This window comes from Varanus komodoensis, unplaced genomic scaffold, assembly GCF_004798865.1.
Source record: "Varanus komodoensis strain SLA01 unplaced genomic scaffold, ASM479886v1 scaffold15, whole genome shotgun sequence".
Classification (NCBI taxonomy): domain Eukaryota; kingdom Metazoa; phylum Chordata; class Lepidosauria; order Squamata; family Varanidae; genus Varanus; species Varanus komodoensis.
In genome coordinates this window covers 20,702,308-20,774,061 of record NW_025335440.1, presented here as the reverse complement: position 1 = coordinate 20,774,061, position 71,754 = coordinate 20,702,308, and the positions used below count along the sequence as shown (strand labels likewise).

Below are 71,754 nucleotides of genomic sequence, written 5' to 3'. Positions count from 1 at the left end.
TTTGAAAGAGGGCTACATTTTGTCCTATCTGCCTGAATGTCTCTTGACTCACCTGGCTTGCTCAACACGATCACATGTCTGACAACTGGACAGTGACACAGATAGAGAGAGAGAGAGAGAATGAGAGAGAGAATGAGAGAGAGAGAGAGAGAGAGAGAGAGAGAGAGAGAGAGAGAGAATGAGAGAGAGAGAGAGCAGTTACCTGCTCCCAAGGTCAGACAGGTGATACCTGATCTACTGGAGCTGTCAGACGGTGAGCAGCATGCCCAGCTATGGCAGCATGCCTAGCTCTGGTTTCTGGCCAAGATGCTTATCTGCATCACCTGGGCTAGAGAGCTCTGGCAGAACTTCCTCTTGGGATACTGGGAGAACAGGAGCAACAGAATCTAAGTCAAAGGTTTATATTATGGCTGAGTGTGGCAGCCCCACATCAGCAAAGAGATCAGGCCCAAATGTACCTCTGTAGGGAGCAGTTAGCAATGCTCAGGAATTGGGTCAAACATAAAGGGAAGAGGCAGGGATGAGAAACACACATGGAAATGAACGGAAGAAGGAAGGCCCCACTCATTGGCAGGCTGATTTCAACCATATGATGCCATTTCAAAGCAGAGTAAGGAGTCTAGCGCTGAAGCTCACCACCACCACCACCAGTTCTCAGATTGTTCAGACTAACGATGTCATAGGTTCCTAAGACAGAGGTGCCATGCTACCTATGTAATGGGAGGGTATTCTCTCAAGAAAAGAAAAAAATCAATTATGTGAACCCCTTCACAGTGTTTCTAACTATTTAAGTTCCATCATTTCCAACCCCTATTTTAGGATGGTTTTCCCAAGTCATCTATGCTTTTATGGTGTCCAGATGTTTTGCCTTGCTTACTTTTGCAGCTTTGGCTCTCTAGTCCTGCAACTCAAATGTCATATTGGTACACTTCACATCTAGCACTTGCTGTGTCCCTGAAATATACGATCCAAAGTGATGCAGTTATGTGTATATTAAAGCCTGCACACACAGAATCGGGACAATGGCCAGTCTGGCCGAAAGCTGCTGGCTATGGTTTTACTTAAGGCAGAGGTGGGCAATTTATGGCTTTCCAAATGTTTTGGCCTGCAATGCCCATCAGCCTTAGCCAGCATAGCCAATTGGAAGGATGATGGGAGTTATAGGCCAAAACAACTGGAGGGCCACAAGGTGCCCATCCCTGGCCTAAAGACATGTTTGTCCCAAGCCCCTAACCTCCTTTGCCTGGTTCTCTCCAGAGAAGAGAGACTCCCACCATCCTTAGCCAACATGGGCATTGTAGTCAAACACATCTGAAAGGCATCAAGTTGGATATATATGAAGGCTAGTATATATGCCCCACCCTCAGCCTGGCCAATGTAAGCAAGGCTAAAATAATGCTCCCAGTTGGAACGTTTAATGCAAGTTCCCCTTTAGCACTCCAGGAACTGAGATATACAAAGAGAATCCTGCTTGCCAGGTGAACAGAAAAAAATCCCTAAACTTCAGAAATAACTCCCTAGACTTACTTCGCAAGTAAGAGATCAAAACTTCCTTGTACGCAAAGAGATCTTACAATTTATAAAATTCAGAGATGTAGAATTAATCAAATATCACAGGCAGTAAAAGGACAGCACTGGTAGGGCTTCTTGGCATCTGTGAATCGAGAAGAAGCACACTGCAGCTGTTAAAGAGCTGTCAAATCACCAGTGCCATTTAGCTTTGAACATGGCACAATTCCCTTTGCTGTATAACATTTGCTGTGTACCTTGTAACAGACTTACTCAACCTGCGGCCCAGATGTTTTGGACTACAACTCCCACAATCCCCAGTCAACTCTTACAGCAGATGACTACTGTGCACAGGTTGATACCACCAGTGAAAGAACTCCTTTAGTGCTTCTTTAACGCTACAGGATCCTGGTGCCACTGTTGAGAATTCTACAGAATAGTTTGACCTTCTACTTCTCCAACAAGTGCTGATTCGGCAGTAAGTTCCCAGGAATTTCATGTGTAACAAGGTCACAGGAGGGATTCTAAATGCATCAAGGTCACATGCCTAGGAAACCTGAGCTCAGGGGCTTGCCAAGTGAACCTTGGCCTCCAACTTCCATTGTTCTCATCAGCATGCCTAAAATGGCAATGCAAAGGTTAATCTGGCAGTGGATAAGAAAGCAGCCCTTGGCACTGCTATCGACGTATTTTGCCTGGTTTGTCTGATCAGTGAACCCAACTGTGTCAATTTAGGGTGATGCCAGATCAACAATCCTTGGGCAGACCAGCAGGGAGCTCTCAGGGTGCAGGAAGATTCGTGCTGGACCTGACCAAACATCCATCTAGCCCAGCATCCTGTCCACGCATGACCCAAACAGATGCCTCCACAAGAAGCCACAAGCAGCACATGAATGATGATAAGAGCACCCTTCCACTTGCACTGTGCAGAAGTAGACCGTCTTCCTTCGGTTCATGGGCCTCAGAATCCAACTCATGGATGTCATCTGACCACAGAAAATGTCTATTCCTTTTATGGTTCTCTGCCCCAAAGCTCTGGGAAGGGCCAAGCCATTTCTGAGAAGGGGCATCCATGCTGCAGAATGGGTCGGCCTTCTACTAGTTTTACATTCACCTGAGTGGTACAGCCCTTCCCTCTGCAGCTAAATGGCAACCATTGTGCAAGGGGAGTGGGGGACCCCTTGACAGAACTGCACACCTCATTTTAAAGTGAAATGGGGGGTCGTCCCTATGGCAGATTCAGCAGCAGAGCAGTGATGGCGGCCATGTGGCACTTGTGGCCTGTGAGCTGAGTGCTGACAAGCCCAGTAGAGAGACTCCTGGAGTCGTTCTTGCTCAGTGTCCAGACTGCAGCAACACAAATAGCTCCTTCAGCGTTTCCACCCATTTACTGATTTGCATTCCACCCTTTCCCCTCCCAAAATCAGTTCTAAGCTGAAGCAACTGAACCACAGCACGGCCTTTCTGAGCTTCTGTCTCCCCTTTGCTGAACGTGGACAGGGTGGGGTGACTTCCTGAAAAAGGCCACGACACGTGAAGAGAGGTTATTTCAGGCCTCGTGGGGTGCATCCAACCTTTGCAACCATCTGCACACCACAAAGACTGCAAGCTCAGACACAAAGCGTTGTATAACTCCCAGCGTTCCCCAGACCACACAACCGGTTGTTGTAGGACCCTTTTCTGTCTAAGCAGGGATAGAATTGGGCCTCAGTCACTTAAAAGGATTTTAGTTGGGCCAGCCACTGGCTGTAGAGCAGCATTCCTCAAATGTTCTGGCTAGAGCAGGTGGAAGTTGTAAGCAAAAACATCTGGAGGGCAAAAAGCTTGCCACCCCTGATCTATCTAAACTGCAGACCACAAAGCCAACATCATCTGGTCAGATGTCTATGGACTTTTCCACTTCTTCCACCCACACTTTGCTGTTTTGTACCACCTAATCTGATAGAGTTCAGAACTCAAAAGCTTGAGCAATTTCATGGAATTTCAGTTCTATTGTGAGTGAAGGATCTATAAATTCCAGAGAATGCCTGCATTATAGATCTTCAGACCCTGCTTTCTAGAAGCAACAGAGCCATGAAGCAAGACAAGAGCAAGCATATATGGGACAGGTGCTGCACACCACCCTTGAGCAAAAGCATGACCTCATTGCTGAAGCAAGAACCTCCTCCTTCTTGGTTACTACGTTTCTGATTCATGCAACCAGCTCTGAGCAAGTGACTCAGGACCGGAGCATCCAGACAGCCACGGCATGGGAGGCTGAGGCTGTGAACATGCTTTGACCCACTCCACTCAAAAAGCAAGGCAAAACTTTGCAGATGATACTATCCCTGCTTCCCAGCTAGGCATCTGTACATAGGAGGCTGCCTTTTACTGAGGCAGCGCATTCTTCTTCCTAGATTAGCATCAGTCACTCTATATTATTGACTATTAAAGATGAGAAAAACCTGTTTGTGGTCTTGGGGAGCTGCTGATATCATCCTAACCGGGGACCTTTTGCATCCAAAGCGCTCTTGGACAAGCTCTCCTCAAATGGCAATGGTAGCACCGCAGCCTTTCCCAACCTGGTGGCTTCCAGACGTGATCGGCTGCAGCCACCAAGTCACAGCCACTGGCTGTGCTGCTTGGGAATGACAAACCTGCAGTCCAACACCTCTAGAGGGCATTGGGTTGGGGAAGGTTTGCCAAATGTATACCAGCTCCTTACTTTTCCTGGGAAATTCAGGAGTCTCAAACACTCAAAGAAATATCCATGGAGACATAGGTGCAGAGCCTTCTTAGAAAGCCAGAATTCCCCAGTGAAATGTCCCAAAGAAACAGAAAAAGGTGACTTTCACTTTCCAGTTAGCTCAGGGGAGCAGCTGATCAACTCTGCCTGTCACTCTTCTTGATACAAATTCACCTATGAGGAAAGCCAAGAAGAAACAGCAAGCTGAAAAGAAATGCCTGCAACTTCTGCATGCAATTTTTACTGATTCAACTTCTGCAATGCTGCCTCTTTCAAGTTCTCTCTCTCCCCTCCTTGTTTTGGCTTCTCAATCCCCATCCAAAGTTCTAATGTGCAAACAATATGGTCTCTCTCTCTCTCTATCCAAACACCTGAACGCTGCTGCCCCATCTCTCCTCCAAAACTTAATTTCCCTTTGGCTTCCCTTTCATGCAAGCACGTAAAGTCCCAGCTGGTATGACAAATGACCACAAATACTAGAGATGCAGTCCAAAACATCTGGAAGGGCCCAGGCTGGAGAATGCTGCCCCCCCCCCCCACCCCTGCACTGTCTTTTCCCTCCTCTGTTGTCTCTGGTGCTACTTGCATTATTCTGGAAATGCACCATCAGGATCATCACCAAGCTCAATTCCCACTGAAATCAATGGGACTTCAAGTCAAATCATTAGTAGGTTGTCCCACTGATTTCAACTTCAGCTACCTTGGCATGGATTCAATGCACTGTGTCCTCTGAGCAAAAGGTGCCAAATTGTCTTTGTTTTTAATCAAAGAATTTGTTGACATGACTGGTGACAAACTCTGCATCTCCCAAGTGAGTGTATTTCATCTACTGGAATGTGGTGATTGTGGAGCACGAAACTAAGAGACGCTGTGCTAAGAATGTGTTAATATTCTATGGAATGAAACCACTTGATTTTCAAGCACACTTACAGTAGGCAGCCTCTGCTGTTAAAAATCACGGGAAGAACAACCCCTTAGCATTTTGCTGCAGAGAGAAAAACTCCATACAAACCCTCTCAATAATTCTTACAACAATCCTATACCGGAGAACATTATTATTATTCTCATGTTACAACCGGGGTGGGCTCCGTTCGAGGCCAAAGGGCAAGGAATTTACCTAAAGTCATCTAGTGACTGGGAGTTAGCAGGGGGATTTCCTAGTTCACACTAATATCCATCGTCCTCTGCCAGGACGTTAGAATTGCCTTCGTGCTTCTAAGATGAAACTTGATGACTTCCAATGGGGAAGACAAGAAGGCATTTGTAATGCAAATAAGTCTTTAGCAGATACCGATTTAAGGGTCACACTGAAAAAAGAACTGCTTTAAGGTTACATTCAGAGGCAAGATTCATCGAGTTCCATAAAAACAACCGTATGTCTAAGCCAACCTCAGCCAGCAATCCTATTTTGCTCTCAGCCGCAGCTTTCCCTGCTGTAAAATGGGAATTACAAGTAGCCTGCCTCCGCCACAGGTTTGCTGCGAACGCCTAAACGCCTTTTCAAATTAAGGGGGCAATTCTATACGAGCTTAGACCACCAAAAAATAAAAAATCCAGATGGGGAATGCCTGCAGTTGTAGGATTTTCCCTCTGACTAAATGTGCTTAGGATTACGCCAATGAAGCTGAGCCGTCAACATAGCAACCGAGGCTTATATGCCAGCATACATCGTAGTCCAGGTAGCAATATGTGAAATCCCATAGACTAAAACAAAGCCGAAGAACAACAGAAAAGCACAAGGCGCCGAGCAGAAACAGGGGGAAAGCCCCTGGGGAGCAGCGCCGGCGTCGCGCTCGCAGCCTTCCTCCTTCGCCACCGGCCACGCACTTACTCACCGAGCGCCGTTCTGTCCCTGCCCCGCTCGAGGGCGGCCGTGTTCGTCCCTCCGCGGCGGGGCTGCGGGCGAGAGGCAGCGCGATCTCGCTCCACCTGCCAGCCCTGCCCGAGACGCTTGTGCCGGCGCAGGCTGAGCGCCGCCGAGTCACGCCTGCACGGGAAAGTTCCGGGCGGGCGAGGGGCGGAGCGGCCGGCCGGCCAGCGCTGAGGCGCCTGACTCGCCCGGCGCCAGCTCCTCTGGCCGCGCCGCCGCTTTCGATTTCGCTTTCTTCCCGTATCCCGAAAGAGGCCGGCGGCGCGGCAGGGACTTCCCTCGCCCGGCCCGCTCGCTCGGCCTTGGCGCCGCGCAGGGGAGGCGGCAGCGGCGGCGGCGCACTTCCAGCTCCGGCGAGTTCGCGGCCCTCTAGTTCGAAGTTAATTAACTGGGCCAGTGGCGGCCGGTGTCGCCTGGGTCTGGAGCGGCGGGGCGGGACCCATAATGGGGGGCGGTGCCAAGGCGGTCTCAGCGAACCGCAGCCGCCACCCGCTGCCCTGAATGGGAGAACGGAGGGAGAGCACAGGATTCGGCGCAGGGTCCGCACAGCCACGCGGGCGGCGCCTTTGCACTCACGTCCACCTGTGCGAGCTCGCCCGGCTGCGCCCGCAGAGAAACTAAGCGCGCAGCCCAAGGCGGAAGCCACAGCGCTCAAGCGCAGGCAGCCTCTCAAGCGCAGGAGACGCGCAAGGGCGAAGGTAATCCTTGCGCTCCTCCTGCGCTCTCAAAATCTTCGCCAGTTTCTGCCACCTGAAGGCTTTCGCGCCTGCTCACGAGGGTCGCCGGGATACATCGTGTTCCGGCAGATACCATGCCCCTGACCTTAATGAATTCAGGAGAAGTTAGTGGTGCTGGATCGGAGACGGCTTGTCAGCATGTCACAACAACAGCTTCACCGGGACTTATTTCCACTTCTGGCACTGGATAGAACTGAGTATTTGGCGGGATCCACTTTGTCCACCTGTCTCCTTCGGTTCCCCATTCCCGTTGGGATCTTACTACTTTTCAAGCTAATAGGTCGTAGTAAGGCACCCAGTGCCTTGAAAACCAAGTGGAGTCTGCATGACAGTAAACAACAGAAAAAATCATGGGCGTTTTAAAGACAAAGTAGCTGTCCCTGGCTCTGCAGATGCCACACCCTTTCATCATCCCAGCTAAATCATGCTGAGATAATGAGGATGCATGTGATGGGGACCTGGAATTTTAAATTCTATATACTCATCCACCTTCCTTCTCTCCGACTGACTTCCCAACACACGCACGCACGCACACTTCTTCCCTCATCTGTCTTTCTCCTCTCTCACTTTTGTCTTTCTCTTCTCTTACTCTCCATGTTTTCCATTCCCTTCTCAAAAAGACACTGTGGCTGTGATGCCACCAGTGTGAGCCATCCAAGTCACTTACGACTCTTCTGTAAGTCATGAGATACTAGCTGAAGGCTACTTGATTTACAGTGCCTTTTATTGGTCAACTTCTATCCGGAGGAGTGTGCAGATTTTTCTGAGAAGTTCTGGTCAACTCCTACATTCATTGAGTTGAAACATTTAGAGCCTGGTCTTCATCTGGAAAGATTCCTAGCACAGCCTACATATCAAGGACGGACTGACACACGTCCCTGCCTTCAGACTTACTCTTGAAAAAACATCACCCAAAAAGAAAAATGGAAGGGGAGGGAAGGGTGGGGGAAGGAAACTCTAGCGGCAGTTCTTAAAGTTACAGTTCTTGTAACAAGTACAGGTAGCCTGACAGAATCCTTGCCACCAAATGATAGTTGAGAAAGGGACAAGAGCTTCTAGTCTCACAGCAAAGTCAATGAAAATGCCTTTATTATCTTCTATCTCTCTTCAACAGCCTAATCACATCCTGGCTACATAAGATGCTGACTCCAACAAGATACATTACCTACTTGGGCATTCAGAGTTCAACTAGATGTCTTGCATACAGGGGCTCTCTCTCTCTCTCTCTCGCACACGCACACACAAACTTGCCCTTTTGCTCCAAATGGCAGACATGGTCTTTCTTCTCCTCCTCCTAGGCCTTCCTAGCAGCAGCTTTCCAAGCTGCAATCCTATGCACATGTCCCCAAAAGTAAGTCCCACTGAACCCAATGGGACTTTGGAAGTCTCCTAAATAAAATTACTCTGTCAGTGTGCATCATGGCTTAACACCACCCAATACAGGTCTACTTAGAAATAAGCACTATGGAATTCGGCAGGACTTACCAGGTAAGTGTGTGTTGGGGCTACAGTCTGAGTACAGTGTGTTTAGGACTACAGTCTGGATTTAGACCAACCCTGCCAGCAAGAGATCATTTTCCAGAAAGAAGATCCAATGTGGTAGTAACTTCAGATAAAGCTGAACTTGGGGGCAAGAGAAAACTTGAGGTGCTCAAGTCAGAGAAATGTATTAGACAATGAACGTCCACTGATGTTCTCCTTAAGGACACATAGATTTTACAACATTTTCTGTATCTTTTGACTTGGGCCTTTTAAATTTGTACAACTTTGTAGGCTATCTTTGTCACCAAAATGTTGGTTAAAATTTTTATTGCTGTCTTTTAATACAGCTTTTTTGTACTGCATTGGGTTTTTAAAACAAAAACCCATTTTATTGTAAACTGCCCTGAAGTCTCACGCAGTGGAGGGCAAGATAGAAAAGTTTTAAAGAAATTCATGTAAAAGAAGCACCCTCCTTCAGTTTTCCCATCACACATGTAAATAGCACTCATCTCTCTCCCAGATAACACATCCTCCTCTTCTTTCTCTCATCTCTTCCAGCTTCGTCTTACCTTCCTGAAGATGAAGCCCAAGTAATTCATGTCTCACTGGATCCTTCTCACAGCCAGCAAGTCCCTCTCCAGGTCTGTACGAAGGAAGAATGTGAACACTGAATCAGGAGATGGGAGTATATCAGGTGTGGGAGGAATCCAGGATGAGGAATATAGAGGAATGACAATTGAGGTGCACAGACTGTAGAGATGACCATGGATGAGTGGAAAGAGCAACTCCTCTGTAGCTGGTCGTGTGCAGCTGGACCTTGAGGTGGCATTATTTTTAAAAACCTGCCAGGGTTATTAGCATTCTTCAGCTCATAATTAATTTTAATGACACCTTTGTTCTTACAGGCCAGCCACACAGGAAGAAGAGGCGTCTCTTTCTCAAGTCGTTTTGGTGGATTTATGAGGGAGTGTCACCAGATCCCACTGAGAAAACATATAATTACTCCATCAGGGAGGGACCAATGGAAAAGTTTTATCACGCGGCACGTGCCCAAAGCAGTCAGTCAAGGAGATTCACCCAACGTCTAGGCTTGTGTCCCTTGGATCATCTCGAGGCCAAGACAGATGCTAAAGCGGGAATAACTGATAACTGACATCACTTATCAGCCATTTAGAAGGCCTATTTGCAAGGGAGCATAATTATCCTAATTCTACTGGAGGATGCTGGGAGTTGTATGACTTTTTTCATAGCATCAAAGAATAGCTGGATCAGGAGGGATCAAGGAAAGTTCTTCCTTGTGTCTAACCTGCACCTGATGTACTGTAGTTTAAGTTCATTGTTCCATGTGCTACACTGAGATGAGCAAGAGGAGGTCTTTTCCTTCTTCTTCGTGACAGCCTTTAAAGTACCTGTGGAATGCTATGATGGTACCTTGTAGTCTTCTTTTCTCAAGGCTGAACAGGCCTGGTTCTTTCAGCCTCTTGCCATAAGACTTGGTTTCCAGGCCCTATATTATCTTTGTTGCCCTCCTCTGAACTCTTTCCAGATTTTCAGCATACTTTTTAAACCTGGGTGCCCAAGGTTTAAAAAATACAAGAATACCCTGGGTGCTCTTGTATTCCAGGTGAGGTCTGACTAGTGCAGAGTAGAGGGGAATGAGTACTTCTCTTTTGCTGGATGTGATACCTCTCTTTATGTATCCCAAAATAGTGTTTGCCTTTTTTTTGCAGCTGCATCACATTGCTGGCTCATATTTAGCTTGTTTTCTACAACTCCAAGGTTTTTTTTCTTTTTCAGTACTGTTTTTCTGTCTTAACGTGCATAGAATGCCACCCTAAATGATGCTTTGCAAAAAAAAAAAAAAAGCTGAAAGAAGTAGTAGGGAAACATCAGAAGATTAACAGTAGAAAGAGACATCTGGAGCCCCTATTAAATTCTGTGAATGAGGCAGGGCAGTGGTGTAATAATAGCCTTGCCTGGAAGCATCCAGAAAAACTAACAAATAAGTTTCTATTAATCCCAGGCTTCCATTCATACACAGGAAAAGTTCTGCACAGACGATCGTCAGCATTAAAAAAAGAAAATCAAACATGCACCATCTGTGATGTTATTGGGCACACACATTGCGCGGGTGTGTCTTACCCCATAGGATACCCCCCTCTATACACACCTCTATTACCTATGTATAATGCAACCCAGTATGCCATTAACCCATGGAGGGTGCAATGGATGTGTCATTTTTAAAGATATACAAGAACTAAAACATACATCAAATTTAAATCTAGTTGTTACTAGAAGGTAGTACATTGAACAGCTTTTTCACCTTTGCTTTACAGAAAAAATAAAGGTTGGGTTCATTGGCTGCTTGGAGGTTTTCTTTACAGTTCTTCACAATAACAAATTATATTTGTATTTGTGCACCCTATCAAATACATATCTAGACAGAAAAAGTCCTACAACTCCCAACTTAGGGGCTGGATGGTTGTCCATCCAGAAAGCCTATGCCCTCCACCCTCACCACAACTCAGCCTCTGCCACGGCTGCACCTCAGTCCTCTAGTTAAGGCTGTGAAGCTCTCTGGGGCAGTATATAGATGATGGTGATGGACCAGAGAGCGTGAGAGGAGGAGGCTGGGAGACTGGTAGGTGTAAGCCCTCAGTCCAGCCTCCTTTCCTCCCTGAGCCCTGTCATGCCCCCATTTGCCTCTCCAAGGCCCCTTTGCAGTGTTCTGGATGCAGATCTTTCCACCCGGGCAGCAAGGGGCCAAGGTAAGGGCTTGCCCTTTGCAATCCCAGCACAGATCTGGGGCTCTGAAAAATCCTGTGCCTCCCATCCCAGGTGGTGTCTGGATTGTGTCCTAAATCTGTTTTCCATAATCCAAAGAAAAATTTTGAAAAATAGTGCTGCATAGGTCCCTGATTTTTTAATAAAGCAACACCACACTACATTTTATGAAAATCAGAGAATTGGACTTTGCCTCTAGCGAAGTCCATTTTTCTGGCATGGCTCTTGGCTACATCTGCATGTACCAAAACTTTGGTGTTAGATATTCTGTAGTTTTCCTGTGAGCTGCTGTTCGCAGGATCACAGTTCATTCCTTAGATGCCACTTCTGTAGCTGTTCTTCCCAAATTGTTACTAGAACCAAAGCTGATGTAAGAAACATAGTTTGAGGCATACTGTTTGTCATGTCTGAGAATTTTCTGTTCCCAAACTGTAACATGATAGGATCCGACCTTCACATATGAATACAGAAATTGTGCTGATTGTAATTGGTATGTGTTTGCTATTCTTCCAGATGTGCTGTGTAATATACCATCAGATTAACAGTTTTAACAAGTTTTGACTAAAGATTATGATACAATTTTCTTCAATCAAGTAATTCATAATTTATCTCATGCATATTTCTCTATTGTTGTCTCAACACTTCCCACATTATTTGCATTCCACATGGCATATTAGCATCTTATTTCAATGAGATATTAATGCATTTTAGAAAGTAATTCTTCTGCATTGATAACATTTTCAATAATATACCTTCAAGTATGTCACACATCTAGCCTGCCTTTTATACAAAGATAATTCATAACCAGATAATGCTATTATGAAGGAAAATCACATCTGAGAGCCAGTGGTGTTGGACTGGGACTCAGAAATCCATTTCTAACCTCCATTCGGTGATAAGAGCCACTAGCTTTGGGCCAGTCACAAGCTCTCTGCCTAGCTAGCCTATCTCACAGGGCTGTTGTAAGATAAAAGGAAAGATGGAGACCTGTGTAAGTTGCCCTGAGTTCCTCACAAGAAAACGGTGGGATTCAAATGCAATGTAATACTAATTTGCATGTGTCATATTTTCTCCTTAGCTTGGTCTCTCTCTCTCTCTCTCTCTCTCTCTCTCTCTCTCTCTCTCTCTCTCTCTCTGTTACCTTGAACTCATTTTGAGGGTCCCAATTTTGATGTGGAGCACTTCAAGTACAATGCATTTATTGAGCTGTTGCCCTGCTTTGGTTAAGGAATTTTAAAAAAGATCAAGATGACATGATCTTCCACTTGTCACCTTCTCGTGTTTTTCCACCAATTCTTCTGTCCTTTTTGTTACTGCGGAACATTCATTGAGGAACATAAAGCTGCATGGGGCCTTCTCAGCGGTAGTGCTATTTGCTTTACATCTGGATATCCCAGGGGTCGGCAATCCGCGGCTCCAGAGCCTCACGTGGCTCTTGAACCTCTCTGCTGCGGCTCCATCGCTCAAAACATGCATAGCCGCTGATCTGCTCGAGGCTCCACTCAGGAACACAGCCTAGCTAGTTAAGTAAATTCCTACATTCCTCTGCTAAACAAGCTTCCTGCAGGCTCTCATGTTACTCAAACCCTGCTGAAAAGATTCTCTTTGTCCCAATGTAATCTCCTTCATCTGAATGTTAAAAGCTGCACTTGGGACCTGTCACAATTCACAGCACTTGACTGTTTATCTGCTAATCAGTCACTAAACACACCTATATCTTCCCACTGATCTGCGTAGGCCAACCATGGATAAATGGTTAAGAAAAGTTAAATGATAAGAAAAGTTTCTGAAGAAAACCAAATGATAGTGGGTAGATTCATTTGCTTTTACTGCTGACGAACTTATGGGGTTTGCTGTTTAATGCATGCAGCCCTTTAGCACTGACTTTGACTCTGCAGGAAGCTGTTCTCCTATTCAAAATATATGAAAGGAGTCCTACTAGTTTATAATGTAAAATTAAAAATAACAGTTTTTAGTGACTGAACAAGAGCTGCAGCTAAATCATAATGAAGATATACATAGCATTAAGGTAAAAAAAATGATATATGCAGTGTTATCTTCATTTTAGATGTCAAAAGGGGTTTGCGGCTCCCAGTGTTTTCCTTTGTGTGGGAAATGGGTCCAAATGGCTCTTTGAGTGTTAAAGGTTGCCGACCCCTGGGTATCCCAACAACTACACTGTGTGTTCTGGAGACAAGCAGCATGTCACCCTCGAGATTTGTTGGACAGGAACTCTCAGCATCTCCAGCTGGTATGACTAATGGTTGGGGATTTGTGGAGTTGTAGAAGATGGAGTGCAACATCTTCATTGCACAGGGCTGCTTATCCCTGGTACTTGCCACTAGATCGTGGGAGACTGCCCAATTCCTAGTGCGACAACATGATGACACATGGATCACTTGATTGCTCACCTAAATACCAAAGTCTTGACTCTGCAGGCATCAAAGCACTGGGTGGAGATTGCATTATGCATTATCAAGACAAGTCCCAAGTTTCTAGTCCTGCAAACAGCAAGTCTCTGGGGTAGCCCTGCACACTGTTAAAAGTTGGGCCAACAAATGTTTGCCTTTATGTTTTAAAGTGAAGGCTGATAGCACAGAGGTGTGCTTTTTGGGATATGTCATGACACGTGCAAACACGACATGGGCATTGTTGGAATTTTTAGAGATCATTGTAGGTGCTCTCACAAAATGGCCACCATGGGGAGGAGCTTGCCCATTCATATAATGGCTACCAAAATAGGTACGGTTGGTCACAAAGCACTCATTTCCCAGAAAACAAAGTGATGAAAGAAAAATAAAAGTAGCCTGTCCAACAACGTAACCACTGTACAAGGCAGAGGTGGGCTCTGAAACAGAGGAAAAAACACTACTTGGAATGGAAAGATAACATTGGAGGACAGCAGTTCACTACACAACATACCGATCTCCAGGTAAAAGCCATTTTAGGGCAAAATCTGGTGCTTGCTTGGACAGCAAACAGCCCTGCAGCTCCTGGAATGAAGGAATCTGGAGAGTACCACTAGGACTGTTTTCCACCTTAAACAAACACAGGATTGTGCCCTTAAGGAATGAAGTACAAATCAGGAAAGGCAAGGAGCCTGGAGAGTAGCGCAAGAGGTTTCTTTGGGCACCGTATTGGAAACCCCGCTGTGGTTGACCATGTCTGCCTGTTCAGGAACTGTGTGCGATACTGTCAACTGTCTTGGACAGCCCCCGCTGAATCAATTTGTTCACCAGTGTGAATCAAAGAGTAAAGTGAGGTGAGCGCCAGTCCTTGGGATGATCACAGGTTCCTGATTCATCCTGGTTTCATCAATAGAAGACAATCAGGGCTCTTATCTCACACTGGGGGGCGGCGGGGGGGGGGGGAGGCTGGGATGCTATACAGGCTCTGTTGTGACAAGAGACTTGACCCAAGATAGCAAGTGGATGCAGCTGAACTGGCTTGCATAGATAAGGAGTTTGATTTAGCAAGGTCCTCTATCTTGATTACACAGAAGGCAAAACCAGTGACTTGCATGCAGTCCTGGACTGGGTGCTCCCCACCCACTTGTCTCCACAGTTTAGCTGATAAACAACCTAGACAGGGGCAGGAGGAGGAAGGAGCTTTCTTCAGTACTAAGCAGGGAAACCCAGTTCTTATCGCCTGTCACAGTGATCATAGATAAGAGCTATTTAAAGGCATTTGAGCTTTAAATACTTGGCTCCTTTTAAAATGCCTTTAGATTTTCAAGTTATTTAAAGGTCAAGGCACTAAATTGAGTTGCACGTGTTAAACATATGGAAATCAGTGTGCATTTTAAGAATCTGGAGTTTTCCCTATAACTTATCCTTTGGCTTACTTCTAAGCAGACATGCACAGAATTATTCCATAAACAGTTGTAAGAAAATGCCCACAGTGGTGTGGCACTTTCCAAGTGCATTAGAAGTAACTCAGGGGAGACAAGAACTCTGGAAGACTATCTTGGTGGCCAGCAATCAAGCCATCTCCAGCTAAGCCACCTAAGAAATCTCTCCCCTCCCCACACCCCAACCCAAGAGTCCCTCCTGATGGGATTTGCATGCTAAAGTCATAGGTCCTTAGGTGTGCAGTGTTCATTAACTGCTTGTGTGAATGCATTTTAATGCAGGCCATCAGAAAAAGCAGCCTGCCATGTACCTAACAGAGCCCTCGACATATCGGGCTACAATTCTCATCATTTTCAGCCTGCACACCATTCCAATATATCTGAAGGGTGCCAGGTTGGGGGATGTGTATATATAAAGCACTTGTTTTAAGACACCTATGCATAAATAAACATGCCCATGATCAGTTCAAAAACTAATTACCTGTAATCTTAGGTGGATGCACTTTTTTACCATTTTTCCCTTTTTTGTTGTTTTAATGTTTTACTGGAAATTGTGATCTGTTTTTATATTGTATTATATGGTTTTATAGTTGTGGTAACCTACTCAGGGAGCTGTATGGATAATGGGATGAGTTAGAAATCAGACAGATAGATAAATAAATATTAGGATTGCTGCACTTGACCCATTGGAACACAACACAATAGCAGTTTGGCCCCATCCTTAAAACAGGATATCAACTAACGTATGGGTGCAATACTAGACCTATTTACACAGAAAAAGTGTTCTACAGTTACTAGCATGTTGGGAGTTCTAGGACTTTTTGTCTAAACATGCATAGGATTGAACCTCATTTGATTTGTTTATTACATTTAAACCATAAAAAACATAAACCATAAAAGCGGAACAAGATTAAAACTATTACATCCAATACAGCAAACAGTCCAACTAATATAAAATACAGAACAGGAGAAGCAGCAGTGCCTTTTTTGCAAAAAAAAAAAAAAAAGGTGCCGAAACTCACTTCTTGGGGTCAGTCACTCTACACACACACAAACATAATGGTCGCCGCCGGCAGTAGGCACTGAGCACGCGACCGCGCGACCGATCCCAAGCCGAGCCGCGTCCCGAGCCGAGCAGCGCCCTCCCGAGCAGCGCCGACGCACACGCAGCCCGCAGGCACTATTTTAATGCTTTTTGCTGCCGACCTGCTATGCCCGACAGGGCGATTCACAATCACATGGAAAAATCCGTGAAAAAAAGGTGCCGAACGCCGTTCCAGTGCGTTCTATGACAAAAAAAAAAGCCCTGAGAAGAAGTGTACAGAACGATAACATAAGAGGGGATGCGACCACTAGCTTTTTAAGAGCCGCGGCGCCAGACCAGTGCTTAAGAGCGGCGCGCGGTTCAGGTCTTAGCTCAGGCATGAATTCGGTGGATGCCACGTGCCTACGCTCAAGCAAGCTTCCCTTCGTATTGCGCAGCAGGGCTGCCAGCAACGATCACGGGAGGATCTATGTGAAGTGCGCGTAACTACACCAGCCTGTTGTTAGACAGACAAATGCAGGAGTAGCAACAGCTATTAGCCATTGGTTGGGGATACAGGGAGTAGTTCAACATCTGGAAGGCATCCGACGGCAGAAGGCTGGGACAGTGGATATTCCCATCAAGCTGTGCTTCGAAGGAAAACGGATGAACTTTTCAATGGATCCAGCCAGGCGATTCCTTTATTCCACACAGGTCAATTATTACCCTTCGCATGAACCAGAAAACCGGATTTTTTCCCCGCCGCACCCCAGCAGAAATGCATCCAGTCTATCAGTTCTTCCTTCCTTCATTCATTCATTCATTGAGAAGCGTTCACGTTAGGACGAGGAATATTGGTCCACGCGTCGCACCGTCCCGTAACGGTTGAGTCATGCGGCGCAGGCGCACTGTTGTTCTTCCCGGGTTCCAGCAATGGCGGCCCCCATGGGGTGGGTTCCTGTGCTGCTGCTTCAATGTCGCGGGTGGCGCTTTCTCCGCCGAGCTGGAGCAAAGCTAAGGGACGCCGAGGTCCGCTTTAACTCCACAGAGGCCGCAGCAGCTGCATTGAGCGAGCCTCAAGTCCCCGATAAAGAGGTGGCGACGGGTAAGAGAAGAAATTTCCCCCTAAACGCTATTGATTATTAAATAGCTTGGGGGAGGGGAATCTCTTGATCACCATTCACCAACCTAGCGCACTCCAGATGGTTGAACTACAACTCCCAGCATCCGCAGTCATTGGTGGTCGCAGGATGCTGACAGTTGTCGTGCATCACAGCTGCGGGCACGTGGTTTAGAAAGTTTGGTGTGCCATTGTATTAGAGATGGATCAACTGAGTTTTTCAGAATTGCTAAGAAGGCGCTTCAGCTTCATTCTCCCTGTTGGTGTAGTTGGTTATGGGAATGAGCATTCGATGGAGGTGTTGGCATAGTGGGTCAGATTAGGAGAGAGTGAAGGAACTGTAGAGAAAGGGTTTTTGCTGCATGAGTATTTTTGTATAAGGTTCTTAAACCACAGAAACTGGAACTCTGCTTCCCCCTCACCCTTACTTATCAAGGTTTTCCTCCTACTAAGTATTAAGGCTTTGTTGTGTATAGAAAGGCAAGTCTAAACATTTTCAGCTAACTTATGTTTTCCCTTCATCACATTGGAAAGCAATTCTATAGTCCCTTGACTATAGGGCCTGGGGATCCATGGGACAATTTGGATTCCCAAATCTGAAGACAGAGCTTGGAGCTAGAAATCTCTACTCCATATCTCTCTTCCCCACTTACAGCCAGTGCAGAAAAATCCATGCTGGCTACTTCTTCAAGATCAGGAAATCAACCTCAGAGGGGAAATAAAGGAGCCATTACAGGGTGACTCCCAGACGTATTCTGATGATGGTGCACCTCTTACTCTTCTTAAAAAAGCCTCAGTTAGGTTGTTGTCTAACTAAAATTAAGTGGGCAAAGCAGGGAGGCAAAGATTACAGAACCTTTTGCTACTTTTGTTTTGGATGTTCAGAAGCCCTCACATTCAGGGGTGCACAAGTATCCAGGGTGCGGATGATAGGATTGCAAATTAAGTAGTTTAATTTGACTGCTTTAAGCAGGTCTTCATTTTGAGCATTGTGTACTTAAGCAGGTATATTTGAGTTAAGCAGGTCAGTTATGCCATTATTTCTGATCAGTATCAAATTAAGTGGGAGTGATGCAGAAGTTACATGAGATACATAATAGGTCTACTCAGCGACTCAACCATTATCTTCCTTCTCCCATCATTTACCAGAATGCAAAGAGGAACATGCCCAACAACTCTGCCCTTTCCTACACATCCCCACAGCTATTCCTGAATGCTGTTCTTAAATTGGGTCTTATAGCCAAGAGCATTTCCTATTCGTATAAGATCCTGTGAAGTTTGGAACTCCAGTAAGTCTGCTTGTGCAGAAAAAGAACCCCAAGCACTTGGTATAATGCTGCAGAATGTGTGACAGGGACATACATGATGGATTAGTCCCTAGTTGTGCCCTAGAGGCACAGTTTCTTGTTCATTCAGAGTGATTAAGAAGTACATGCTTTCCCATAGAACCTGACACTTCCTGTGAACGTTCTTGTGAATTATTGTTTATTTCTCTACTGTTGGTAGCCGAAGCATTCTGTGTGGTTTGCAACAAAGAATAAAAATGATAAAATACTATATATAAAATATTAAGAATTAAAATTAATTTAAAATAGCATAAAAGAACATTAAAAGACAACTTAAAAATATGGCAACTTGGTTGATCATATTAGGCTTCTGAATGGTCTTTAAAGACCCCCACTATCTTAACCTTGTTGAAAAGATGGCAAATTTAGTGCCAGGTGGGCTGCTGGAAGGAGGTTGTTCCAAAGATGGGGGCTTTTCCAGTGTCATTGTGTAATACTGTATGCAGAACTGTTAGGTTGTTGGGCACCTCCAAAGTCATAAAGTCAGACAGGTCTAGGATTCATGAAATATGGACAAATATGAGGGAGAGACATATGTTAATATATTTGGGGGACGTGTCAGCTGGTGTTTGCCTTTTCAAAATAAAGTTACAAATGTCAGCTTGCAAAGCTTGCTGACACAAGCCAAATTGTTTTGTTCAAATATTTCTTTTTCTTCTCCCTTCTAGATAGTACAATTAGCCACAGAAAGAAGACATTTAGTGAAGTACTAGCGGAAAGACAAGAAGAAGCACAGAGGACAGTGTTAATTAACTGCCCATCCAGTATCAATGAGAAAAAAATGCTCAAATTTTTATCATCTCACGGAAACATCAAGAATCACTTCTTTTATGAAACCTGTGTAAGTATTCGGAGTGTTAGCAATGGAGCTCTAAACTCTGTGGGGTATATAAAAAACTCTGAATGGATAGGTATAAGAGAAGCAGTCTGCATTTTGTATTTTGTGTGGATCTGGATGGTACAGAAATTACAAATGGGGTTTTTTTCTCTGAAGACTGCTTCAGTGAAACCAGGTAAGTATAAAGTTCTTTACTTTGTAAAGTCACAGGTCATTCTGATGGTCATATTTGTCAAGGATCTGTTCTACAGAATACTGTTGTAGCTAAGGTAACTGCTGTCTGTCATGGTGAGGATTTGCAAAGCTATTTTAATCCTGCTACTTACTGTCTTTTTTCCTGTCATAATCAAATTTTTAAGATGTCCTTGAAGTGTCAGAGTGCCTGAAAGGTATTCAGTGAGTTCAGCATGCTGCTTTGATGAAAATCTCTTCATTTTCTTAGTGTAAAAGTCAGTCTAGTTTAATCCACTTTCTATGTGGATAAGCTATAGTTGTCTAGAATTAGATGCATTATACCTCTCTTCCCATAGTGGCATAAGAACCTAATTGTTGTTATGTGTCATCAAGTTATCACAACCCCATGACTTATCACAACCCCATGAATGAAAGTCCCCCAGAGTGGCCTATCCATGGTAGCCCTGCTTAGCTGTTCTCAATTCAAGGCTGTGGCTTCCTTTATGGAGTCTCTCCATCTATTTTTTGGTCTTCCTTTTCTTTTTTTGCCTTCGACTTTCCCTAACATTATTGTCTACTTTGAAGAGTCCTGCCTTACCTTCTTATGATGTGAAGAACCTAATAATATTGTATAAACCATTTTGAGAGCATTATGCTAATCAAACCATATATAAATGCTTTAAATAAGTAAAAGGCTTTAGAAAATATATGAGTCTTCATATGGATGGATCGATGCTGGGAACAATTGATGGCAAAAGAAGAAGGGGACAGCAGAGGAGAGGTGGCTAGATGGAGTCACTGGGACGGTGGGTGTGAGCTTGGGTGGACTCCAAGGGATGGTGGAGGACAGGAGAGCCTGGAGGAATGTTGTCCATGGGGTCCCGATGGGTCGGGCACGACTTTGCGACTAACAACAACATAAATGGATCTGTCTGGATTTGTACTTTGCCTTCACAATAACCTATTTGCAGTACAAATATTAACAATCTTGCTTGGCCAAAGAAAGAGACAACACAAGCAAGCAATGTATTTTTTTAAATTAAGGAGCTATTGTATTGTTATTGTAGTGTAATGTCAGGCTAAAAGACTATGCTCAAGTTTCAGTGATGGTGGGTTTTTCCTTTATGCTTTTGAAGGTGATTTTGTTTTGTTAATGTTGCACAGAGAACTATGCCCCTGTGGGAAGCTTTTGCCAGAATTCAGGATCTTGCCAAAAGCCATCTTGGTTGAAATATATTAATTGAATATTATTTATTTGGTATATTTTTGCACAGCCTTCCAACCTTGCAAGAATTCCAAGGCATCCACCACATGTAAAATATACAGCTTGGATATATGGCTGAATGGGATGCATTCTCCATGGTGGTCCAGTCTCAGGGAAGACTGTAGATTAAGCAGATTCTTGGTCAGTTGTTGGAGTTCTGCTATAACACAAAGCCAGGAATGTGCAACTTGAAACCCTTCAGTTTGTTGAACTTCAACCTCACCATTAGTTGTGTTGGTTAAGTCTGCTGGGACTTTATTTATATATTATTGCATTTCTTTACCATCCAAAAGTCAAAGCTGTCTAGAAGATTTACAACAGTTCATAAAAACAAAACAGTATGATGCAATAAAATATTTTTAAAATACATTTTTTAAAATAAACAGATACAGTGAAGAGTAGGCCTGTAAAAGCATCTGAAATAAGTAATCCTTTCAAACTCTTGAATATGCAAATGTATCTCTAAAATCTCTAAAGCATAAAGAGGCATCTTAACCTAGTGCTGAAAAGATGACAAGATTGGCAAATGGTGAGCTTCAGTGGGGATGGCATTCCTTAAATGGGGAGTCACCACAAAGAAAGCCCTCCCTCTTATTGCTGCCCTGTCAGCCTCTGTCACAGTGGGCACTTGGAAGAAGTAGCATCTGAACATATTATGGCTGGAAGAGGCGGTCAAGTGTTGTGGTCCCAAGCCACGTAAGGATTTCTGAATTGAAAACAGCACCTTGAATTGAGCTCAGAAGCATTCAGGCAACCGGAACTGGCCTTTTAGATGTTCAGCCCTGTTGGACCCAGTTACTAATCTGGCTGCCACCTTTTGCACAAGCTGCAGCATATGAAAGGTCTTCATGTGCAGCTCTATGTAAACCATTGAAATAATCTAATTTTGAGGTTACCAGAGATAGATTACTGAAACCAGGCTATCCCTGCCAAGTTACAGGCATAGCTGAGCCACCAACCAAAGCTGGTAGAAGGCACTCCCTTGCCACTGAGCCACTTGAGCCTCAACTGACAAAGAACCCCCAAGCTACGCACCTTCTTCAACGTAGTGCAGCTCCAGTGAGAAGAGGTTGAGTACTTTCTATCCGGTCAGAGGAACCATCTACTAACAGCATCTCAGTCTTGTCCAGACTGTGCTCCAGTTTGTTAGCCCTCATCCAGTCCATTGCCACAGCCAGATAATGGTTTAGCATATTGATAGCCTCACCTGCAGAAGATGAAAAGGAGAAATAGAGCTATGTGGTATTAGCTTCCTAATGACAACACATTCCAAAATTTTGGATGACCCACTTAGCAGTTTCATGTAAATGTTAAACAGCCTGGTGCACACATCAGACCCCTGAGGAACTCCATGCTGGAGAATCCATGGGCTCAAACAATATTCCTCAAGCACTACCTTCTGAAGCCAGCCCACCAAGTAGGAGTGGAACCACAGCAAAGCAGTGCTCCACATTCCCAGCTCAGTTGGTCAGCCCAGAGGGAGATCATGGTCGAAAGCCATTGAGAAGCCCAGAAGCATAAACAGGGTTGCCTAGGTCCTACAGGGTGACCAAAGCTGTTTCTTTGCCTGAACATCAACTGCAAGCTGGGACCAAGCCTCAACTGAAATGGGTCCAGATAATTGGTCTGCTCCAAGAGCATCTCAGTGCATCACCGCTGCTATAGCTCCAAAAGATCATTTTAATATCTTACCTATATTTTCAGCTGTAATCTGTTGTGGCTCATATTTAATGCAAATGCTACTGTTCCTTTTTATTATGTTAATTCAGGGTACATACGCAGTCATAGAGTTTTCTGAGAAGGGAAGTATAGCTTCGCTACAGAATGCCACAGGGATTCCAGAGTTTGTGGAAGAGTGTCCTGTTCCATTCAAATCTCGGATTTTTACGTTGACGCCAAAAGATCTGCGTAGCCAAGCTTCTGCACTGAGGTCGATTTCCTGTCATAAACAAACTCCAATTCCAGATGGAGAGCTGGTAAAGAAACTTTGTAGTGCTGACAGTGTAAGTTCCTGTGTATAGTTCCTCTTACTATTTATTTACCATTTATTTTTGGGTTGGATATGTAACTGAAAAACTGATTGAAAAATCTTTTAGAGCTTCTTCCTGGTGAAATCTGTACTTATTTGTTCAGCATCTTAGTTGGTACAGATAACTAGGGATGGCAGACCTGGATCATGGAGGGTTTAAATAGGGATGGAAGTGTCAATGGACTGGGATGGCTTACCAATGCTATTCCTTTTACCCTCAAATGGGCACAATATTTTTGGCAAACACCAGAATGCATGAACAATGCAAGAATTCTGCCAGCAGGATTATCAATAGGATTTTAAAAAAATGGAATATATAGAAATGGCTGTCTATAAATTTGTTTCCACTTTTTCTGAACCTAATGTCCACTGAACCAAGTACAGAAAGCAAGGATGTTTTCATTAGACTCTGTCCTATCCCTGTTTTTCTAGATGATAAAGCTTTTAGCCACCTTCCTAACATACCTTGAAGATGGATTTTAAAAATGGTTCTGAAAAGATTAGCCTTCCCTTACTGTAAATTCTATGCTTATTTCCTGTAGACATGCAATTATTTAACAGGTCTTAGAAGTGATACATTCCAGTTTGGTTTCCCCCCAATCTGATGCCTTCAAATGTGTTAGACTACAACTCCAACGACCATGACCACTGGTCATGCTGCCTGGATCTGATGGGAGTTGTAGTCAAAATCATTTGGTGGGTACTCTGTTGGGGAATGTTGCTAGACGCTTAAAATTAACGTAATCTGAGGATGCTTCTCCCCCTTCCCCCATCTTTTTTGCTGTTCAGGTGAGTGGCCAGTTGCATATGCTCACAGAGAACTATCAGCTGACAGAAGAAAACACTAAACTCCGGTTTCTGGCTTGTTCTTTAATTCAAGACATTGCAGGTGTTTATTTTCCGGGCTGCACTGTGAAGCCCTTCGGCTCTTCTGTGAACACTTTTGGTAAACTGGGATGTGATTTGGACATGTTTTTGGATATGGATGAATGCAGGAAAAGCATTATCAAAAGGGTAAAGACTCTCTCTAATAACATCTGCCACAGAGCTGTCCTTTGACCCAGACTGTAAAACAGGAGTTTTAAAGCCTGAGGGCTGAATCCCCTTTCATAGAAGCTCTGGTTGGGTGGGACCAAAGGTGGAAGTGAGGGGTGGGGCCCCAAATCCTATAAGTACTGACGTAATGTAAAGCTTGGGCTGCCAGTCCATAGGCCTTAGGAGAGGCATTTCAGCTATTTTAGAAGGATAAAAGTAACTGCACAAAACCTGGGAAGCCAACAAACCATTGGTGATGGGTGGGAAGTGGTGTGGTAGGCAAAGGGGGCCCTCAGGTCAGACGTTCCACCCTACTATAGAATTCCAAAGATTATGAGTTCCTGAAACATGAAAATCACAACTATATCGTGTTACTCTGGTGCTGCATGCATCTCCGGACAGCTTTGACTTCTTCCTAGCATTGTGTCCTGGGTTCTCCCACCTCCACCTGGTGCCCAATAAGCTCAAATGTCATTCTTCCTAATAATGCAACAGGAAAGAGCTGTATCGCCCTATAAAAATGGTCAGGTTCCCTCGCTTTTTGGCTGGCTTCTGCTGGCGTGGCCTTCTCCGCTGCAGCCCCTTGCCCTTCAGTGCACACTGCTGCAGTCTTCAAGGCTGCTTTGGAGGGAAGGTTGGAGGGGCGGGACCCTGAGGCTGCCTGCAGCTCTCCTTACCAGCCATGACCTCCAACTCTAACAGGCATGTACTTCAGAGCCTCTTTTAAAGCACTGCTCCTAATGAAAGGCTCGGCCTTATCAGCATGTGCCCTGTCAGCACAGGAGGAAAGCTGCGTCAAGGCACAGGCGTTCAACTAAGCACGTTAACTGGAGAGAAAAGCCTGAGCTGGTGGTGAAAGCTCGGGGTTTCCCACTTATGAAAAGGAAATAGATTTCCAGCACAGGCCTCTGTCTTCAGAGGTGAAAGAACACTGTGTTGGCTAACACGCTCGGCTCCAATTGCACGAAGGGAGGAAGTGGCCTATCTGGGACGCCTTTCTGCCGCTGTGCTGAATGCTGCAGCTTTCATTGGATTGCCGTAAGAAAGTGCAAAGACAAACCACAAACCACCGGTTTGTGTACATTGCCTTTTGTGATAAGATTGTTGTAATTACAGAGAGGAAATGGGCAAGGCTTTGCAGCCTGGATTACACCTTCTTAGTGGGCTTAGCTCCAGAGGGACATCACTTAACTCTTGCTGTGCTTGCATACTCTTAAAGTGTGCATCTGCTTTAAAGATGTGACCACCACCTGCAATGCAACACAAAGTACAGGCAGCTGTCTCCTGTTTTCATGACAGGAAGAAGGAGGCCCAGGTGCCCTCCGTCTTGCAGTGGCAGTGATAAGACACTTGGTTGTGGTTGCCTCCCTTGGTTGACGTCCAGAAGTACAGTGCCCCTCATTGGTCAACTGCAGGTCAGTTACAGCTGGGCAAGATGGCCTGTGGATGTATTTGTGCTGCTGTCTCTGCTGTAGCTGCCAGTGTGTGACTCATTCATGCACATGGGTGTTGAGCATGGGGAGCCATCCCATGGTCCATAAGCAGAATTCAGAATCCTGCCATCTTATGGCCAGTTGTGGGGATGGGATCGCAGCATCTCTCTAAGGCTGGGAAGGCAACCTTGAAGAGAAGAAGGGGTGTTCTAATGGACAGGGAAGGGAGGAGACTGGAGAGGTCAGCAGATGAGCTATTCAGTCACCTCTCCAGGGTCCTTCCTGCCACTCCAAAACACTCCAGTTAGATGAGGAAAAAAAGCCCATCTAGCAAAATATCCGAGGTCTTCTGTTTCCAGACAGAAGGCTCCTAATGCGGTTAATGAAAAGATGTTGCGCAACATTCCTGTCTTTTCCTCCGTAACCACATATTTCTGGTAAGGAAAAAAGCCAAAAGTTAGGGGGAAATGCAGGACGATTACAAATTGAGACAGGACAATTACACTTTAAAAGCCTCATCTGCAAGCCCCTTTGGTGACTTGTGCCTGTCTCTTTTGTGTTAGAAAACAGGTCCCTTTAAAATAGAATACCAAACAAAGCGAGTGCCTTCTCAGCGGATAGCAACACAGAGGATCCTTTATGTGATTGGTGAATTTATCGATAACTTCGGCCCTGGGTGTGTTAATGTGCAAAAGATCCTGAATGCTCGCTGTCCATTGGTAAGATTCGCCCATCAGCCATCAGGACTGCAGTGTGACTTGACAGCTAACAATAGGTAAGCTTTCTTTTAGAAGTGTTGATTTGTTAAATCTGATATCCCACCATCCGTCCCAGGAGTTCGGGACAAGCACACAGTCCTCCAAGATAGGCTAGACTGAGAGATGGTCACCATCATGGCCCAGTAAGCTCAGTGGCTGGGTTAGTGGTACGAACCCCAGTTTCCCCAGTGCAGCACTGTATCTGCCAAGCTGCAACACACTGCAGTGCTTTAGGGCATGGCTGCATCAGCAGATGCAGGGTCACAGAAGTACGCGAGAAGTCTAGAGCAGGAATGGATGAAAGGCAAGCCAGGGCTTGCTGAACAATTGCATTAAGGTGGTCATTGGGAATAGCTGCAAGCAAAACCGCCCCCATCCCAATCCCTGCAGAATTAAGTGGCTAGGTTCTTTGCCCTGTTGCAATGCTTAGGAACTTGTGTATGTGTATATAATCCCAGTGTGTGGCTCATGGGATAGGGGGTCATTTGCTTGGCAGCTAAGCCGCTGTTCTGCATGGAGGTCTCCCCCACGCCCAGGCACGCAGCTTTGCTGGGGGTTCCAGTAATAAACAGGGTAGGTCATGCATGCCTGGTCTGTGTGTGCTCATTCCAGAGAGCACTAAAACTGCTTAGTGTGCTGGTGATTCATCCCGGTACCTTTCTGAGCATTCCACTCAAGTTCATGAGTTTAGTCTGCATATCAGTCCAGGCAGGTTTTGTTTTGAAATCAATACATCAAGGGAAACATTGAGCAAATGGCCTTTACTCACAGGCAGGGAGCTCAGATTTGTTACCCCAGTTATATTTTTTCTGCTCATTCTTCCAAATTGCACAAGCTGGATCTTCATGTTAAACTATCCCCAAAAAAGTTGAATTAACAAATTGCTGTTTTGTCAGGAGTATGTAACCTGGATACCTTCTAGATGTTTAGGACTGCAGCTCCTCAGCTAACATAGCCATTGGTCAAGGATTATGGTCATTGTAGTCCAAAATGTCTGGAGGGTACCAAATTGCATCCTTTTGCATAATAGGTTTATAATCATGTACTGGCTGAGATATTAGAGGAAAGCCTGTTTTCCACTAGAACGTCCAGTAGGGGGGGCACTTTTCTTAGGAATAGCAGCCCCAGTTTCCCCTTGAACATCATTTCATGTTTGAATGTTTCTTTCTCAGTTACTAGGAGTGAATACCAATAGTTTGACTATTGCATCACTGTCTTTATAATGAATCACAACAGATGCCTGCCTTGGGGTTTGATTGGGCAGGCTTAGACCAGAACTGCTGTGGGCCAGCAATTCACAGCCCTTGTCACAGTGAGCCCTGTCAGGCAAAAGCTCTCCACATCTCTCTTTATCAGTGGTGCCTGAGCCCTGCCTCAGTCCTCCCTAAAGCACGCGGTTGCTGCGCTTTCGCAGGGCCTCTGCCACTTCCCTCGTCAGTCCTCTGAGCCAGGGAGGCTTATGCCTGTGTGCAAGAGATGAAAGAGCATCTCTTACAGGACTCTCTGTTAGGCTTGGGGGATACAAAGCACAGGGCCCTCTGTTTGGGGTGCTGTTTCATCATCTCTCATACTTTCTCCCTCTACTTCTGATGTTCAGCACCATTGTTAATGTATCTCAAACTGTGCTACCTATTGATAAGAGGAAGGTATCGGAAAGCTTGAGGAAAAAAGTCCCTAGCTTTGCAGAAGTTCAAAAGAAAATACTGCAAAGGAGGAAAAATTCCTGATCAAAGGGGAAGCCCTCAAAACAGCCCCAGGAGGACTGAATGTACTCACTGGCTAAAGAATGCTGAATGATTTATTGGGAAGCAAAAATGGGAAGTGGGGAGAGGGAAATGGAACTGAGCATTATGACATGGGGTGCAGGTGGCTGGCTGGCTAGGTGGCTTGAACAATGAAGAGAAGCACTCTGCCCTGCAACATTTTGTTGTGAGTCCCATTTATTACCTGTATTTCTAGGGAGATTCTGTAGTGCTTACACCTAATGCCTGTGCTCAGAATAGGCAGGGTTACAATAACTGCTTTGGTGGACTTCATTTGGTTATTCACATAGAAAACATCATTGCAGGGGAATTTAGTACTCACTTTGGAGTCAATTAATAAGCAAGCTTTATGTCTTCAGCCATAAACCAGCAAAACTAGGTGTAGATTCCAGAGCGTTCCTTTTAAAATGTGGATCAGAGTACAGCTGAGACTTCCCACCCACAGAACGCATGCTGAGTTGGCTGCCCAGAATCAAGGCCTGTGTTGATTCACAAATTCAGCCTCACCTACAGTAACTGACCACAACTGCCTTGCTTATATTTCTCATAGCTTTGACCTGAAGGAGGCAGCTGTAGGCTGCACTTACACTCCATTTGGTTTCTAGCAAGACTCCCAACAAACACCCCTTGTTTTGCTAGTGTGTCCGCCTGACCCTAAAGCCTGTTCACCAAGCTTATTGTCAACAGTTCCTAGAGGAAATTAAGTCTGTGCCAGATGGAGGATGCAGCCCCCCCCCCGCGGTGTGTGTGGAGGGGGTGTTACAGCCTAGGTCTCTGAGCTGCATTTGTGCCTATTATTTTTTGCTGATCATCTGTATCCAGATAAGGTGATTACTTTTTAAGAGAATGTTGTAATTCAGTGGTTGCCTAGACTTTGTTTGCAATTATTTTAGAACGCCCCTTTAAGTTCTCAGTATTGCAAATGGCTTCTACCAGAGCCTATGGAAAGCTGTACTTTGTGTTCAGGTCTTGGTTCCAACTATTTCCACTCCCTGTACCAAGAGCTAAAATGGGCCTCAAAACATTTAACTGCTGCTGCAGTTGGTCTCAGCTGCTGGCATTCGCAAATGCTTTCTCCTTTGCCTTGCCTCTCCTTTGCTCCAACAGGATTGCCATGAGAAGTTCGGAACTCCTTTATATCTATGGCAACCTTGACCCACGTGTAAAAGCACTTGTCTTCGGTGTGCGGTGCTGGGCACGGGCCCACAACATCACAAGCAGCATTCCTGGAAGTTGGATTACCAATTTCTCTCTCACAATGATGGTTTTGTTTTTTCTACAAAAGAGAAACCCTCCCATCGTGCCAACCTTGGATCAGCTAAAGGCACTGGCTGGTAAGAGCAAATTGGATTAATTGATGGAGGTCAGCAGGGCAGACCTCTTCCTTGATGTTACCTTTAACTGCTGGAGCACAGAGTATGCAACACCCACAAGTATGGCAAGGCACACATTCTCAAGCATTGCTCTGTCTCCTTTTCAGAACAGAACATGAAAGAGGGAGTTGTCAGTGTGTGCATGTATTTTGTAGCTGTATGTATTTTGACTGCAGATCACAGGCCAAAGTATAAAATGCAAAGTGGGGACTGACTCTGCTCTCTCTTGGAAGTGGGGCGCCTGTTTACATTGCTTTAGGAAATCACACTTCTGTTGCCCTGACGCGGAAGCTCTTACTGTGTGAAAGTCAAGGGAGTGAGCCTGCTCCTTGGAGCACAGTTCTCCAGCCTCTGTGGCCTGTTTGTGGATGTAGATAATACTGATCTGCATTACTGAGCTGTTTGAGGCCTACTTGCAAGGGCATGTGAAGCCCTCTGAACACTTGAACTGTGCTCTACAAAGGCAAGATGTGTTAGCATCATGTGCACATTTGATATACTGTGTACATGTAGGGAGGGCTCCACTGTTGCTTCTCTGATGCAACCTTTGTCCTAAGATTCTTGCCTAGCAGGACTGGCTTTGGCTGTCTGACAAAAATTTCTCACAGAAAGGAAGTAGCTAGTATGAACAAGAGCTCTCGGGTTTCTACCTCCTCATGGAAACTGGACAATTCTTTGAGTGGGATGCTGTAAATTGGTGTCCTGCAACAGCAGTGGGTTGGAGGCGATGGCCTTCTCGGCCCTTTCCAACTATACTATTCTAAGATCCTATAATCATTATTGGATTATTGAAAACAGACATGCAGATTGATTGTGTTTTGCTCTCTGGCTTCTTGCCTGCCTCAGTGGAACTTCGAGACATTTTGAGGACTAGAGACATGAACTTAGAAGAGTTTAATCACCCTGAGGACTAGAACTAATCATGACTTATGAGTCGTGTTAAAAAGAAGAAGAATTCATTTGGGGGCTGCTTGTTTAGCTTATATTAACCCCCCTCTGTGTGTGGGGGTGGGGAGGGAGGGACAGAGAGAGAGAGTTACCTGGCTTTAAATGGCAGCTTGCAGGCATTGTTTATTGGAAGAAAAATCCCAGTAATAAGAGTGACTCTTGCAGTGTCAGGAGTCAGCTGCTCCACCTTTTCTTTTGCTTAACAAGAGTTCTTTTAAAAAGCCTGGTGCTTGCCTATCAGTAAACCAGCTGTACATTTCCCAGCAGCTTTTAAAGGACAATAGTTCTCTATTGAAAGACTTAGAACTTCCAAACTTCAGAAAACTGGCCATGTTATTGATGGCCCATTAATTAAAAACAATGCAAGCATCCTGACATCCACCTCCACCTCAACTTATAAGAATTGTTCAGATTCCGTGTGACTTTCTATCTCAAAGCTTCTGAGGGAGGGCTCATTGCCATCACGCCCACCCAGCCATCCCTTACCCAACATTTCGAATTACAAAAGCCCAGCCAGTAAGGCCATGGTCAGGGATGATGGGAGTTGTAGTCCACCCTGTCTGGCAGCAGGCACTATGTTGGCAAAGGCTGCCCTTACTCATTAAGGCATTTAATTGCCAGTTTACTGTGCTTAAAAGGTCTTCATACTCTATGGTGCATGTACTGTAACTAGGATCATCTACCACATGACTGCTGATATCTTTCCGTGGCTGCTGAATTATTTTTATGTGAAGTAGCTTTGTGTGGAGCTTGTAAAATTCTACCACATTTCTACATGCCACACTTCAAAACAACTTTTGTGTGTATTTTTCAGACACAGAAGATAAGCACGTAATTGAAGGTTTTGACTGTACCTTTGTTAGTGACTTGAACAAAATTAAGCCCACACGAAACACAGAGACACTGGGTAAGAATCTTAACTGGAAATAGTTTCACCCCTCAAAGGAAACCATTGGTGTCTTTCCTCATAGTTTGCCTCCTTTTTGTCTTTCAGATGATCTGCTAGCTGATTTATTTGAATTCTTTGGGAATTTCGCTTTTAATAAGTATTCGCTGAATATCCGCAAGGTAAAATCATTTTAGGGCGCCAACCTGCATCCTTAAACAGGGGAAATGCCTGCAACTCCCAGTGTGCATCAGCTAGCTTAGGATTGCACCTTAGGATTGCATCTTTCGTCCTTAGCCATCATTTTCTAAGCTATGTATGGAAATTGCTGGATTTTGGAACTGGGAAACACACAATTAAGAGCATAAGAAGTCCCATGCTAGATCAGATTAAGGGTCCATCCAGTCCAGCCTTCTGTTCCCAGAATGGCAAATCCACAGACTCCTTCAAGCAGGATATGAACCATCTCACACAACAGCCCCCTCCTGCCCAAATTCTCTAGCAACTGGGGTACACGGGCATAGAGCCTCTGATCCTAGAGGTCATCCACAGCCATCAAAACTAGTAGCCTCTGATAGGCTTTGCTATGGAAACAGGACTCTGCAGCTCTTTCCACTTTGCGGGGGAAGCTCTGTTGCTTATGAGCAAACCATGCCCTGGGGCAGCCCTGCAGCTGCAGTGCTGAGTCAGTCGACAGGTTTATGGCATTTCCAGATGTATCGTTTGGGTGAGAGGGGACATTTGCTGCATGTATGAGGTTGGATGGTGGCATTTGTGGTGGTGGCATATGGAGAACACTTCCATGCTTGGTTTGCTCCCAAGTCATTTGGATGTGAATGAGCCCAGCAGACTATTTTCTCAGATCATTGCATCTAAGGCAAATGCTTGCCATGTCCTGTGTTGCCAGATCAAGGGCTCCAGCTCTGAGTGTTCTTCACATATGGAGGACGTGGGAGGAAAAGGAGGAAATACCTCCCATAGGAGGGGTGCCGAATGTCATGCTCTCGGAACTAATCTGGCCCATCAGGGTTCTCCAGGCAGCCACGCCCCCTTTCCTTCCAACCACCAATCAGCTCATGGTTCTCCAGCCTCTGTGCATTTTTCCCATGTTTGGAAAGGTGGAAATGCCTTCTCTATGGCTTAGTTACTGGCAGTAAGAGCTTTAAGCTCAAGTATGTGGGTCCTTTTTGGTATTGGCCCCATCCGTTTTTCCTTTGTCCCTTCATGCTGTTAGAATGTGCCCCCGAAACAGAATGTAGCCCTTCGATGGAAAGAGGCTCAACACCCCTTCTCTAAAGAGCGCACCCCATCAATTCTTGCACTAGACAAGTCAATGTCTGCTTTATCCTGTGCGTGTGTTTGGCTGTTGCTGGTTTCCTTTTCTCGTGCGACCGGTGGGCTCTCTTGGTTACGTCTGGACCTGCTCTCCCACTCCTCTAAGTTATCCTGACAGCATAATTTCTGTGTCCTGCAGAACACCCCACTTAAGTGATGACTGGATCACACATTTGGGGCTCTCGGAGGGTCACAATAGTTTATGCTCTCCTTGAAACAGTTAATCATGAACAAGCAAAATGATTTTGGTTTCTCTCTCCACCCCACACCCTTGAAACCTGCAGGGGAAAGAGCAAAACAAGCCTGAAGCATCTTCTCTCCATATACAGAATCCCTTTGAACAAAACCTTAATATCAGCAAGAATGTAAATGTAAAGCAGCTTGAAAAATTTGTCGCTTTGGCCAGAGAGAGTGCCTGGCTTTTGCAGCAGGCGGGAAAGGACCCTTCGTCAAGCCATTCTCAGCCCTGGGGGCTGGCAGCCCTACTCAGTTCCTCAGTTACTAATGCCAGAAGGGGAACACAACAGAAGGGAAAAACCAGTGAGAGAATCAGAGGCTTGCTGGACTCTTTGAAGATTAGTGACATCATTCAGAAAAGGTCCTTCGGCACTCAGGTGCGGTAGTCGCTGCAGCATCCTCAAAACCCACAGCAGCTGTGCCTGGCTACTGCCTGAGTAGCAAAGTAGTGCAGCCGCCTCCTCTTTTACAACAAGGCAGGCCAGTACATTTAACGTACTGCTAATTTTGAATTTTCCCGCAGCTCTTGGGATCAGAAATATCCAGATGTCTCAATAAATGTATACTTGACATAAGTCAGAAAGGAATATAAAATGGCTCTAACAAAGAAAAGAAACTAGGAATATTAAAGGGGAACGAACAGGTGAAAAAAATCCTTCTGGGGAAGTCTTCTCACCATGGACACCCTGATGCACTGAAACTATTTTAATCTAAATCCTCATCTGCATTATTGTAGATTCTTTTCTGCACTCATAAAGTAATGCAAGGTGAAATAAATGGATTAAAGTGGAGTAGTTTCTTGTACTGCTATTGTGGAACTTCTTGGGAGTTTACTTTGTGCAAGAAATTGTTTCTCTAATTTGAGAATGAGCGCAATTATTGCAGGTAGCATTTTAATTTCTGCTGTGATTCTTCAAGGAAGATATGTGCCTTTTTAAACAGTAATAACAACATGCTGATTGTGTTGCACTTGTATTTTGGGATCACAATTTAATTATACTTTATAAAAAATGGGGGAAATTTGAAATAATATGGTGACAGAATGGATTGCTGACATTTAATTACCTGCAATTTGTATCACTTCAGAGCCTTTAATGCTGGTTATGACTGAGTTTGCTGTGCAACTGCATGTTCAAGTCATTGTAATTCAGGAGCTCCTTACAGGTGGGGGAACCCACCCTGCAACACACATCACTAGCCCTGCAAACGAAAGACTTTCTCCCTGGATTTCAATGGTACAGGCCAGAGCAATTATCAAGTCTATATTGCTTCATTTATTTGGCATGTTTGTACTTTTGTGTTTTTGGCTTCATGTTTTTGCACATGGCCTACAAACCCCAGCTCAGTGCCATCCTTATCTCACTAGATTTCCGACCCTGGCTCCCCAGTGCTGCATTTCTTTTTGTTTGCAGACTTGTCTCAATTTTTTAAGCAGAAAACTTTAGCAGGGCAACTGAAAGGCTTGGTTTGTTTGTGCCAGCCAACCTGAAATAAATGGATGGTGAATAGCCTTTCAGACTCTAGTAGGCAGCTTGTCTAATGAATGCTTTGAAAAATATTTAGTGTGAAATAGTATGGAAAATGTGTTGATGCTCTTTTTCTAAAACAAGTGCCCGTATTGCTTTGCACAAGTCAAAAGCCACAGATGTTGCAGCAGTAAACAAAACAGCACATGGTAACATGGGTCTAACATGTGATGCTGTCCATGTGGCATTTGTGTGCTTAATTTCAAAGAAATCCTGCTCTGTTTCCCAATCTTCTCCATTATTTTATTTATTTATGACTTCAGTTTATATGCCACAACCATAGTCCATGAGTGGGCTCCCTGTATGGCTTACAACAGGTACATAGGTCCTGTCAGGTGGTCTTCTGCTCTCCCTGTGCAGAGATCAACCTGGGTCCTTCCAGATGTCGTTGTGCTCTAGCTTCCATCAGCTCCAGCTAGCATGGCCCATGTCACTGAGGATGGGAACTGTAGTCCAAATAGCTGGAATGGCTTGGGTAGGAGGATGGTGCTTTAGAGCAACAGAAGCTGGAGGGAGAGGAGTTTGGTCCAGTTGACTCCTTGCCACTTCAGGATAGCTTTGCCAGGCCGCTTCCACTGGTGGTCAGCTTGCTGTTTCTGCAAACCTCCCAGGAGGCTATCAAGACCACCATCTTCTCTTGACATCTGCTTTTTCCACTCCAGCAACTGCTTTTCAGATGGGGAGGCAAATGTATGCAGGATCACCCTAATCCTGTTTTAAAGCCAGTAAGTCTGGCTATTTTATGCTAATGAATAACCAAAAGGATGTGGGCTGTTAGATTTCACTGAGTAACCATTCTGATCTTCTTGGCCTCTCTTTCTCCAGCCAAGACACAGGTACAGCTTCACTGTAAACTTCAAGGAAATGAAAATCATTTAATACTGTTTGAAAGACGTGGCTAGTGTTCAAGATTGCAGGCAGCATCCTCAAACCAGCAATCGTGTAAGACCGTCTTTTAAAGAAATTCAGTTGAAATGTACTTCAGGGGAAATAGAGAATAGGAGATGTTTGATACCTGATAGCAGAAGGGTGTTGTGCTTCTGCATGTACAAAAAGGAATTTTGCATGGTTATGTGTGTCTCATTTGTCTCACTAGATTATCTTGTCCTCCTTGGAGTTAACTAGCACAGATGTTGCTCGCACCCCAGACTTTCATTACAGCTGTCCAAGCCCCAGTAGAAGCTATTGTGCCTTTTAACAAACTTTATACTTAAGGGCCATCTCACATGCGTTTAGCTTCCTCACACATTCAAACCATTATGGATTGCACTTGTAACAACCAGTTTTCACCTTCTGCGAGTAATCAAGAGCGCTATTGCTGTCAAATTTTGTGTAAACCAGCCCTAAGAAACTCCATTCTCTCTCTCAGAGTGTAATTCTTAAAATCAGTTCAGGGCAGATTCTTGGCTATATCATTTGGTCCTTTTGGTTTTGTTTTCCCTGAAAAACCTGAGGTCAGTCTTCAAGCTCATCTGCTTTACTGATGAGCTTTGAGTGTGTGATAAGAAAATCTGCACTTACAGGAGTAGTATCATTCCACAAAATACCAATCCATCTTCCAGCCAGATGCTTGTATTCCAGTTCTGTTTGGAAATGAGCATCTTAAAATGCTAGAAACAGGGTATATTGCTAGGTACCTCTAGATTTCACTTAATACCTTGTTGATTAGTGGATGCATGAGCTTGTTTTTCATCAACAAATCTGCAAATCAACGAACAACAAAGTTGCACACCATGATGTTTTGAGTGTTTGTGTCCTGCAGTGACACATGCCCTAATAGATGCCTTTAATTTCTGCCTTAAAATCCAAAGTTGCTTCATGTTTTGAGATCCAGATCCTACAATACTCTAGACACAAACAAAATTGCCACCAATAGTATATCCAGATCGTAAGTGTTATAGATTTGAAATGTTAAATATATATTATAAAAAGATTTTAAAATATGAACTCTTTTGGTATAAAACACTAGCTTAGGTATTAAATCTGTGACATACACTGGATGTGCCATTGATGATTATTTTGTGGTGGTTTGCCCTTGGAGTACTGTATTATGTATATTGCATTGCTTGCATATTGGTCAATCCTAAAATATTCTACTTGCAAACCTAACTTTGAGGATACCAAGTAGCTTCTCCATGTTAGCATTGGTATTAGACAGTTCCAGCACAAGCTCACTTACCCAAAGCAGAGAACAGAAGCTGTCACTAATTCAAGATTATTTTTAAAATGGGATTCTTAAAAGTGTTGGGATCGAACATAAAAAGTTGGCTGTCAGCAGACATACAGCTGCCTGAAATAATGTTGGTCCTTTATTTATTTATCGCCTTCAAAAGAAGCAAGGTGATTTTTGTTAACAGAAGAAGAGAAAGAAGATGACCTACGAACCTTCTGAGCTCAAATTCTAAATGAAGGCTCTCAAAGGTTGCATCCTGGGAAATGGCAAATTTGAACTTTTCTTGACTTACCTATGTGAGGAACAACTGAAATAAAAGACATCTATCTATGTGTGCAGTCTCTTACTTCAGTTTGCCACTTGCTTTGATGCTGCTATCATATGTTGCCAAGCCCTCTTCTGCCATCTGTTGTCCCTGAGGAGTTAAAGGAGAATAGGGAGAACAGACTTCTTTTCCAATGATTTAATACATGAACACCAGCATGGAAGGCCCTATCTCACTTCAGAACCTGAATATACATCAAAGCACAGAGGAAAAATGGCACCCTCTGAACAACAGTGAAACTGCTGTGTTGTTTTGAGTTCTGCCTTGTTCCCACAGTTCCCAAGAGTGCAAATTGTGTGCCACTCTGCACAACAGGAAATAGATCTGAAAAACACTTTGGGATATCCAGTTTGTCAGGTCGCTTATCAGCACCGGTATTTTCTCCAGCTTTTAAGCAATCACATATGACACATCCAGCACACTTTGTAGACGTACCGGGGATGGTGGGGGTGGATGATGGAGCTGCTGCCTGGGGGGTTAGAGGACTGCCCTCCAGCTCTGGCTTGCCTGAATGTATTATGTACAATTGTATTTTGGATGTCCCAGATTTGAAGGCTGGGATTAATATAAGACGTTCACACTTGCGAATGCTAAGGTGGTACCACTAACACTTTTTAAAAATAAAGCCGTGTTGGTCCATAAAAAAAAAGTCCTGCTGTTTGGTAACTAAAATGTTAGAACATAGCGGACAAGCAGCTGAGATCTCCAGGATACTTCATAAAGTTGGATAAATCCGATTTGATGCTGTGGCCACACATGCTTTGCTTAGTCACAGTCTTAAGATGGTGTGTAGGAGGAGGTGGGAAGCCTGCAGTAGAAACCTGAGCTCAGAATAAGTCCAGTTTAATGGGTGTGTTTGGGCAGGGGTGGGGGGGCTTCTTGGAAGCATAACCCTCAGCCAGGAAAGGAAATACCTACTTTGGATTCATAGGCATATGTACTCTAGCAAGTGTGGCAACCATTTGCCTTTGGCTTCCTGGGCCCTACAATTCTATTCCAGTTTGGCCAAGCTTGCTTTTTGGTTCATGGTCTGTCAGGCAACCTGGGCCATATGGCATAAGCAAGAGAGAAAGCGCAAATCTTGTTCAGGGGTTGCAGGAGAGGAATAGATGTTACAGGAGCCTCATTCTTGCATGGTTGGGGAGCGGGGCGCCTCTGCTGTCATATAACCCCACTTTGGCCTCTCATGTGTCTGAGTGTGTCAGTTCTGGAATTTGTGGAATATAAAACCATGATTAATAGACTGAGTGGTGGCCCGCCCTAAGTTCCCAACACAATCAGTGCTCAGATTTGCTTGCTCAGAATCCTGGATTCTTCCTAACGCATCTGCCACACACCCTTGCTTAGGTCAGTAACTCAGGTCACAGTGGCTTTTTCTGGAAAAATGAAAAATGTATGAGAAACAGCAACTCTGTTATTTACATATTCCACATATGACCACATAGTCCGAGATTAGAAAGGAGAGGCTTGTGAGATCCAGCTGTTGATTGTGGTGAGTGACCTTTTCTACAAACTTTGTGGTGTGTGTGTTTTAATGTTGCATTGGAATGATGATGGAGCCTTTATCTGTGAAGAAATTACAGTCCAGCAAAGCTCCCCAGCCTTCCCACTTCTCCTCTAGGCCATTCTCCAGACTAAAGGGACGCCAGGAGCAGGCCCAGCTTCCTCGCTCGTTGAAGGATGGCCAGGGTGATGCAGGGTGGCATGAGGTCAGATCCTTCCTGTGCTCTGAACGCAAGATGCACTCAGCCTAACCTTCCCAAGCCATCATGTAACTTTTGCAGCCATCCCATAAGCCAGCAGCAGGCAGATGTCACACTTGTGTGATCTTCTTTGGGTGGTGTGTGTTTCCTTTGCTGCAGGTCAGATCTACCAACTGGCACCTGGTGCAAAAGACAGGTACTTAGAATTAAAGGATTGTAAGGCCAAGAATTTGGTTGCAGTACCAGAACTCAAAGAGTATGTACATATTATTTGTCGAGACAAATTATCAAATTTCCCAACTATCCCTTCTTAGCTAGGAATATTGCACTAATATGCCTTAATGTATACCATCATAGTGCTGGGAGGAGGAAATTGGCTCCTTAAGATATATTCTGTGTAGAGTTCTATGTAACTTGCACAAGGTTACTTGGATGTGACAGTTGGGCAGAAGTGATAGGATTTTATGCTCCAAATACTGGAGAGAGAAGCTTCAAATCACATAGGCCAAAGCTGACTTGATTCCAAGACATCTAGTCTCCCTGAATCTCCTGGATTGCTTAAAACTATTCCACTCTTTGCAGGAGTATTCCATCAGTATTAACCAGGGCCCACTCCCTCTGGTTATACACCTACAGTTAGCATTGGCAAGACCTTTTTTTAAAGTTGAAAGGAAAAGGTGCTGCCTTGTTTAGTCTATTAATGCAAAGTTGGTCTTGGGTTTTTCCAGTGAGTGGCCTGGCCAGCAGTCACTGGGGGAAGAAAATATGCTCTCTATATATGAAAATACATACCCCATGGTGTGTATATCTACACACACACACACACACACACACACACACATGTGGTATGCATGGAGTGTTGCGACTAAGGTTTGTGGGATTGGCACAGACTTCAAAGTGGAGAGCCAGGGCTTGTTGGGATGAAGGGAAAACTCCAGCAAGTCATAAGACCTGCAAAAGCGAAATACTGATGGCTTTACTTGGCCATTTCATGGGTCTTTTTCATGTACTTTCAGGAGAAAGACTTGCGTATCCAAATCAGGTTTATTTGTCTTTGATACATGTATGTATGTATGCACCTTCTCCTCCAAGGAAGCCATAATGTATTTGAAGTCATCTCATTTTATTTTCACAACAACCTTGTAAGGGAGGTTAGGCTACTGCAGGGCCAGAGAACTGTTCCACCTGCAGAGGTTTGATTACATGCTCAGTAAACTCAGCTTGGCTTGCAAGATACTGCCTTTGCCACCCTCATTTCATTTCAAGTTTATTACAATAACATATGCTATGACGATAACAAAGTTAGTCTAGCTGGCAACTACACTGTGTGCCTTTTTTCCTCTTCTCACAAACTTTTGACTTGAGACAAAGAAATTACAGGCAGTCTTCCTGTGTCAAATTACATACCAGTTTGTGTTTCTCTTGGGCAAAGTAAATACACATCCTCATGACTGGGATGTGTGGTTGTGTGACATGTCCGCTTTTCTTGGCACTTTTAATTAAACATCATGAGAGAGTAATTTTGCTCTAAGGCAGTTATACTTCAAAGTGTGTTTTAAGAAAGGCAATAAATGTTTTAGCATACTAATAATACACAGATCTTAATTCACCTGCTTCTTGAATACAATTTATACTGCTATCAGCCAAGCTATCAGCATGGGAAAATGCAGCATGCTTGAGAACAGGTTGGATTTATGTGTTAATCTCATGCTAGTCCAAGATTTGGGAGTAGGCTTGATTTAGAAAAGTTTTGGAAAAGTAAGCAAAATTGACTCATTTGGCATGCATGTTTTGACTCTTATTAAGTTCCCTTCCTTGAGTGGTTTCACTTAGACCACTTCATTGAAGTCTCGGGATGTGGACCGGATGCTGCAAGATCCTTTTCAGGAGTAGTATTTCATCTCTGAAGAAGCTCCCCTTGTGCCTACATTATGGTCTTTCTGAGGTCACATGAAGAAATTTCTATTTTATGAGCTGTTTTGGTGCTTTGCACTGTTTATCTTTGTTGCTACTTCTATTTTGCTTCCATTACATGCTATTTATTATTAAATACATTTTCATTCTGCCCAATAGCCCAAAGGCTTGTTATGCTTTATCTTGGCTTTATTTTGATTATATCATGTGCTGCTTGACTGTTATTATTTTATCATTTCCTGGTATTTTCTATTTTTAATATCTCTGTAAACCACCCAAAGAACTTGGGTTATTAAGCAGTTTAAAACTGTAGTAGTAGTAGTAGTAACAACAACAACAACCCTTGAAAAGAAAACCAACTCAATGATCTGTGTAGCTAATTATCTCTAATAAAGAAGGAATTTCTCATTGAGTCCAGGAGCTTGTTTATCTTTTCCAGTTCATTCATTGATTACATGTATATCCCGCATCTCCTGCTTGAACCTGGCCCCCATCTTCACTACTAAGATTTTTTTCTGAAATCAAATGCCCTCCTCTTCCTTGGCCATACACACCTCTTCTTCCTGAGGGGACAAGGCCCTCTAAAGGACACACCCACCCTCCCGCCGTCACTTACACAGAGAGAGAGAGAGAGAGAGAGAGAGAGAGAGAGAGAGAGAGAGTGAAACTTTAGAACATACCTCAGTTTTGTAATTTTGTGTTGTTTTTGTTGTTCTATGGGTCTGAGCTCCAAATTGTTTGGGTACCCAGCATACACGTATCCACTTAGAAAATACAAATGTGAATTGCTGCAGCGCGGTGGAGAAGAGAGAAAAAAGAAAGCTCCGGATGGTAAGAGGGCGCAGTGGGGCGTTTCCCCCACGGCCTGTGTTTTGGCTGTGAGGGCGTGTACGTGTGAACTGGTCTGTTTGTCTGCTTTAACAGGGCATGTATTTTGCCTGGGGATGTTTGTGTGTACGTGCTTGGGGCAACATCAGTTTGCTTTGTGTGGCTAAATAGATGTTTTGGCATTTCGGGTTCTAACTCTGCCTTGTGCTCAATTTCTTGAGCGACTGACTTGTCTCTGAGCTGTGCTTTCTGTGAAATGGGAGTTAGAGCAGGAAAATGTCTGTTCCAAAGAATGGGCTGGGAAGCTGCTGGAGATCTGGGAACTGAAGCAGACATTCCTGCCCGGTTGTAGGGTATCCATCTTTTAAAGCACTCTGGACCACTCTATAACTTGATTGCAACCTTCATCTGATCCTTTTGCATTCTGTAGCAGCTAAAACTGCAATTTGAGGGTGTTCACAAAGGCGTTTCTTGGCCACTGTCAAATTCAGTGGTGGGGATGGGGGTATACTGGGGGCTGCATGAGCCTGTAGGCCATGGATTGTCCACCTCTGGTGCTCTGACATCATCCTTGCTTTCTACTTGTGTTCTTGGGCAAGTTACTTCTCTTTTACAAGGTTGCATGCAGGGAATGGTGTTTTGCTCCCAGTCACACCCACCATGGCCACCATTTTGTGAATGGGCAAGTGGCCACAACCCTTTCTCAAAATTCCAAAAGTGTCCAATGCCTTAAAAAGGCTTAGGCCTCTGTATTCTTCAGCAGTCGGGTGTTTTAAATGGCTTCAAAAACGAAGGAAATCATGCTTTTCTTTCAAAACTCTTAATTTGGACAACTAAATTTTTCCATTCTGAACCCTTGACTGTGCTCCAGGATTGAAGACAGGCAAAACTATTCCTAGAAAGTTTTGACAGTGGCTTGAAGGAAGGATGGCTGGTGGGTACACGACTCATCCTACTTTAATTGACTCTCATAAACAGGTTTTACAAGGCTGTACATTATTCCAAAAGCCTGTAAAGGCTGACTGAGCCGAATCAACAGTGGATTTAAAAAAATCACAGAAGACTAAGCATCTCAAACTGCTTTCTCTGATGTGTGTTCCCTGCCCAAGAGTTAAAGCTGGCTTAATTTTAGCTCTGCTAATGTGGATGTTATTTCAGTAGGATTTTTGTGTATGTGTGTGTGTAGCAGCTCCACAGTTGATTTTAACGAGGAATCGGCCGAGACTAGTTAGGAAACAAGGAATGGCCAGTGTTAGCGAAAGAGAGTACTCCATGCAGTAAATTATGCTCCAAATTAATAAAGTTGATTTTATTTGAATAGGCAGGATGAGAAGGCCTGCTTGTTCATAGGGAAAAGTTGGGTACTATCTCAGCTCTCTTTTCCCAGCCATCTTTATAGCCATGCTCAGCACTGGCCCTAAGACAGTGGTGGCAAACCTATGGCACATGTGCCACAGCGGGCATGCAGACCCCTCTGTCGGCATGCGAGCCAAGCCGTCCCAGCATGGCCCCAGCATCCGAGCATCAGATAACAGCACACACAGGGGCCATGTGCATGCTCAGAAAGGAGTAGTGGAGCCAGGCGATGACGTCATGAGCCACGACTCATTAGCCACGACTCATCCAAGCTCTCGCATGGCTGGTCAGTGCGCTGCCAAGGATATATATATTTAGCTTGGACTGGCTGTGAGTTGTTTTTTCTAAACTAAAACCTTAGTTTTCAGGTTTGATTGCAGTGTTGGCACTTTGCAGTAAATGAGTGGGTTTTGGGTTGCAGTTTGGGCACTCGGTCTCTAAAAGGTTTGCCATCACTGTGTTTGGGTTAGAAAAAGGAGGTGTCCTGGTACGATTTTGATGGTTGGAATGTGATTAGAATGGGCAGAAATGATGAGCAGTGCAGAAAGAGCTACTCAAGGAAGGCTTTTTCAAAATCGCATTATTTTCAATGGAACTTTCGCCCTATATTAGGGTTAGGGGTGTGCACCAGGGTAGGGTTAGGGTTGGAAAAATGAGGTGTCCTGGCATGATTTGATGGTTGGAATGTGATTAGAATGGGCAGAAATGATGAGCAGTGCAGAAAACGCTGCTGAAGAAGGCTTTTCCAATTTTGCCCCTTTCTATGGAATTTCCCCCCTATATTAGGGTTAGCGGAGTGCACCAGGGTTGGGGTAGGGCAGTGTTGGTGAACGTATGGGGCATGTGCCACAGCAGGCACCCGGAGTTCTCTCTTTTGGCACGCAATCCAAGTTGCCCCAGCATCGCCCCAGCAGCCGAATATCGGATAATAGCACGCATAAGGGCCATGCGCATGATCGGAAAGGAGGAGCAGCGCCAGGCAATGACGTCATGAGCCACGACTCATTAGCCACGACTCATCCAAGCTCTCGCGTGGCTAGTCAGTGTGCTGCCAAGGATATATATTTTTTCCTTGGACTGGCTATGAGTTGTTTTTTCTAAACTAAAACCTCAGTTTTCATTGTAGTGTAGTGTTGACACTTTGCGATACATAAGTGGGTTTTGGGTTGCAGTTTGGGCACTCAGTCTCTGAAAGGTTCGCCATCACTGCCCTAAGACATTTTGCTGCCTGAGTCAGAGCAGCAAATGGAGCTGTCTCTTTTTCTGCCCCCCTAAGACACATCTGTCAAGGTGTATTTTGCAAAGTCCAGGTATGAAAGACATTCATGGACAAGGAAAAGCAAGGCACTGATGGTCAGATAGAAAAACTTAGGCAAAGGATTCAAAGTGGTCAGCTTGAGGGGAAGCACATGTGGGTAAAAATCCAGCTACTCTGCAGGATCAGATCCAACAGAGATCATCTAGGCTTCAGTGCCTTTATTTCAGCAAGTGCCTTTTTCATCCAGTTGCATGAATAGCAGTGTCTTTCCAGTGAAATGTTTGTGCCATGGACTCCTGTGCATGAAAGTGAATTTTTGAAGTGTCGAGGCATCGTGGCTTTGGAACACACAAGAGCAAGAAGGCCCTGGCCTTCTGCCATATCTATTCACCCTTCTCTACCTCACTGCAAACCTTGATGCCAATGAGGACTGACTAGACTCTGACCACATGGGTCATGCACAAAACAGATGTGCTCTGGAAAGACGAATGTAAAGCAAAGGTGCTCCAGATGCATCATCGCAACCCAGGGGAAGCCACAAATTCTTCCTCTCCCATGCCATAAATTCAGACATTGTTCCTCATTCAAACCCTTCTTACAAGCAAACCCACTTTGTTTTCTTCCAAGGCAGGGCACACTGGCCAGCTTGGAAGAAGCCATGGATGAGGAAGCCCCTGGCACTTCATCAGATATGTGAGCGGCCAGTGCCCTTACTCTTCCTTGCCAGGGCCTCACCGCTTGCAGTGGCTCGAGGCTCAAGCACAATTGCACAGGAGCAATTAGCTGCACAGGTCTCTTGAGAAAGCAGGGCAGAGCTGCCAGGCAGGTCTGGACTTGCAAATACTGAGCAGACTAGGGAGGGAAAATGACAGCCTCCCCTCAGTTTGAAAGGTGGATGCCTTCCAGCTGTGCTCCCTGTTTGCCTGCTGCCCAGTGACTGCAACAGTGCTGAGGTCAAAGGGAAGAGACAGGCTTGGGTTAATGCAGATGAAGGGAGCTGAGTCTGCTCTCAAGATCTGGGGCACTGCTTAGAACAGGGGTCGGCAACCTTCCCACAGAAAACACCGGGAGCCGCAGAACCCTTTTGACATCTAAAATGAAGATATATCGTTTTTTACCTTTATGCTATGTATAAAAAAACTTTTGTGTGTTGCATTTATGGAATCAATGAACTGTTACAGAGGAAACAATTTTTTATTTCTGCATGCAACAAAAACTTTTTGAACTCCGAAAAAAAGATGCTGGGTTGAAGGTTACTTTCAAATAAAATACTCAATGTCTATTTGAGTCCTCCGCGTATTTATGAAATAAAAAGCCGAACTTAAATTATCCACCTGCAACAAACCAAAAATGCCGTCTGCTTCTGTGTGCCCTCATTCTTTTATCACATGTACTGGAGGGTGCAGTCAGCTGTCAACCTGAATAAAAAAAGGACTAATTGATACTTCATACAGTAAGTAGAGTTTCTGCAATATAACAAATATAAATAATAGTCTGGTGAAATATTGAACAAACATTCCTCTCCCAATGTAATAATGTTGCTGGAATTTTTATATGAATCTTCTTAAAACAAGGAAGTAGATCTATATCTTCATTATGATTTAGCTGCAGCTCTTGTTCAGTCACTAAAAACTGTTATTTTTAATCTTACATTATAAACTAGTAGGACTCCTTTCATATATTTTGAATAGGAGAACAGCTTCCTGCAGAGTCAAAGTCAGTGCTAAAGGGCTGCATGTATTAAACAGCAAACCCCATAAGTTCGTCAGCAGTAAAAGCAAATGAATCTACCCACATACCATTAAACGTTCGGTTTTCTTCAGAAACTTTTCTTTTCTTCAATTTATCCATGGTTGGCCTACTGGGGGAAAAAGCTCAGTAAATCAGCGCCTATCGCAGATCGGCAGCTGTGCTGGCATGGGTTGCAGATCGGCGGCTGTGCTGGCGCCTTTTGAGCGATGGAGCCGCAGCAGAGGGATTCAAGAGCCACGTGCAGCTCCAGAGCTGTGGGTTGCCGACCCCTGGCTTAGAAGGTAAGGGGCCTATGCAGATGGGAGCTTGCTTGCAACACGGCTCAGGCCCGGGGGCACTGGCAGGATCCATGGCTGCAGGCAGAAGAGGATGCCTTCTTCTCAGCAGCGAAGGCACTGAGGCTGGAGGAATGGCTGAGAGGGTGCTCTGCACGGCAACCAACACATACCAACATTTACCAACTCCAAGTAGCAACAGGGAAGTCCCGGAACAGGGCTGCTTGCCTTAATTGTCTGGTTTGAGCCATTTCTGCTCTCTTGTGAGATCTGTGGGAGAGAACAAATTGAAGCAACTTGGCACTAGTTTTGTTGTTACCCAGAGCTGTCAAGGAGAGCATCAAGTCCAGGATTTTCTATATGTGCCTAACAAACATGTGCTTAGCAAAACCTCAGTGAACCGGATGGCCATGCAAGCTCACCTACATGGGATTTTATAGAATATGGATTAGTCAGTGGTCTCATTTCAATATACTTTCAATATTTTTATGTGGTTTCTTCAGTTCAATCCATCTCATGCATTTTCCATTGTTGTTGCTGTTGTTTCTCCTGCTGCTGTTGTTATTTTTGTTATTCTTGCTTGATTGCTGGCTCGCTCACTTGCTTGTTTTAAAAGCAATGCAAATCTCTCTACCTAGACTAGTAATTCTATACTGGGATGTACAAGTGCAGCTGAATCAAAACCAAAGTGTGTGCACTTTTCATTACCATTTTCATGCGCATCCTCAAACTTCCTTCTGGCTATATTTTCAAAGATTGCTGTGTAAGCAACAATAGCTTAGAATCTCTCTTGGATGAGGATAAATCCCAAGCAAAGAGGAAAGGAAAGGAAAGGAAGGGAAAGGAAAAACAGGTATCATGCAGATAAAGCAGGGATCAGCACCTTGTCTTGGCCTTCAATTCCCATCTGCTTTAGCCAGTAGGTGCTACAGGTCAAAATATCAGAAAAGCCACAAGTTGCCCATTCCTAAATTAGAGGAAGCGAGTACAGGGAACAGCACAGAAAAAATTGCACACACTTAATGCAAAAGCCACTACAAACATCATTTGGACTGCCCAGCTGTAATGGGTGAATGCTTGATGGTACCCTACTTAAGATAACTACTCCTTATTCTTTCACATATTTTTGATGTGAGAGCTTCCTTTTGAAAAATGCATTCTTGCTTTTAGAAGAGCAATGCTTGTTGTTGCTGATTTTTAATTAGCAGTGATTGGCACGTGCCAAAATTGCCAAGGCACCCAATTCTGCCCACCCTACCTGTCCAATTCACTCTGACTTAGGCCGGATTGTTTAAAATCTCCTTCACAAGCACGATAACATTTAAGTAATTCTGGGTAGGACTTGGCCCTTTCAAGGCCTTTCAAGGCTGTGCCTGGGCAAATGATTGCAGGGCCCTCCATCCTTCCTATGCCTGCCAGTAAGGACCCAGCATGGTGGGAGGAACAACAGTGGCTTTGCTCCCCTCTCATCCTAAAAGGCACTTTCAGGCCTCTGAGCCCCTCAGATTTCTGACCTTGTTGGGGAAAGGGACAGGAGTTGAAGGGCTTGTGGAGCCAACAGATACACAGCCTCTCCCCATCCCATCCACTGTCCCATCCCTAAATGTCCATCCCCTTCCATGGTCACAGTGGCCAGGAGTGGAGCCTTTTTGGGAGCCCCTGAGGGGCTGGTCTGACCCCAGGCCTGAGGCCCTGCACCCCAGTTCCACTGGATGCTGGGAGCAGAGGCTGGGAGGAGGCCAGTCCTCCCAGGCCCTGCTTGTGAGTGTCCGGAGTCAGGCAGCACCGAGTCCTAGAGCAGAAAGCCCTTAGCCTGTGCAGCAGGGCAGGGCCTGGATTCTGCTGGGCCACACTGGCGCTCCTTCCAAAATCCCAGAGGCCGTATGTGTTTCAAAACCACCATAGCCTCACATCATCAAATAAAAGCTTCTCTTGAAAGCGAGAGAGCAAAAACCCCAAAGGAAAACAAAAACTCTGGAAGTTGAGAAACATAAAATGAGGAGGGATGCCCCTGGAGACCCTGTGCCAACAAAGGGTGGAGACTCGTGGGCCTGTATTTATTTGTGTGTGGCTGCTGGCGCGTTTGTCCTGCCCACACCCTTCACCGCTTGGACATTGTTTACGAGCAGGCGGGCAGGCAGGCAGGGTTGCACTTGCCAAATCCCCGGCTGCTCTCCGAGGCAAAACAAGAGCCTGGGCCAGCAAAATAGCCTCCTGCGCACCCACAAGCCCCCACAAATGGAGCAGGAGCCCATCCCAAACCAAACCAAACAGGCCAGAGGATTTACAGTTCTGTTGAATTGCAGGCTTGTTCTTGCGGCATGCATTCCCATTCTGAGCCAGCCCAATTCTGCAGCTGGGTATGGAGTTTCCGGCTTCAGCCATCCCTGGAAGGTCACAAGGGCAGTTGCCTTCAAGGCAGAGCACTGGCAAACTGACCAAAGTATGAAACAGGAGGTTTAAATCTTGTCCCGACAGCAATGATCTACAGCACGGTCAACATAGACTTTGGGCTTAAAAAGAAAAAGCATCACCAGACAAGAGGCAAAGTTGCATGAAATTTGCCTATGGTGGTGCATCTTTACCAAAAGTCACTACACGTTTACCAAAAATCATTCGGGGTCCCTACTGTTCTCCCGTATCTTGGGGTGGCCAGCCCTTCAAACAGAGGACTGACCTCTGTAAAGGTCCTCTGTCCTCACCACCCTAGTGCTTTTAGTAAGCCATCACTTGTCTCTCGGCTCCTGTTGCCCATCAGTAATCTAGTAAACATTTCTGATGTAGCAGGCAGTGTTGAGCTGGGACTTGGGAAACTGTCTTCACACAGTCATGAAGGTCACTGGTTGACTTTGGGCCAGTCACTGATGCTGTCTAAACTACCTCGCAGGGTTGTTGTACAGATAAATGCAAAGGAAGAGAATAACTTAGATTTGAAGGAAAGGTGGGCTCTAAATGTAATGCATAAAGATAATAGTACTGATTTCACAGTGAATTTTTTTAAAGGATGAATAAGATAGATATAAGAAATACAGCTGGAAAACTCAGAAATGCTACATGAGTTTTAAGTTGGGGTATGTATACTTCAGAATGTTTTGCTACTAGTTTCACCCTCTTTAAATGCCCAAAGTTCCTTAAAGCTTTTGCACTGGATATTTGCACAGCAGTATTAATGCAGTTGCTAACTCAGAGCAGATATTTTGATTGTTTTATGGGCCTCTCCTATTATAAGCATCTAAGCCCAGTGAAACAGAAGTACAAAGCACAAAAAATCAAAGTCGACAGGCAAAATTGAGGCCAGCCCAAGAGGAATATCAGTAACCCTCCCAGCAAATGATCCTATGCAGAAAAGATCAACCTTCAGCAGCTGGGATCAGAAGGTTTGCTGAATACAAAGCATGTCTGCTGAAAACTGCTGGGTTTTGCCTATAGCTGAGTGAGTGGGAGGGAGATAAAGTAGAGCAGAGGCACGGTGGCCACTTACGCATCACCGTAAAAGAGGAAATGCATCCTCAACAAGGGGCAACGGAAGACGCAGATCAATATGACACTCACATGTATTGATTTATATGTCTGCAGGCAATTTGAGAAACCATGGCTATAATTAAATCGTTATATATAATCAATAAAATCATATTATATAATATGTCATTAATATGCTATGCAATAGATATAGAGTAGTATGTTATAATTAATATAATGCATATTGCTATTCTGGAGAAAATGGGCCCAGTGATCGGTGTGCCGGCTCCATCAGCCATCTGGCTACTCACTGCAAGTGGTCCCTGCTGCACTTCCTCCCTTTTAGCCTCAAACTGGGCATGGACCAGAAAGCCCCTCAACCACAGGATGCCTTCAAGCAGAGGGATGACCGCTGAAGGCCCCTCAGCTAATGGACAGCCTTGAGTAAAGCAGATACATGGCCTTGGACCTTGCAAACCACTGGGCCCCCTTTATTTGTTAGGGTAATCGGACTTTCCTGCTATTTGCAGTATCCTTGACCCTTAAGCTTCAGAGGTGGGAATGAACCAGATTTGAATGGAGAACTCTCCTCTGATAGCCCTCCACACAGAGGGCATTAGGAAACCTGGCCACCCTAGAAAAGGGTGTCACTAATTGGGCCTACTTTTAGAAAAAATCAAATGCACACTCATGAATGACATCAGTGCAGACGTGCGACCCAACTAGGGTATGCTTGGAAACACCCCATGAGAGCAAGGAAAGATTCCTTGGGAATGGATCCCAGCTAGCTAAAGAAGAGGAAGGTGCCACACGCTGGCTCCGGATGGTTTATTAGCTGCGTGCAGATCAAGGCTGGTGCCCTAGCCAGGAAGCAGCAGAATGCTCAGCCCTTCTGGAACAGGAAGAGGCTTCATCTCTCCAGCAGACTCACTGCAGTTCCTTGCAGCTGCCTGCCAAGAACAGAGTCTTGCTCGCTGTTCCTTCCTGCACTAACAAGCACCATCCTGTGCTGACTGACTGGGGAGCTCCTGCGTCCGTGTTGCAGCCTTTGAGACAGCCTTGGAGCTCAAAGTGGTAGAGGTCCCTGGTACAGGGAGGCACTTCCTCCACGGATCGAAGGGTTTCCATGATGTGCTCCCCACACGGACCATGCCTACAACGGATGACATCCTGAGTGGGCTGAGCCACATCCATGGCTGCAGCTTGAGCTTGACATGCTGACTGCTCACACAAGTCTGAGTTCCATTTTCAGGACTGGACTTTCAGAGGCTTCAGATAATCTGTTCGCCACACCATGACGTCACAAGTCCCAGTGCAGGCCAGCACTAAGTTCAGCAGCAAAACATAGCTCAGGGAGACAAATACATGAACAAACTTCCTGCCCACCCAAGAAAAGCAGCAAAGAAAGTTGCTCATGCTGATAAGAAGGATATTCTTGGGGGATCAGCCTGCCTAAGTTTAGCTCTTCTAAGTCCTGTTTATTACAGTGGGAGACTGCATGCTGAATTCAGAGGCACTATTTTTAAGAACCTGGCGTAGTTGCTAATGAGCACTTTCCTTAAATGTAGCCTGAGCCTAATGAGATGTTTGGTGGGGAACTAATGTGATGTGTGATGTGAATAGGCAGCGGCACAGGGGTTAGAAACACTTTTCCTTCTGAGGACCAGCACTGGATCTAGCCATCCCAGAATCGCACAATTGCACACCCCATTCTTTCCCATACATATTTCCCCCTTCCACAGAATTCACACACACACTCCAGATTCTCTATAGGGTGAGAAGGAGCAGGCCCAAAATGGAAGATGGACAGGGAACCCCCTGATGGCTACAGATTTCTCCTGCTAGAAATATTTTCCCCGAATTCTACCCCCCAACACACACGCACACACACACCCTAAGAGAATTTTTCCCTTGGGGAAAAATGCTCCATTTCTCCCACTTCTAGATTTCTAGAATTTGTAAATATTTGACTTGGCCATTCCAAGCAGAAGCGTTGCTTTCCTAATGTGTTAAGGCTGCTGGCTGCTATATGGTTACTCTTTGGTTTATACTGACTATGCCTTCCTTTGATTTTTGTTGTCGTTGCTGTTACTATTTCTGTATTCGCGTTTCTTCCTTGTGTGGCAGGCCCAAATCAGTGCTTCCCCATCATGATGACACCCTGGGGGAATAAAGTGCAGGAAATGATGAGCTGCTTCTGTGAGTTCCTGACAGAAAACAAATGGAATGGGCAGGCGGTTCTACCCCATTAAAAGCAAGAGCCACCAGGAGGCCACGTCCTGGCATGTCAAGATTCTCAATGGCAAAGCATTTCCCAGGGCTGCAGAGCAAGGAAAATGGGATCTTGCCTCAGGGCTCCTCCCCATCCCCTGAACTTGTCAGGAAGGCTGCGGCAGCAAGCAGATCTCTTCTGGAGCAGAGCGGCCTGGCAGAGTGAGCACAGCGATTAGGAGGGTACATGCAGGCCTCTGGCCATGGCGGATGCTGACAGGCCGCAACAGCCACCCCAGTGCCGAGGTGCCACGCGGGGCTGAGAGAAGCAGCTCTGCAGTCAAGCTCATTCCAACACAATCCAGGTGTGAGGAGAAGGCTCGTGAGCTTTGGGCCAGTGAACTGGGGTGTCTTGAGTGGCAGTTTCTCCTCCATGTCCGGGAAAAGCAAGGCCTGAACCCTTGTCCTTGAGAAGCTAGCTTTTCTCAAGCAAGCAGTTTTTTGGAGGGGTGTTTTTGTTTTGGCAGTAGTTTTTCACATAGTGGAACAAAAAAGCAGTTTTTGTACATTACAGTGAGCATAGCGTGGGATAGGGTGGGGTGGAGAAGAATCATCCAGGCCATTCTCTGTTCCACACTTTCTATGCAAAGTGTGTATAGAACCTATACATGTACATGCATAGGCAAGCGTTCGCAATTGCAAGGAAAGATCCTACACAGGGTGGTAGGTTCATAAAATCAATGCTTGCATTAACCTGAGTGCGTGGAGGTTGGTAGCAGGATGGAGCACCCATTCTCAGTCCTCTCCACCTGTTCATGTGTTCAATTTAATCAGTGGAAAATATGATAATTTTTGCATAATATTGATGTGAATGCCTTGCTTTCACCAGATTTTGTAATTTTTTCCTGCTTTGTTTCATATAAATATAGAGTGCATTGTCAGATTTCATATTAAAATCCTATTTTAAAATCCAAGCAGAGAAAATGAGCAGGAGTAGGGAAAAGGAAAGCAATCCAGAAAGGGAGGCCATCTGAGCAGCTGAAAGGGAAGCATGGCTATATCCTGAGATGCTCTTCCAAACCACCCAGAATTTGCTGCTAATTTGCTGTTGCTAACACTTGAGCCAGATTGGAGCCTATGCCTTGTCAAAGCATGGCTGCAGGACCTCAAGACTGTAGACCAAAGCCAGCCCTCTTGATCTGGCCCTGTGGCATTACAGCCCCCCTCCCCACCCCTTTTTCAAGCGCTTTTCCTCTTTCCCCCAACCACTGATCATGTGGTGGTTCTCCAACTTTGGCATGGTCCTTTACTTGTTCGAAAAGGCTGGAATGCGTCTCCCAAGGTTTAAATTAAAGTAACAGTTTTAAGCTATCAGAGGCTGGTATTTTTGGTCATTCCACCCTGCCCTCCACTGGAATGCAGCTCCCAAAAGCTTCTCCAAAATGGAATTTACCCTTTAGACTGAAACAAGCCCAGCACACTCTTATCATGCTGCACTTTCAGCCAGAGAGCAGACTGAGCTGTTAATTCTGCAGAAACACTAAATCTTCACAGCAATGTCTTTGCAGTTTGGAACACTTTGTGCTTTCCATCCACTCTCACTTTTCTGGAATATGCTGTGTATGGTAATAAGCAGGTCATCATATATGTTTCTTTTTCCTATTGTGTGAAAGTTATCAATAGCAAATCTGCTTTTTATCTTGTGAAGTCAGAGCTTTGGCATCATCTCTTGTTTACTATACTGCTCTTCAAACACTGCTTATTGCATGTTTGCAGCACAGTTGGATGAGCTGACTTTCCGTTTTCCTTGGCCAGAGAAACAATACATTTGTAGTAATAACCACAAGGTGACCTTCCTTATTAGGAACCTCAACTTTCTCCAAGTGCAGAGAAATTTGGGCACTTCAAAGCTTAGTTAGTTTTTAAAAACTAGTGCCAGAATTGTAACTTCTCTCCTGCAGCTTAATTCCCCTCTGAACACTTAGCATGTGACCAAGTCAAAGCTAGGTAACAAAAGACAGATCAATGGTTTGTACTTGAACAGGATGGAATAACCACTTTGGATGGGTTTTTTTTTTTTTTTTTTTTTTTGGTCTTTAAATTGAATAAATGAAACTTTCCATAGGGCCAGCCAGTACAGCTGCAAATCTCATGAATTCTACAAGCTGAAACCAAGTCATCACTTTGGTTGCTTCAGCTTTTGCAGCTTTCAGAAAGGAGAGCAACTCAGGTTGCTGGAATTGCTCTCCTTTCTGAACTCACTTTTTCCAGAGAATCTAGGCAATGGGTGAGGATTCCAAGTAGGTTTTTCGTAGTGCAATTACACTGTCTGGCTCACAGGATTTTATCAGGAACCCACATGATGTTTTTAATTTGTAGCCTTCACACATTTTCCTCCTGCTTATCTTTCTTACTAGAAAACAACCTATTGAGCTTAGAAATAATAGAAAACAGAAAATGGGAATAATTAGTAATTTCTCCCACTGGACAGATGTAAACAGTGGGGTCCCACAGGGTTCTGTATTAGGAGCAATTCTTTTCAACCTATTCAATAAATGATCTGGAATTAGGAGACAACAGTGAAGTGGCCGGGTTTGCTGATTACACCAATTATTTGGTTAAAACCAAGAGGGATTGTTTTCCGGACCTAGTTTGCCATGGTGATGGTGAATAATTTGCAGTACAAATGCTATCGCAGCATCAGGTTGTCTAATTTTTTTGAGGCAGGGATGGAAGCCCTCAGCCTAAATTGGGAAAAACTCTGCATGTGATTATTCTAGGCGTTCCCTCTGGCAAGGGTGATTGTCCTGAGTGAATGACAAGGAATAGGGGATGGAGAAAAAAGGGGATTGCAGAAAGAGAAAAATGATGCCCCACCCATTCTTGGCTATGGACCTATCTATGGTTATTTCTGATCCCACCCACTACCAATGGGCAAACCACAACGGATTGCCCACAAGGAAATGTGGCTCTCAACAGAGACAGGGGTTGTCCTGCCTGCACTACTCTCTAAAGCCTCCCCATTTAAGGTTCTGCTCTGCCCTGTAATTGTTCTCGGTTTAGTACTGCTGCTAGATTAGAGGTAACTTTTCCCTTAATTGCCTCATGATTAGTCAGCTTCTGCTTCCAGGGTTTCATTACTAGTTCCAACAACTACTTGGGTAGGCTTTCATTACTTGTTCCAACAAAAATTCTACCCCTCTGCCTGCCCGCCTACCCAAGCTTGTCTTTGCATCTGGAGGGAAGCCACAAGGAAAGGGGAAATACTCATTGGGATCTCAGCCAGGTGGGATGCACACAATTGTTATATACATTACCAAGCACATGAACTTACTTGCATTCACACAATCCACTGGGATTTAAGATGGGGGAAGTTGCAGTTCTATGATGGAGAAATAAGAGGCTGTAGCCCAGAATATCCCACCCACTGAGAAAACAGCAGTTGCCAAGTTTGAGAGGAGCCAGCCCACAGTGGCTTGTTAGCCCTTCTGCTGGTCATGGGCTGGATGGTCTCCATCATCGCCTTTGCTGGGCATGGTTTCCATATTGTCTGAACTCTGGCAAGAGTGAACTCATGCCTTGTTTTAGGGCGGTGTGTTAACAAGCCACCCTCGCCACAGCGGGGGCTTGACTGGCAAATGTTGCACTCCTGGGCACTGTTACCCACCATTTCACCCACCATGGTGGGCTGCAATGATCATGTGAACCAGGCCATAGAAACATATCCTTAAGGAGCAAATCTTCCAGCTTAGAAAATATAAGCTTGAAGCAGAGATTCCTGGCATATCTTTATTTTATACAAATTGACCTCTGAGTCTTTTCTTACCTTAAGCAACAGTGTGTCATTATGAAGAGAATCAAATGCTGAAACCCAAAGTCACCCAGTGGTACCATGAAATGTCAATCCAAACCAGACCCCAGGGCATGTCATCTCTTCTTCTTGGGCACCAGGATCATAAAAGTGGAATCCTTCACCGCTGTGCCTGGGAGCAAGTCCCGCTGAACATCATGCAGCGCACTTCAGAGTGGACATGCGCTGGATTGCACTGAGGGTCAGTAAGTGTGTTTAGGATCATTCCTCAACTTTAGTTATTCCTGTGTGAGATTAGGAGGTATCTGGAGGGCAGGGAAATGTTTCCTGTCTGCATCAGCATGCATGCCAAGACAGAGATTTTCTGTCTTGCTGGAATGGACAGCAAACGTTCCTCTCTGCATTCTAGTCACCAGAGCGATGCATGTCCCTCATCAACCGAGTTTACTAACCACACTGGTGGAATCTTGCTGGCAGACTTGCTACAATCACACCATCTCAAGAGTCCAGTAATACCACCCACAACACTGTTCATATTTTATCTTGCCTGCCTGTGAATTAAAGTTGTCTTACATAGCTGAAAAAAGAAACATAAAAACATATAACATGATTTTAAATGGAAGGCATAAGCAGGTATTTATTTCTCATGATGAAATCAGTGGGAATGAAACATGCTTAAGTGTGGCTAGGTCTGTCTGGTGCTTTAGACTAACAACTCCCATCAGCCCTAACCAACTCAGCCAATTGTCAGAAATGATGGGAGTTGTAGTCCAAAACATCTGGAGGGCACCAACTTGGGAAAGGCTGTGCTGGATTATTCCTTATAACTACATGGAACAAAAATATCATTAACATCTGTTAATAGTGGCAGAGATTAAATTGGTTAGTGAAAAAAATCAGAAGTGATCTGTTTGAAAGTTGTATGTGATTAAATCAGGTACAAAGGCATCATGTGATTAAGAGTTATATATTTTTGTATTCATTTTAACTGTTTAGGATTTTTTTTAAGTGAAAAAGGAACATTTACCTTTTTCCTCCAAGTTTGTAATTTTGGGTGATTGTTTTTTCCTTTCAGGAATCAATCAGTTAGGAGGCTCAAAGCTGAACAGTTAATGACCTTTAAAAACATTTAATGGAGTGACAACACTAATTAGACTTCCTCAAAACTGCCCTCACTAGAAAAAAAAAATACTATGTAAAAAAGGAGCCCCAAGCAACCCAGAGAAAATGTTCAAAGGGAAGAGAAATTCCTGTCAGGGAAACTAACTCCTCCTTAGGTTAAAAAAAGTGAAGCCATTTCATTCCAAGGAAGCAATTTCTGCCAGCCAGACCTGGGCCAGAGGGAAAAGCCCAGAGTGAGAAGGCAGAGAGTATGCATCTAGTTTGCCATCTCCTGTGTAAGACCGCTAAAAGGAATAGAACATGCTTAACTCCCCAAGAGCAAGACAGGTCAACACATGGCCCAGAGAATCTGAGACAGACAGAGAGAGAAGCAGGTGCATGTTCCCATTCTTTTTTCTTCTTGTGTGCAGTCAGATCTGATTGCCCCTAAACAGCCCAGACTTCACAAGCATGTCATGATCATGATGATTCTGTGCTTCGTTATGGACCACATTTTGAAGTAGGCTGGATTGCTGCATTGTAAAGCCACAGAAGGTAGGGTCCAAGGCATGCAACGCAACCTGGAGTGGGCAGTGGGAATCTAACGCTTCTTCTTCAGGTTGCTTGATTATACTGGACTTGATTCAGGCAGCTACCCTTCAGGAAGAGGACACCTTGAAACAGAAGCTTGTCCCCAGGTAAAGGCTCATCCTCAGTAAAGTGCAACATAATTTCTGCCACAGAGGAGAATGAGGAGAAGTTAAAGAAGAAGAGAATAATTTTCTGTGTGCACCATCTACCTTTGGACCCTGAAATTGCACAAAATTTAAACTAGAGTGCGGAAATAAGTTGGCAACTTATTTGGTGATGGCAATCAAAGGCAGAGCAGCCAGATTCAGCCCAGAGGACCACCAGTTGCTAACACTTGGTACTGACTACACCTTCTTGCAGACATAGGGTGCTACCAGATGGAAGGCTCCCAGCACTAGCAACCAAAAGGCCTGGCATACCTGTTCTGTCTTTGCTTCCTTCATGGATTTGCTGCATCAGGGAGAAAGACAGAAGCAGCAACTGGGAAACAGAAAGGGACTATCATTGTCTGTAGTCCCCTGTAAACACACAGGAATGAGGGAGGCCAATGAAATTATGAAAACTTCATCCTGAAGTGGCCATAGGAGCAATATGTTGCTGGGAGTGGTCCAGTGGCATAAAAAGTAAGGCAACAGCATCCCTGTAAACTGGACAAGGTTACCTGAAACTAAGGTAACACCGGACTGCCTGTGGTCTCAAGAGTGAAGGGATGTTTCCAGACAGCACTCCAAGTGCTGGCAGTCCGAAAGCACCGCATGGTTATTCTTTTTCTCCTTGACAGTTTTTCTGCATGAAGGATAAAGAAGGAAGAAATGACAAGAAAATATGGGAGAGTCACATGCAGCAGACTATGACCTCTGGACCACCCCAAAAACACCTGTGACGGAGGCAGGGGGATCGCGCCATTAAAGCCTCATCTGGAAACCCCCAAGAAATGAATAAAAGGTGCACAGCACAGCACAAGCAGCCACTGGGTGGTTCCTGGAAGGAGCCCAGGCCTCTGAAAACAGCTCACTGGCCGCTCATCACCACCAGCAGCTTATGAATGTGACTTCAGTATTATGACAGAATTTGGAGGAGGGAGGCAGAAACAGGGTTTTCAAAAAACGCAATACTTTTTAATATATCAATTTTTGTTTTCTAAGCCTCCCTAGTTTTTCTAAGCTAAACATAACCAAACTGCTTAGGGATTAGCAAGGATCAGAAAGACTTTAATACCTGCGGTTGATTGGGGTTGATGTATTTGTATGGCTTTTCTGCTGCTGCTGAAAGGCCCTGGTGCTATTGTAGGTGAGAGTAATGGGAAACTATAGAGTCCCCTTCACATCCTATTTAAAATTGAAACCTATTTAAACTTTAGACATAAATGGGGTTTTTCCTGTTGAAATTAAGGGAATTACTATATCCCCATAAAACAGAGCACCATTGCTTAACTGGGTTATGGCTCAGAACCAGGCACCTGCAGTGTACCCTAAAATGAACAAGGCAGGTCTGAATCCAGTTCTTAAAATAAGGTGCAGGCCATGTCCTGTACTTTGTTGCAAGACGTGTCTGAATTTCACATTCCGCTTTAATTCAGTTCTCAGGAAATACTGTATAGCATATGATAACATTTAACTATACAGAGGTCTGGCCCAAATTCAAGCACTGCCAGGGAGGAGATCAAAGCCAATAACATACATTTATGCTTTATAGAGAGGACATTTTTGCAGAAAGCGCGAGAGAGCAATGAGCATGTTTAAAGTCTAGCTGGAGGGAAGAACTATATTTTGAATCCCCAGTGAACAACGTAAGAAGCAGTGCTATGATTTTGTTTTTATTGGAAGCCCTGTTTATTGCAGCACATGTGTTAAGGTAAACTCAGTGAAGTCTTGTGCTCTTTGTATAAATATATTTGGCTTCTTTGAAGCATAGGATAAAAGAGGCATGATAAGAGAAATTATGCTTCAAAATATATTGTTTTCTTAACTGAATACTGCTCAAAAGCCTTTTTCCATCCTGAACTGGGATTCCTCAAAACTAAATTGCTGCTGTCCTAGCTAAATGAAAAGTTGGGGGCCAAGCTTTCCACTTTTAAAAGGATCGCAATGGGGTTAGGAAGCTGCTTATGTCATGCGCAGCTGGAAGAACTTGGTTTGTTCTTGCCCTTCTGCAAACATTGACCAATCACTAGCATAAATATTATCAATACATGCTTTATGCCAGTCTCGCCCGGCTTCCATGCCACCAGAGGACTGGAAGGACACCAAATACAATAAAACAAAAAGGGTATACGCTTGTCCAAAAGTTCTGACTTTCTGAACAGTGGAACACAAAATATCCTCCATGATAATTCGGTGTGCTTGTATCCTAGCATTCCTCCAAGGAATTCAGGTTGGTATTACAAATGTGTCCCCACCTACCTGCTGCCTGGAAAATGCATAGGAAAATGCACCAACGGGTTGGCCTACTTGCACATCCCTACTCCAGGGATGCACAGCTGGCTCATGGACCAGCAGCAGGTTAAGAAAGCCCCTTATGCCGAGGGTTTTAGAGACCTGCACAGACATCCAGGGCCTTGAGGGGATTACCCATCCCAGATGTTTTACAGAGTCATTTTTGTTAATGTTTGTTTTAGGTATTTAAAACTTTTGAATGTTTTGCTGTTTTTATTATATTTTTATAATATTTTACTGTCTTTTATGGGTTCTGGTAAAGAGAGAGATTCAGCTGTGGGACAGGAGAGAAATGAAATTCATCATCATCACCATCATCATCAGAGATGATGGGAGGTGATAGGAAAGCCCCCTTTGTGCTCCTTGCTTGCTTGTTCACATGTGCAAGCCATCCCCTGGTGCTGCAGTCATAGGCTGAACAGGGGCCTGCCAGCCTGCTCCATAATGTGGTCCATAACGAAGCACAGCATCATCATGGCCATAACATGCTTGTGAAGTCTGTGCTGTTTAGGATGCCTTAGAGAGCATGAGCTGGGCCCCTTGCATGCCCCACGGACCATCTCCACGCCGTCCTTCACTCCAGGCCCAGCAGAAAATGAAGAGATCCCTACATTTTCTTAGCTACTCCGTCTCCCTTGCAGCCTGCCCAGCTGCTTTCACCGCCTCCAGCAACTCTGCCCAAAGCCTAGCACCCCAAGGGCCAGGTAACTAACTGCTGGGTGTTGGGACCCAGCAGTCACACCTGTCTGGTCCCAGAATCTTGGCCTACACGGCTCCTGGTCTCCCATCCTCCAGCCATTTGATATGGTGCTGATGCAGCACCCACTACCTCTTTTCCCCTGCAGCTGTCAGTGCATCCCTGTACCAGCTGCATCCACCCATCTTTCCTGGGCTGAACCCTGAGCATCCACAGACATCCCTTCGGATGCTCAAGAAATAAGCTCACCGTTAACTCTGGAGGCAAGTTTGCCTGTCAGGAGTGCCTGTCAGGGAATTTGCACTAAACCTCTGTTTGTGCTTTGTCCCCTTCAGAGCCTGCCCTGTTATTTATCCCTTATTTATTTAAACAGTTTCAAGCAGGGGCCTGCAAGGCTATTTTGGTCCCTTCCTTCAGAGAGTTCCTCCTATTGTTTAGCTAGCATTGTATGAGTCACTGAGTCACCAAGCCACGCTTCCTGTAGCACTCACTTGCAGCTGAGAAAATTACCTTCTGTTGATTCCTCTTTGTTTGCCAAAACACCCTGAAGGGATCAGTCTTTACCTGCTATCGCGAAACGCCAGCCATGCAGAAATCTCGCAGAACAGCCCAGATTGTGCAGGTGTCTCCTATCTACAGCTGGGCAGCAGGCCATAATGCAAGAAGGAAGCCAGACATTCCCACTGTTGGAACTCTAATTTCAAAGAGGCCAAGCTCTCACTTATGCAATAGCCCAAACACTTCTGCAAATCTGAGCAGGGCTGATAAGGTTGCCATGCCGAGTTAAATCCATGGCCTCCACAGTTAGCTTCCCAACAAAATGCCCTACAATCAATTAGCGATAAGTATCTGGTAATTACCCGTATACTCTCTCTAAATATAGAGCTGACACATCTGCCCATCATATTCGCTAGCAACTGATAACCCTATCAATTATTTAATATTTAACAACGTATTTAATCCCTTTTGAAGGTATACACAGAGAGGAGATTAGTCCCTTTCCCCCTATAATTTTGATGAAAATTAGTCCCATCTCACACCAAAGTTGCTATTTAGCCCCAGGAAAATTGTTCCCCAAAGTGGTGCCAGTAGAATGGAGGAGAGGAGAGATGCAATGCCAGTGTGAGAGCCAGTGTGGTGTCGTGGTGAAGAGCGTGGGACTGGGACTCAGACGATCTGGGTCCTAGTCCCCGCTTAACCATGGAGCCAACTGGGTGACTTTGGGCCAGTCACAGACTCTCAGCCCAACCTACTCTACAGGGTTGTTGTTGTGGGGATAAGATGGAGGAGGAGATGTAAGCTGCCTTGAGCCCTTTGTAGAAAAAAGACAGGATATAAATCGATAAATAAATAAAATGCCACCACCAAAAGGCCCTGTTCCTGATAGCCTCCTTCCTCGATATGTATTAAAGAACAGTTCAACAGCTGGGCTGGATGCAGGAGGAAACATAATTTTTAAGGACAATCCTGTATTTAAAATTATTTCATTGAAATATTGTTGGCAACTTGTCACCCATCCAGCAGCCTTATTCTGACGGGGCTCAAATTATAAAGGGGGGTAGAGAAGGGCCCCCAGTTTCATGACCTGCTGTGTTGGCCACTTTAGCTCATGTTTTTAGAAAGCTCCACTGGGCTGCAATCTGGCTAAAAATGGGAGGGGCTGGGGCAGAGTTTGCAGACTTCTGTAAGAATTTCCTTATCTCTTCACCTAAAATTCTATGAATCATTGTGCTTTAAAAAAGAAAAAAAGTGAGAAGGTTGCTTTTCTTTCATGGTCTTAGATAGAAATTGGAGAAACAAACAGGGAAATTCTTCTTCTGAGGGCTGCTGAATGGCTGCATTAATAAACCTGCCTTGCAGCATCTTGGCCGGGTCCCCAGGGGAAAGGTGAGGGTTTTCTGCTGCAAGCTACATGAAGCACTCTCTGATCCTCTGGAGTAATACTGGCATTGCTAGGGAGCCACAAATAACCAGGGTTCTCCTCTCGAGAAATAAGTGTAGCATTCAGCCTTATCTCTTAAGGCCAATAGATACTGTTGGGCATAACAGCATTGCTGTCATGAGATGTTCATTCTAATTCTTCTTCCATAAGTGTTGGAATCCTTTAAAACAGCCCTGCAAAAAGCAGAATCACATGCCATTTATCTGCTTATTGTCATGGATCTGAATAATAGGTTGCATATGGCAGGAAGAAATGTAAGCAAATCACTTAAGAAGATAAACTTAAGATAAATTCCTGGACAAAAGTAAAAGTTGAAGTCTCACACCAAATTACTAGATATTTAACCAAGTAATGTATGACAAAGGGAAGAAAATCAATAGACTACTTACAGCCAAAATGAGTTGCCATCTTTGCTTTGTGTTTAGAAGCACTGCAAACTCATCTGTGCAGCATTTGTCACCTGGTCCATTTGTTTTGACTGCGCTCACCTGGCCAACATAATTTCAACATGCTAGGAAGCTCTAGCACTGATGAGCTGCTATGGTATGTATGGACAATATACCTAAAAATATACCTAGACAATGTATTTTGTAAACTTGTGAAAGGCATTTTTGAAAATGCTGCAAGAAAGAAATACAACTGCGCTTCTTTGGTAAGAACATGAAAACACAAGAAAAGCCATTCTGGATCAAACCAGCCCATCCAGTCTAGCACTCCACAAAATCCCTCAAGTAAGATGGGTACAAAAGTTCCCTCCTGTCCAGGTTCCCCAACAACTGGTGTTGTCGTCGTCATCATCCATTCCGTTCTGTTTGAGCCTTGGCCACTCGATGGATCATTGCTCTCCAGGCCTCTCTGTCTCGCACTGCTTCCTTCAAGACTGCCATGTCCATCTTTTTTTATGGTATCCAGACAACAGGTGCTGGGGTGGCTCCTTCTCCTTTTTACAGTGATCACTCCCACAATGATTGACTTTTCGGCAGTAGCAGATAAACCACCAGGAGTAAAACCTAGATTTCTCCTCCATTAATTTGTTCAACCTCCTTTTCAAGCATCCACAACCACTACTTCCTGTAGATGAATTCCATGGTTTAACTATACAGAGTGTGAAGAAATACATCCTTCACCTTGATTCTGATTATCCCATCAATCAGCTTCATGGGATAACCCTGGGTTGTAGTATTATGGAACAGGGAGGAAAATGTTTTCATCTCCACCTTCCCTCTATATGTAATGCGCTGCCCCTATCATTCTCTCTTTTCCTAAGCTAAGCACCTCCAATGGTCGTATCCTTTCCTCACAGAGGAGTTGCTCCGGCACCTTAATCATTTTCATTGCCCTTCTCCACACTTTTTCCAACTCAGTAATGTTTTTTTTTCTGGTGTGGTGACCAGAACTGTACACAACATTCCAAGTGCAGTTGCACCAAAGATGTGCATAAGGATAATGCAATCTTGGCAGCTTTATTTTCAGTTCTCTTCCTAATAATGTATGGACTTTCCATTTTTCACAGCAGTTGCCCACTCTGATAAGTTGGATCAAAGAGCCAACTTTCCTGATAAGTTAGGAAATAGAATAATAGAATATTCTGTAATAGAATTCTATTCACATAGGGAAAATGTTTTCAGTTTGCCTTCTGTTTCTAGCGATTGAGCCAGTTCTGAGGCTGTTACTAGCTGAAATTTGTCTTCATTTTCCTCTAGGAATGCACTAAAATCATCACCCATTTGTATGGGGCAATTATCATTCCCATTAAAGCAACCCTGATGTTTCTTGTTAGCATCAACAACATACGTGTAGGAACTCAGGTTTCAAGAAACAGATGGTAAAAAGGACTCTGGGGTGAAGTAGATGTGCTTGCAATAATCATCTACAAGCTTACTAAAGACAGTGCAAACATAGGAAGTTTTGGCTATGCAGAAATAAGGGGAAACAAAACCGACCAGCAGGATAAGAAAGGAAAGGGAAGGGAGATTTGTCTATTTTAATAGTGTTGCCCATGGACCAAAGGATTGCATCATCTTAAGAAGTGCCTCCAGCAATGTTCTATACATTTTGTTGGGTATGTCCGTTGACCCTTGATTGCTCATTCAGAGACTATGTAGGTGTTGGTAACGCAACAGGTTTCTTGAACAGACAGAATGATAAACATACACATGCAGCAGGGTTGTGCCTAGTCCGAGAAAAAGAAAGGGAGCCAGGTGATGGGAGGTTAGCCGTACTTAAGAGGGTGATGTGTGGTTGAACACACACATATGTTGCCCTTGACCTCTTTTCACAAGCTGTGGCTTGTGCAGAATGTGACGGCTTGTTGGTTCCAGCTAGTTATCCACTTGGAGCACAGTGCACCATCACTCGTTTGCGGCGATGGGAACACGTGGCGCTGCAGATGCTGCGGTCCACCAGCACACGCTCCCCATCCCTGCTGCAGGCATATCTAAATGACCTGGTTTGGGCGAAGCACAGCTTGTCCGTTCCAATCAAGAACCCTCCTTTCATCTGGCTAACTCATTCCCACAACTGTAAGTTACTGACTCTGCTTCTGGCACAGGTTCTGAACCCAGTCTAACTGAAAAAGTCTACTATTTTGGGAGAAATTTTTAGCATCGTAATTTGGCCAATGGGCTTTCTGCAGCAGATGGCACTGGTCAAAACATAGGCCATGATGTGTTTGTTTGCTCCTTAATCTCAGCCCTTCTTTACGAGGGAACTCTTCAAAAGTGGAAATATGTGTTTCTTTTATAGCAGCTAATCATGGTCACTATAACCTTCATTTAATCTCTAAGGTTTTTTAAAAAGCCATTATATTGGAAATGTTATGAACATGCTAAGAGGCCTTCTGAGTCAGCAGAAGCCTGCTTTCCTCCTGCCGCCCCCATGAAAGTTAAAACATTCAGTCATGAGATACCGTGTCACCCATCACAATCTCTTAATTCTCACCTCTCAGCTTGGATTCCGTTTTGGGGATATTTGCTTGACATGATTCAGAGGAAAGGCTGTGGTGATTCAGTGACTGTAAACCAAGAGCTTTCCTTTTCAGTTTTTATAAGGTGAAGCCATCTTGGGAAATCATCATATTGTATCATTGCAAGGCTGGAATTTGTGGGAAAGCAAAAAAAGAAAACATGCATTTCTTTCATGAGGGTCTTCATGCATTTACCCTATCCTACTTGGGTACGCCTTGTTGCTGTGCTTACTCAAGGCTAGATGCACTGTACCTGCTAATATCAGCTCCTCCCTTGTGGTTTCACTAGTTTTAGGGCTGAATTTCAGTACTTAATACTGGAAATAAGCATAGGTCATTGCTTACTCAAAATACCCACTTTTGTCCAAATTGCACATAGAGAGTACTTTTTCTTTCAAAGCAAATCTGCTTGTTTCACTATTTTCTATCCACAAAATAAAGAGCTTTCCTACACAGGGTGCTGATTGGCTGTTAATCTGCTGTACCTTCTTTCAGTTTCAGAATTGAGAGTCAACCACTATATAGTTCCCTTTGCTGCCTTTCCAAGACATGACCTCTAGGTGGCACTGTGGTATAAGGAAATAGCACAAATATACAAGTCTAAAAAGCATTTTCTTTCACCTTGTTAAGCACTATCTCTTTTTTTTAAAAAAACTTGCAAGCTGCACTAGATACAGAACAACAATCTCTAAAGAACATTGAAACAACCATAAGTTGCTCAAATGATGAGGGAGGATAAATGCCTCCTGTAGAAGAGAGAGAGCGAGAGAGCGCGCACAATAAAGCAGATGGTATAACATATAGCATTGTATCCCATTTTTCTTCTAAGGAATAATTGTATCCCATTTTCTCACCTATTATTCTTACAACAACTCTGTGAGGTAGGCTAGCCTGAGATCTAGTGACTGGCCCAAGGTCACCTGTGAGTTTTATGGCTGAACAAGGATTTGAACCTGTAACTCAGTCCAACACTGTCTGCTACAAACACGGTACCATGAAATTGCTGGTAATTCACCAGTTTATCCTGCCTTTACAAGATTAAACTTGAAGCCCCTTTTCTGCTTAGTCGACTATATTTTTTAACCGTACCATCATAATGAGGCAGTTTTCTTATATATGAAGAACATACTATTCCCTTTAAAATCATTCCAGCATCAAAGATGTTATATATTACTCCCTCGCAAAAACAAACTTGAGCATCTGGCTTAAGCTCACCAAACCCAGGAAATTTGAAGGCTGAAATTACATCTGTGGGCCTTCTCCTCTAGTTGTTAAATGGGCTTCTGTATTATAAGGCAAAAGATACTGGAGGTGTATATTATTTTTTCTAAAATTCCACACAATTTTTGAGGGGATGAAAATAGGGCAGTGTTATTTTATAGTACCAGAACTATATTTCTACTGAACATTCTGTATGCGTGTGGTCACCTTGATGGGCCCAAATGTATCCCATGCTTCTCTGTATGTAGTTACCAAATGTACTTTGCGCACCTTACTTTGAAATTGAGCACGTTCACCTCAGCTTGGTATCCCATGCAAGACCTTAGACAATCGGTTACAATCAAATAGTGCAGCATATCTTTTCTGGATTAGACATTTTCTGGTGCCTTTCATATTTCCTGTTCCCTCTTATCAATAGCTATTTGTGAATTTGCCCATGATTTTTACTGCTGGACTCACATCTAAGTATGCATGACTTCTGCACTATTCTTTGTTGTTTGCACTTTGCAGCTCTTTTTACCACTGATAAATGAGTCCTGGCTTTGCTTCCAGACTGTTTTGAATTGTGTGTTATTTAAACTGTCCCATCTGCTCCTTTATTACTTTCTGATGGATACTTGGTACTGTTAAAATGCACATAATAATTGCTGGACCTGCTGGAGAGATGGAAGGATGAAACCATGTATTTGGGATCTACATCTATTTTGCGTTGTTTTATCATAAATTTATTCTCCTCTCAGTTTTTTTAAGTACACACACATGCACACATTCACACATATTTTGGTAAGTATTTTTATTCAAGAAGTATAGAATAAGCTAGGACTTCGTCTCGTTGCCTCTTACATCTTTTAACCTTGAACCTGGTCATCTTGGAGATTCTTGTTTCCATAGTCCAGGGCTATTTGGCCTGGTTTATTCCTGAGCCTGTGCACTTAGTTCAACTGGGCCCCTAGCAGTCCTGTGAGACCGGAAGGAAGTCTGTGTAGCTGCAACGGCTCTTGACCCTGACCCTGTGTCAGCTTGGGCTCCTGATCACGCAGACCCTTCTTAGGGGATCCATCTCCAGTTTTAATTACAGCTTTGCTGAATTCTGCCTGTGAATTGTGAATCACAGGCTGTTTTTCAGTCTTGTATAACAACAAAGCTGGATCTCAGAGTGCTTTGAAACTGTAGTGGTGTCTAGGAGTTAAGACTCTGCCTATGACTATGTCCTGGCTTCTGGAATGTTCCTTAACTTAAGCCTAGAGCCTTTGGGTTTCACGTTAACTGGCTTTTAATGTCTAACGTCAAGTGCCATGACTCTAGAATTCAGATCTTTGTCACCTCGTCCACTGCTGAATAAAGCTAAGTCACTGGATCTATGTATCTGTCATCCTGTCCTTTAGAGAGGAAGATAAGCAGATCTGGATAAGTCTGCAGTTTTCCTGGTGTAGAAAGTTTCTGAGGGATATGAACTGTAGAGCCGGACTTCACAACACTATTCTCCAACATGTTTAGTAGTCTCACTCTATGAATAACAGGGCAGGCGGCCCTGTGGGGATGTGACCTGGCATGCCAAGGACTGCCAAGAGTGCAGCTGGAAGCTTTTGTGTGAAATTGCCCATTTGGTGAGCATCAGAAGTTCTGCAGCTTGGTATTTCAGACATGACCTGCCAAAGCTGGTCACTGGACCTCCTGGACTGGGAAGGTTATACAAAGCTTCATATTTGGGTGGGACCTTGTCTGAGCTATGAGGCCTTCCTGGCTTGGTATGTTTCCTCCAGTCAGACCCTCAGTCTTTCCATTGGATTCAACTCAACTCTTTGCTCCTCTTTCCTGGTTCACCTTTGACTGCTGCCTACAGTTCAGCCTTGGCAGGGACTGCAGTTCTTTTACATGAAATGGGGCACGTGGATCAAGCCAGCAGAGCATCCTTCTCTCTCCCTTCCACTACACTTTTGCTTCTTGAAGCACTTCTCTCTCAGTCCACCTCCCAGTCAATTTACAAGGGATCCTCTTCGTCCTGACTCTTCTTCAGTCTCCTGCGCTCCCACTCCCTCTGAAGCACCTCTGTTAGATTGGCACAATTGTCCGTCTAACAAAACAAGTGGGGCTTGGGGGAGACAAAAATCACCCCCAGTGTTCCACCCACCATGCTGGCTTCAGCCTTCAGGCCCAAGGAGTCATGGAAGCCTCTGAATTTGAGGGCTTCAAGCAGAGAGGTGGCAGTTGATGGGAGTCTGAGATTACTTTAAAACACTGGGTTTATTCCTAAGTCTTGGACTCATACACAAGTGCACATTCTTAGTCCTCTAGCTGGCACCACTGGCGTATCTACAGATTAAATTGGTGGTCTAAAACCTTTTTAAGAAAGGTTTTTAAGAAAATTTTTAAGTCAGACCTCTGACTTCTGTCTCTATCAATCGCCATGTTTAAAGGTTTGCCAGCTTCAAGACATGTCTTCACTTCTACTAGATGCCTCTGCTTGGAAATTGTAATGATGTGATAGCCTATTTATCTGAAGATAAGATTGTCTATTTATCATGGGTTGCCTTGCCAGATGTATTACAGTCTTGCCAATAAATAAACAAAGCAATAAATTCAAACGTGTTAGTGATCACCAGAAAGTTCATGGTTTTCTGAATGAACTTTTCGTTGGAACATGGTTTTCTTTCTTTACATCTAAACTAAAGAAACAAGTTTTTGAGGCAAGGCAGCAATGAAGACTCAATATGTCTCTTTTTAGATTGCTGCAGCTGTTTATCACTACCACTCCCTTTTTTTAAACTGTTGTTTAGGTCTATGCACATTTGTTTTGTGTTTCCCTGTGTATGTATAAGTATTTATAGATATGGTATTGTTTTACTTGTCTAAAATACTGAATTTCAGCCATTTTTCTCTGTGTTTTTAACAATATTAAATTTGACATTGCTGTCCAAAATTAAACCCTGTGTGACGTTGTACCATTTCTCTTTCATATGAGCATGTCCAAGAGACTTATTTGAGGCATATACAAATATTATATGCAAAAAAGGGTGTTCTCCCAGTCCTGGGACAGACCAGGCATGACCTGGATTGAGAAACTTGGTTCTATAAAGACCAAAGATGTAACTGCTTTCCTTCTGGGAATAGCAAAGCACACAGAGACGGGCAAAGTACGTCTTCACTTTGCTATTTTGTGGAATTAGGTTATGGTTCACAAAGTTCCATAAAATTCCTTTAGCTGTGCAGGAAGAATAACTTTTACATTTATGTGGTTCCATTTCTAACCCAGCCCCATCCCTTAGGCTTAGAGTGAGTAACACTTTTAAATAACACATCAGATAAATCAACCTAACCTCCCCACAGTATATGGGGAGAATTCTGAAGTGCCTGATCCTGCCTAATCTTGGAAGCTGAGCAGGATCAGGCCTGGCTGAATCTGGATGGGTGACTTAAATGTTGTGAACTGCCCAGAGAGCTTTGGCTGTGGGTGGTATAGAAATGTAATTTTGTATTAGTAATATATTAAGCCTGCTCAACAAAAGTTTTTAAAAAGTTTGTAGCTGTTTCCAAAAATGCTCAGATTTATCTTTGCTGTATAAAATATTATGTATTTCCTCTGAAGAAAACACTTCTCTGCAGGAAAAAGGATGACATCCTTGTGAACTCTAGTTTCACTATTTATATTGGGAAGTGCTTTCAATTTAAGAAATGCAGAATCTTCAGAGGAAAACAATTCTCCTGTCTGAAAGGAATGTTCTCGTGCAACTATACAAGCTTGGAAAATTGTCAATATATGCACTTGACTGAAATTAAACTGAGGACTTGTCCCCATATTACAAGTGACAAAAGTAGGTTGTGGTATTTTATTGGTCATTTGTTAGCTGTTTTAATTTGTTTTGTGTGCTTTACTGTTGTCCTAAGTAACCTTGTTTTGAGTAATGCATTTGAAGACATTTATAATAAACAACTATGACACCAATAATTTGACAAGGAATGTAAGTTGCTTCTGTTGCAACATGCAAAATGGAAACTAGGCTGCTCTCACACTGGAAGGATGAGAAGAAAAAATGTGAGTGGCTTATTTTGGCCATAGTAGTATTCAACTGATTAAGGGATCTTTTGCTATGTATACACATCCAGAAATACTTGCACGGGGATGCAATGTTTGTGGGTGGAGGTAGGGCCAGCCACCTTCTTAAGGTATGAAAGAAACTATCAATTTCAGCAAACATTATGTCCCTCTCCCATTAACTTTTTGAAGACATTTAATTAGTGTATATATGAATGCAGAAGGGTTGCTTTTGCACCTGTTGGTCCCACCTCCAGCTGCTATACATTGATCATAAATTCTTCCTGCTTCATGAACGCTCTGGATCCTCATTTGGATCTGGATCCTCATTTTTTGTTTTTTTGTAGCATACAGACCATGCAGTCAATAGTTTAGGATGCACGAATGTAGGCATGTCTTCACTAACTGGAAGTGCTGCTTTTCTGTAATTAAGCACTAACAGCAGTTAACGATATGGGCATATAATTCACACTAGCATCCTGAAACGTGAAAATTATACAACAGCTATGAAATAAAATGAGAGCAGATTGAAAAGAGCAGCCGACTAAAGACTACAGAAGCACAACGGAGGACCAAATGCCTGCCTGAACAAAGTCTTTGCTGGTCCTGAGCAATCTAACAGAGAAGGGTCTTCGTGGGATCTCCCTCAAAGCTTAGGCACTGCCTCCGTGAAATCTTTTTCTGAATTCCTGCCCATGTCAAACCTGCCGTGGATGTTGGCCAAACTTAGAAGAAGGCCACTCTTGAAGATCTCTCTAAATGTTTTATGCAAATACTAAGGGTTCTTTCTTAGGATCCTTAGCCTTCTGCAAGTACCAGAACTTTATGGAGGGCACCTATGGCGGCCAGCATCTGAGCCTAAATTCATGATGCAGGTATGATCACAATGCCCCTGCAATACATGATAAGGAAACATGTGGAGTTGCATTTGTAAGACTATGTCTATGAATAAGGGATTTGTACAGTGAAAGCATCACCTGGAAGCACCTTGGTAAGTTAGGTACTCCTTAGCTTCCTTCCTGCACTATGTAGAGAAAGGATGACCTGGGAGTCCAGTATTAGGAGAGAGAGAGAGAAATAATTTTGCATAATTTTGAACATCTTTATCATGTCTCTTCTTTGCCTTTTTCTAAACTAAACAATTTCAGCTGTTGTGACTCTTCCTCAAAGGGGAGGTGTTCCAACCCCTGCATTATTTTTGTTGCCCTTCTCTACACTTTTTCCAATAATGCCCCTTTTCAGGTGTGGTGACCAGAACTGTACATTGTGTACTATATTTGGTCACACCAAAGATCTGTATAAAGGCAGTACAATTTTGGCAGTTTTATGTTCATTTCCTTTCCTAATTAAGTCTAATATGGAGTTTGCTTTTACTCATTCTAAATTTACTCAGTCTAAATTTATTCATGTTAAACACTGAGCTTTGTATTAGTCTGATAATTTGGTTGGTTGGCCTTCCATTTTCACTACCACTAAAAATATTTTTCTTTCTATAATTTAATTTTCACTAAAGGCATATTTTTTTGTTTCCCAAAATTGTGAATTCCAGACAGAACAAAAACATTAGAGCTCTGCTGGATCAGATCAAAGGCTTATCTAGTCCAGATTCCATGCCCACTGTGGCTCGGCGGATGTCTGTGGGAAGCCCACAAGTAGCC

General features: G+C 44.2%; 2 protein-coding genes across 5 annotated transcripts in view; one reads left to right on the top strand and one right to left on the bottom strand.

Moving 5' to 3' along the window:
* MAP3K8 (mitogen-activated protein kinase kinase kinase 8) overlaps window positions 1–6,283 on the bottom strand; it is a 22,022-nt gene extending 15,739 nt beyond the window's left edge. Inside the window, exon 1 of one of the 3 annotated variants that reach the window (XM_044424931.1) lies at window positions 1–6,283. This exon is cut by the window's left edge and continues 855 nt beyond it. The gene's annotated coding sequence lies outside the window, so the exon portion shown is untranslated. The other 2 variants (XM_044424933.1, XM_044424932.1) reach the window with 2 other exon arrangements.
* A 10,617-nt stretch (window positions 6,284–16,900) lies between these two features.
* Window positions 16,901–36,551, top strand: LOC123020872 (mitochondrial poly(A) polymerase). Of its 2 annotated transcripts, XM_044425091.1 has the most exons (10): window positions 16,901–17,086; window positions 19,116–19,288; window positions 22,493–22,726; window positions 23,542–23,698; window positions 25,087–25,202; window positions 25,784–25,995; window positions 28,849–29,075; window positions 30,877–30,969; window positions 31,057–31,130; window positions 32,568–36,551. In XM_044425091.1, the coding sequence occupies exons 1-10, from the start codon at window positions 16,915–16,917 to the stop codon at window positions 32,904–32,906; spliced, it is 1,797 nt and encodes a 598-aa protein (XP_044281026.1). In that variant the 5' UTR covers window positions 16,901–16,914; the 3' UTR covers window positions 32,907–36,551. The 2 variants fall into 2 exon arrangements, with proteins under 2 accessions (XP_044281026.1, XP_044281027.1); XM_044425092.1 differs by lacking the exon at window positions 25,087–25,202 and having other exon boundaries at window positions 23,542–23,766.
* The last annotated feature ends 35,203 nt before the right edge of the window (window positions 36,552–71,754 follow it).

Coding starts and splice junctions, on each gene's coding strand:
- LOC123020872 (XM_044425091.1), top strand. CDS start 16,915: ATGGCGGCCCCCATGGGGTGGGTTCCTGTGCTGCTGCTTCAATGTCGC. Junction 25,996..28,848: donor GACTTGACAGCTAACAATAG/GTAAGCTTTCTT, acceptor TTGCTCCAACAG/GATTGCCATGAGAAGTTCGG. Junction 30,970..31,056: donor ACGAAACACAGAGACACTGG/GTAAGAATCTTA, acceptor TTTGTCTTTCAG/ATGATCTGCTAGCTGATTTA.